A 72,089-nucleotide genomic window follows, 5' to 3' on the forward strand; every position below is an offset into this window, starting at 1 on the left:
TCATGCCACCTCTTAACCTTTTCTTTGAACAACTTGGCATTCTCATATGCCTGAGTCCTCCATTCATCAAGCGAGCTAATGTCAAATAACCTCTTCTCACCAGCAAGTTTGAAATCAAAGTTGAGCTCTTTGATTGCCCAATAAGCTTTATGCTCTAGCTCAAGAGGTAAATAACATGCTTTACCGTACACCATTTTGTACGGAGACATGCCCGTGGGATTCTTATAGGCAGTTCTATAAGCCCACAGTGCATCATCTAGTTTCTTAGACCAATTCTTTCTAGACGTGTTGACAGTCTTTTGTAGAATTAGTTTAATCTCTCTATTGCTTAGCTCTACTTGACCACTGGACCGAGGGCGATAGGGGGACGCAATTCTCTCATTGACATCGTACTTAGCAAGCGTTTAACGGGAAGCACCATGAATGAAATGTGAACCACCGTCGGTCATTAGATATCTAGGGAAAATAACTTCTTTAAGCATCCTGATAGAAGTGTTGTGATCAGCACTACTAGTGGGGATAGCTTCTACCCACTTAGTGACGTAGTCAACAGCAACCAGGATGTGAGTATACCGGTTGGATTTTGGAAAAGGTCCCATATAATCAACGCCCCAGACATCAAATGGTTCAATGACAAGTGAATAGTTCATAGGCATTTCCTGTCGTTTACCGATGTTACCTACTCTTTGACATTCGTCACAAGACAAGACAAACTTACGGGCATCCTTGAAGAGAGTGGGCCAATAGAAACCTGATTGCAATACCTTGTGTGTAGTTCTATCTGCCGCATGGTGTCCTCCGTAGGCCTCGGAGTGACACTTCTGTAGGATATGTCCCTGTTCATGTTCAGGTACACAACGTGTAATAACACCAACTACTCCTTCCTTATAAAGGTGAGGCTCATCACAACAGTAATGTCTCAAGTCAAAGAAGAATTTCTTCTTTCGCTGGTATGTGAAACTAGGTGGTATATATTTGGCAACGATATATGATGGGGTCATAGTCCTAGGGTAGGGTCATAGGCCTGCCCTACATGTCCTACCCAAGGACTACCCCACACAAAGGACAGGACCTTAAGTCTGCCCCGACTGAATTAAGGAGTCCCCATCATCCAGTCGGTAACAGGCCCAGAATTATCCAGTCGGAGACTAGCATTCGGAGGGCACCAGGCCAATCGACTGGATACACTCGGTACATCATAACCTCTGTGGAGGGAAACTGCCGTACGTTTCCGGGTGCGTTTATTTGCATTTAGAGCATACGTTACCTGTAACGTATGCATTCAATCGCCACTACTCCACCCCTGAGTCGGAACCGTTGTGGAGGGCAGCGCACTCTATATAAGCGTTTGCGACTACTTCCGGCGAGTTTGCGACTACTTCCTTTCGTCATGTCGTCTGGTGGAGGTTCGAGCATGGATCACCAGATCCTCTTCGGCGCTCTCTCCTTCACCATCGACGACTCGGCGTGGCTTCGGGAGGCGCCTCTCGACGTCGAGGCGCTTCCCTATCGCGGGGCCACACACTTTCGTGCTGACGTTCGCGGCGTTCTTCTTCTCCAACAATCGACCCCATTATCGGCTTGCACCGCCGTCATGCGCCGCAACAAGCGGTCTCGCAGTCCGCGTCTCCAACGTTGGGTGCAGCATCCCCGAGCACGCCAGATCGCGTCCTCTCAGGTGGCAGTTCTGGAGTCTGTTGTGGTTGCCCCGCGTTCCCTGTGCTCGGGCTCGGTTCCGACTGAGCTCCCTTCCGAGTACGCGGGTCGTGGGCTTGCAGCAGAAGTACACATGGCCAACTCCCATGAAGATCCCCGTCAAGCCGGCCGGGGCGAGCACGATATCGGCGAAGCATCCGGTGCACGTCGTCCACCTCGTCGTTCTGCCAGTCGGCACACTCGGCGGAGCAACGTGGAGTTGTTCCGCACACCTCTCCTCAACTTGGCTGTGGCTGCCCAGATTGCCGATTCCTTCTAACCGACTGATTCATAGGCAGGAAGGGGAATCGAGCAGATCCGAGCTCTGTTGCGCACGGCGCACCAGCAGAATTCGGCAGTCTCCCAGACACACAATCGGATCTACAATAGTTCCGTCCATGCAAACACGCACCGATCGGTTCACAGCCCTGGTTCCCATCAGCATCACAGGGGGGGCAGCCGTTCCATGATCCGTGAATATCGTAGCCGCTCACGCACCCCTCCGCGGGGTGGGCCCTATGGGTCCCGACATCATGATGATCGGCGTTCGGTCGATGACACTTACGACCCAAGACCCGACGCGAGAGGGCGAATCGCCCAGCGAAGAGTCGACCGGGGTCGAGCCCACCGCGATGGTCCCGATATGGACCGTCCGAGTGGAAGCAGGACCATCGTGTCCGGCCCCGATTGTTTTAGTCGAGCCATCCGCTCGGCTGACATCCCGAGTCCAAGCCTGAAACATGGCTAGACGACTATCGAGTGGCAGTCTAGATCGGAGGAGGGGACGACCATGTCGCTATGAAGCACCTCCCTCTGATACTCGACGGCTCGGCTCGAGCTTGGCTGAACCAGTTGGCCCCCTCAAGCATTTACAGTTGGGCAGATCTGGCCCGAGTGTTCATCAGAACCTTCAAAGGGACGTGCAAACGCCCTGCAGGCCTCGTGGAGCTTCAGCACTGTGTCCAGAAGCCGAATGAGCCCTTGCGCGACTTCATCCAGCGATGGACAACTCTCTACCACACGGTGGAGAACGTCACCGAGCATCAAGCGGTCTGTGCATTCAAGGCAGGCGTACGGTACAGAGAGCTGTACTTGAAGTTCGGTCGAACGGGCGACATCTCCATGAGCAAGATGATGGAGATAGCGGTTCGCTATGCAAATGGCGAAGAAGGGGACCGCATCCGGAGCGGCAAACACAAGACAGTCGGTGATGTCGACGGAGGTAACACTCGGAAGCAGAAACAAAAAGTTCTGCCCAGGCCGCAAGCAGAAGCTGCAGCTGTGACCAGCGCCAAGTTCAAGGGCAAAGGGAAAGCGCAGTTTACCCCCAAGAAGAAGTCGTTCAACAATCCCATCCTGGACCAGCATTGCCCGGTTCACACGAAGATGGACGAAGAAGGCAACCCCATATACGCGAAGCACACCACTCGGCAGTGTCGTCTCCTGATCCAGGGATTCAGCGAAGGGCAACCGAGTGAGAAGAATCCCGAACAGGATGAGGAGGACAAGGAGGATCCGTTCCCCCAAGTCCATGCAACCCTCATGATTTTTGCTGACGTCGAAAGCAAGAGTCGACTGAAGTTGGTGAACAGAGAGGTCAACATGGCCGTTCCGACTGCTCCCAAGTTCCTTAAATGGTCTCAGACTGCGATCACCTTTGATCAGTCGGATCATCCAACGCATGTCCCCACCCCAGGAAGACAGGCTCTGGTCGTCGACCCGGTGGTGGAAGGAGTCCGACTGCGCAAAGTCCTCATGGACGGCGGTAGCGGACTGAACATCAGGTACGCAGACACTCTCAAGGGAATGGGCATTCCGATGCCCTGACTCAGCAAGAGCAATATGCAGTTCCACGGAGTCGTCCCTGGACGGAAGGCCAAGTCACTCGGCCAGATGGCGTTGGAAGTCATCTTCGGCTCTGACAAGAACTTTCGCAAGGAGAAGCTCACATTTGAGGTGGTAGATTTCCAGAGTGCTTACCATGCAATTTTGGGCCGCCCGGCGTACATGAGTTTCATGGCACGTCCATGCTATGTGTACTTGAAGCTGAAGATGCCCGGTCCAAAAGGCGTTATCACCATCACAGGCAACCGCCAGCGTGCCGAGGAGTGTCTGCAGGAGGGATCAAGAATCGCTGACCAGCAGATGGCGGTACTCGAGCTCGACGAGTACAAGAAGACAGTCGACCCTGCCGACCTAATGCGCTCAAAGAAACCAGCTTCTGAGTCCGCGTTCCAGTCGGCGGGAGAGACGAAGAAGGTCAGCATCCACCCGACGGACGACTCAGCCACCCCGACAAACATCTCCACCACCCTCGATCCTAAATACGAAGCTGAGCTCACCCAATTCCTCCGTGAGAACTGGGACATCTTCGCATGGAAACCATCTGACATGCTGGGTGTACCCAGGGAGTTGGCTGAGCACCGACTGCATGTGGATCCCGCCGCTCGGCCTGTCCGAGAGCGCCTGCGCCGATCCGCCGTGCACAAGAGGAAGGCAATCGGAGAAGAGGTGTCCAAGCTACTAGCTGCCAACTTCATTCGCGAGGTTCACCACTCCGAGTGGCTCGCAAATGTCGTCATGGTGCCCAAGAAGGACAAGTCACTCCGAATGTGCATTGACTTCAAGCACCTCAATAAGGTCTGCCCGAAAGACCATTTTCCGCTCCCCCGCATAGATCAAATTGTCGATTCGACTGCGGGATGCGAGCGTTTGTCATTTCTTGATGCCTATTCGGGCTATCATCAGATCCGTCTGTATGGTCCTGATGAGTTGAAAACAGCCTTCATCACCCCGTTTGGGTGCTTCTCCTACATCACTATGCCTTTCGGTCTGAAGAATGCAGGAGCTACCTTTATGCGCATGATCCAAAAATGTCTCCTCGACCAGATCGGTCGCAATGTGGAGGCATACATGGATGATATCATAGTCAAGTCACGCAAAGGTTCCGACCTGCTGACTGACTTGGCAGAAACATTCGCCAACCTTCGTAGGTACGATATCAAGCTCAACCCAGCCAAATGTTCATTCAGTGTTCCCAGCGGAAAGTTACTCGGTTTCTTCGTTTCCGAACGAGGGATCGACGTTAACCCCGAAAAGATCGGGACCATCGTCCGAATGGAGAGGCCGATCAGAATACACGATGTTCAACGGCTCACAGGTTGCCTAGCGGCTTTGAGCACGTTCATCAGCCGACTCGGCGAAAAAGCACTTCCTCTGTACCGACTCATGAAGAAGTCAGATACCTTCGAGTGGACAGACGAAGCAGAAGTCGCATTTGACGATCTCAAAGTCCTACTTTCCACCCAGCCGGTTCTTACTGCTCCGCTCAGTAAAGAGCCCCTTCTTCTATATATCGCGGCTACAAATCAAGTCGTCAGTACTGTTCTTACAGTCGAGCGAGAAGAAGAAGGCAAAGCATACAAGGTTCAGCGGCCAGTGTATTACGTCTCCGAAGTCCTGACCCCTTCCAAGCAGAGGTATCCCCATTATCAGAAGCTTATCTATGGGATTTATATGACTGCGAAGAAGGTGGCCCATTATTTCCAAGACCACTCGGTATCTGTCGTTTCTGATGCTCCGTTGTCAGAAATTCTCCACAATCGTGACGCATCAGGCCGAGTGGCGAAGTGGGCAATGGAGATGTTGTATTGTGACATCAAGTTTGAGGCCAAGAAAGCTATTAAGTCTCAAGCCCTGGCTGACTTTATAGCAGAATGGGTAGAACAACAACAACCGACCCACATCTACTCGGCTCATTGGACAATGTTCTTCGATGGGTCTAAGATGTTGAACGGCTCCGGCGCTAGCGTTGTGATCATATCACCCAATGGCGACAAGCTCAAGTACGTGCTTCAGATACACTTTGATTCCTCCAACAACAAGGCGGAGTATGAAGCTCTCCTCTACGGATTGCGCATGTCCATCTCACTCGGCATCCGTCGCCTGATGGTCTACGGCGATTCGGATTTGGTGGTCAACCAAGTGATGAAAGAGTGGGACGTAAGGAACCCCACCATGATAGTGTACTGCAATGCAGTGAGGAAGCTAGAGAAGAAGTTTGAAGGTCTAGAGCTCCATCATGTTCCGGGACTGAAGAACCAAGCGGCGGATGAGTTGGCGAAACTCGGATCCACTCGGAGACCAGTCCCGAGTAATGTCTGCCTCGAGCACCTCCATCTTCCCTCAGTCAAAGAAGATCCCTTCACAGAAGAACCGATACAACCCAAGAGCGCAACAGATCCGACTGAAGTCGATGTACCTGCTGTGGTTGATTTAGTCACGGAGATTCTGGTTGTCACTCCCGATTGGACTGTGCCGATCATCGCATATATCCTAAGGCAAGAACTTCCAGAAGATGAAGTCCAAGCCAGGCAAATAGTTCGAAGGCATTCACTGTCATTGACGGTCAATTGTACAAGGAGAGTGTTTCGGGCGTTCTTCAACGCTGCATTTCCCCTGAGGAAGGGCAGTTGATCTTAGAAGATATTCACTCGGGAACCTGCGGTCATCACGCTTCTTCAAGAGCGATTGTCGCCAAGGCATTCAGAGCCGGTTTCTTTTGGCTGCAGGCCAACGAGATGGCTAAAGATATGGTCGACCGATGTGAAGGCTGTCAGTTCTACTCCAACAAGTCCCACAAGCCAACATCTGCGTTAAAGACAATCCCACTTGTGTGGCCATTTGCAGTTTGGGGTCTAGACACAGTCGGACCATTCAAGACAGGCCAAGGAGGCTACACACATCTGTTGGTGGCAGTCGACAAGTTTACAAAATGGATAGAAGCCAAGCCCATCAAGAAACTCGATGCCTCAACAGCTGTCAAGTTTGCCAAGGACATCATTTCCAGATTCGGGGTACCTCACAGCATAATCACAGACAATGGGACAAACTTCGACTCGGACAGATTCAAAGGCTTCTGTGCGAGTCATGGTATCCGAGTGGATTTTGCTTCCGTAGCACATCCGCAATCCAACGGACAAGCTGAGTGTGCGAACGGACTTATCCTTCAAGGTTTGAAGCCCCGACTCTTGCGAGAGGTAGGACATGCTGCTGGTGCATGGGTCACCGAGTTACCTTCAGTGCTTTGGGGCCTCCGCACCACTCCGAACAGATCAACGGGGCGATCACCGTTCTTCCTCGTTTATGGAGCAGAAGCGGTCCTTCCGAGTGACCTGCTTCACAATGCCCCGCGAGTCGAACTCTTCTCCGAAGCCGAAGCAGAACAAGCAAGGCAAGATGGAGTCGATCTTCTAGAGGAGGAGCGCGAGATGGCACTTACTCGCTCAACAATTTACCAGCAAGATCTGCGACGCTTTCACGCACGTCACGTCAGGAGTCTCACATTCCAAGCTGGTGATTTGGTGCTCCGAGTGGATCAGCAAAGACCACACAAGTTGGCTCCGGCCTGGGAAGGGCCTTTCATCATTTCCAAGGTGTTGAACAATGGAGCATACCGACTCTACAACATTCAGAGGGAGACAGACGAGCCGCGCGCATGTAACGGGGATCTCCTCAAGCGTTTTTATACGTGATCGTCGACTGAAGCAGTGTAACAAACAAGTTTTGAAGAAATAATATATACAGCAGATTCAGTTTTGTGCAGACTCAGAGTTCTCCCACGGTCGCAGACTCCGGTCATAAAAAAAAAAACTTAGCTGCGGTCCTGAATCGCCTAAGTACTCACTTCCTCCGAGTGTGCACTATCCGTCGCACTCGGGGACATAGCTGTGATCAAGAATCACCTAAGTACTAACCTCCTCCGAGTGTGCACTATACGTCACACTCGGGGACTTAGCTGCGATCCTGAATCACCTAAGTACTAACCTCCTCCGAGCGTGCACTATACGTCGCACTCGGGGACTTAGCTATGATCAAGAATCACCTAAGTACTAACCTCCTCCGAGTGTGCACTATACGTCACACTTGGGGACTTAGCTGCGATCCTGAATCGCCTAAGTACTAACTCCCTCCGAGCGTGCACTATACGTTGCACTCGGAGACTTAGCTGCGATCCTGAATCGCCTAAGTACTAACCTCCTCCGAGCGTGCACTATACGTCACACTCGGGGACTTAGCTGTGATCAAGAATCACCTAAGTACTAACCTCCTCCGAGTGTGCACTATACATCACACTCAGGGACTTAGCTGTGATCCTGAATCGCCTTCGTACTAACCCTCTCCGAGCGTGCACTATACGTCGCACTTGCGGACTTAGCTGTGATCAAGAATCACCTAAGTACTAACCCCCTCCGAGTGTGCACTATATGTCGCACTCGGGGACTTAGCTGCGATCCTGAATCGCCTAAGTAATAACTTCCTCCGAGTGTGCACTACACGTCGCACTCGGAGACTTAGCTGTGATCAAGAATCACCTAAGTAATCACCTCCTCCGAGTGTGCACTACACGTCGCACTCGGAGACTTAGACGTGATCAAGAATCACCTAAGTACCAACTTCCTCCCAGTGTGCACTACACGTCGCACTCGGGGACTTAGACGTGATCAAGAATCACCTAAGTAATAACTTCCTCCGAGTGTGCACTACACGTCGCACTCGGGGACTTAGACGTGATCAAGAATCACCTAAGTATTAATCTTCTCCGAGTACGCACTAAGTGTTGCACTCGAAACAACATTCAAACAAAATACTAAATGTTTTCATTCCGACTCCAAAAGTCCAAAAACGATAGCTGATTCGGTGTGGATCAAGCTTACCCGCACCGATTTAAAAGTATGACAACCAACAGAAGTGGCGAGAGTATCTTACAGGTAAACACTCGGCATACTGAGGATAAAGTTTGATTACGCGTCAGCTGGGCCGGCGCCAGGACTGGAGGGCTCCACAAAAGTGTCCAAGTCGATTCCATCAGCGATGCGGGTAGGAGTCTCAAGGAACGTCTCCATGAAGTCTTCGAATCGAAGCTTCTTCGTGTTGGCGACCTTCAATGCTTTCAGCTTATCTTCCCGCACCTCCTTGCAATGGACTCGGACCAAGGACAGCGCAACATCAGCACTGCAACACGCTGCCGATTTCTTCCACGATTGCACTCGGCTCGGAATCTCCTCCAGTCGCGCCATCAGGGTCTCCATCTCCTGCCGCGACTCGTCTTCTGGCCAAAGTTCCTTGTCAATTCTGCCGACGACTTCTCTCAGTCGGCCGATGAAAGGACCTACTTTACCTACGTGGATATGCGCCCGGAGCAGATCCCGGTTGGCGTCCTCGTTGAGTGGCACATTCTCCTTAATGGACCGCTCCACAGCCGCCGCTTCAGCTTCAGCGTCGCCGCAAAAATCTGCAACAAACGGACAAGCAGACAATAAAAACCGAGTGTACGGCACACGGTACAAGCACTCGGCAGAACATACGACTTACCAGCCAGACGAGTCATCATCTGCACAGCCCAGTCGTTGACATACTTCTCCTGAGCTATGTATCGTCTGTTCCGAATGGCCATTTGATTGTGCAGCTGAGTCCTCTGTTTCTTCAGTCTCTCCACTTCCTCTATCAACACTTTGTTTGCTTCCCGAGCCTCCTCTAGGGACTCCTCTCATCCCTCCAGAGCATCCTTCATGCCGGCCATGGCAAGCATCGCAGCTTCAAGTTCACCAGCGTACTGGTTCCTCTCCGCTCTCACGGCTTCATAAGTCGTTCCCATTTCACAACTTTTCTGCACCAAGAAACACAGGGTTATCAGCAAGTTTGTTAGTTCACAGGCTAAGTTCTTCAGACCCCTGCCCACGCAAGCAGTTGACAGCGGTCTCGGGGACTACACCCAGTGGGTTCACTAAGAGTGACCCCACTGGCATGCACCTAAAGCAGGCCCGCCCTATTGAGGTGCACGTTTTCACCTACGCCTCCGAGGCCAATACTACTCGACCTGCGTGCAACTTACTCTCGGAGACTCTTACCGCAAGAGCGCTCCGACTGCAATAAGTACTCGCACTCGGAAATACTGGCTATGGACACAACCAAACTAAAGGCAAAATGTATAAAGACAACTGCCGGTGCAAGCACTCGACAGAAGTCTCGGGGACTACACCCACTGGGTTACAGGAGAAAAGTAAATACTTACTAGACTACTTACTCGGATATCATCGCGCAGCTCCAAGCTCCGCTGGTACAAGGCCGCAACGGAGTCGTCAGCCCTCTTGGCTTCTCCAGCCATCAACTCCGCCTGCACCATGGCCCCCTTGGCCGCTCCCACCTGCTCCTCTGGGACACACCGGATGCTGAATTCAACATTCGACGAACCGGCAATCGTGGGAGGTTCCTAGGGCATCCCAAGGTCCGCCCCAGTCGGTTCCTCCCCCACCGGCACCGGTTCAGTCGGTGGAGGCGCTTCGGTCGGTGGAGCGTCGGTGACAAGGGTGGCAGCAGGAGGATCAGCCTCAGGGACAGGCTCCAGGAGAGGCTCCACGGTGGGGTCGGCTCTCCCCTGGTCGTCCTCGTCCAGGCAAATCGCCCCTGATAAGTCGAATGACACGACGTCTCAGAAAAAGAAAGAATGGCACAGTCTGCAGGAATAAAACACCCGACTCTCCTACAACACACCTGGCTGGGACGAAACGACGTTGTCCGTGTCCATGGGGTCGTCCCCTTGGCGGCCGGAGAGGTTGCAAAAGTGGCCGAAAGTCAAGTCCATTCGACTTATAAAGCAGGAGTTCACTCAGACAACAGAAAGAGCCGAAAGTTAGACTCACTTACGTGGAGGTGACGGGGATGGCAACCCTCATTCGCGGCAGAGCCTTCCGAGGTTTGGGCCCACTCGGCTTGGGCGCCCTGGAAGACTGGCCTGCGGGCTCAGCGGCTGCGTCCCTGGCCCTCTTGGTACCTCGAACGCTCGGGACCACCGGGGCAGCAGGCGGAGCACTCGACGACGCAGGAGGAGCTGAAGGGACGGCGGGCTCGTGCCGGCGCTTGCTCCGATGCTCTGGCCGCAGAGGTGGCGAGTCTTGCTATTCATCTTCTTCCTCTTCCTCGCTGTCCTCCTCCTCCGACTCCCCGCTGTCGGAGACGTATTCGGCGCTCTCCACGCTCCCCTCCTGGCTGCCTTCCTCCTCTTCCTCCTCCGGATTCCCATTCGAGATGGGGGAGAACCAGTTCGTCCACGCCTGCATGAAGTTCAGTCGGAAACATTAGACATCACACGGAGATATAATCAAGTGACTGGAATTAAGACAGTTCAATGCACTCGGCTCATGTCACTCACCTGATTCGGTGGAGGGTGGTCCACGCTGTAAGGCTTCACTCGGCGAGCTCCTTTGGGGTTCTCACAAGGGCCCGTGATATGGAGCACCCACGAGGTCACTCTCTCCTCGGGTACGCCCACTACGTTGGTCCGAGTGGAATCCTCGGGCCCTGTGTAGTGCCACATAGCGTGGTCGCGAGCCTGCAGCGGCTGAATCCGCCGACCAAGGAAGATTTCCAGCAGGTCTATGCCGGCGACCCCCCTCCTGACGACATCCACGAGTGCCTCGACCAAAGGCTGGATGTCGTTCTTCTCGGCCTTCGAGAGCGCGAGTTGCTTGGGCGGAGCGGGCCGGTCTAGACTAAATGGAGGCAGCCCAGTCGATGCATTCGGGCAGGCGATGTCTTGGCAGTAGAACCACGTCGACTGCTAGTTCCTAACCGACTCGCTCAACTGGAGAGCAGGATAGCTACTCCGACTCTTCTTCTGGAACCCTAAACCGCCGCAGAGCTGGAGGAGGTGCATCTTATCGTCCGACTGACTAAGATGTTTGATGGTTTGAGAGCGGGCGGAGAAGATGTGTTTGAACAAACCCCAATGGGGGGGGCAACCGATAAAGCACTCGCACGAAACGATAAAGGCAGAAAGATGGGCGATGGCATTCGGAGGAAAGTGATGGAGTTGAGCACCAAAGTGATTCATGATGCCTTTGAAGAAGGGATGTGGGGGCAAAGAAAAACCTCTGTGAACATGGCTGAGGAGCAAGAGGCCCTCCCCCTCCCGTGGCGCTGGCTCGACCTCGTCGTCCGCCGGCAGCCTCCAGGACTTATGCACGAGCATTCCGTGCTCCACCAGCTCCAGTAGATATCCCACCGTCACCGTGGAGGGGAGGAAGTCTCCTTGGAACCACCCCGCCGGCAACGGCCGCTGCCGCCGTTGAGCAGCCGCCGCCTTGTTCTTCTTCTTCCTCGCCTCCATCTTGCTGGTCAGACCTTTGGTCATGGAGGCGACGGCGAGCCCTCGAGAAGGAGGAGAAGGAAGGAGTGTATGAGCACAGGGGGTGGCGAGGAAGACGGAGCAGGCAAGAGCGAAAGATTCGGCGAGCGTAACCGAGGAGTCTCGCCGCCCAGAGTTAAATAGAGCGTCGACTGGGTCGCTAGCGGGCCCGAAATCTTCTCCGCCCGACCGGCCGCGGCGATATCAGTGGAGGAGTAGAATGCGCGAGGATCGAGGAGTCAGGCGCTACTCGAGCGCGCTGACGTCGTCCCCGCTGAGCGCGCGGAGCCCGAAATTTGAGATCCCGGAAAATCCGCCGCTATCAGTTGACCGGTCGCGTCAAAAGATGCCACGGAAGCACTCGGTTCTCGACAGTCTGTTTTGCAAGCACCTCCACTCGGAGCGCTGGTCAGGAGAGATAAAGTGGATAGAGGCAAGCAACGCCCAAGGCGAACCTAGTACAGTCGGATCTGAACCTCAAGCACTGCTTCGGCGTTTCAACCCCAATCCATTCGGGGACTAATGATGGGGTCATAGTCCTAGGGTAGGGTCATAGGCCTGCCCTACATGTCCTACCCGAGGACTACCCCACACAAAGGAGAGGACCTTAAGTCTGCCCCGACTGAATTAAGGAGTCCCCATCATCCAGTCGGTAATAGGCCCAGAATTATCTAGTCGGAGACTAGCATTCAGAGGGCACCAGGCCAACCGACTGGATACACTCGGTACATCGTATCTCTCTGGAGGTAAACTGCCGTACGTTTCCGGGTGCGTTTATTAGCATTTAGAGCATACGTTACCTGTAACGTATGCATTCAATCGCCACTACTCCACCCCTGAGTCAGAACCGTTGTGGAGGGGAGCGCACTCTATATAAGCCGCCCTCCCCCACTGGTCAAGGGGTTAGCAAATCACTGTATTCCATATTACACTCGGTAACAAGCTCCGAGAGCACTAAGACGTAGGGCTGTTACCTCCACCGCAGAGGGGCCTGAACTCATACAACCTCGTCGTAGCTAGGACTCTGCCCATCTCATTCGTACCCTACACATCCATTGTCACGCTTATACCCACGACAATATAGTTTGCATAATCAGCATAGCACGATGCACTACGTGAAGTATTGATGACATTCAGTTGCTCATCAGGAAAGCTAACATCAGGTTGTGGGTCATCAAGAACGTTCTCTAACCTAGACAAGTTATCTGCTACGGGGTTATCAGCACCCTTCCTGTCGACAACGTGCAAATGAAATTCTTGTAGCAAGAGAACCCATCTGATAAGTCTAGGTTTAGCGTCCTTCTTCTCCATGAGGTACTTAATAGCAACGTGATTAGTGTGAATAGTGACTTTGGAATCAACTATGTAAAACCTGAACTTTTCCCATGCAAACACAACTGCTAAGAACTCCTTTTCCGTAGTGGCATAGTTTCTCTGGGCACTGTCTAGAGTTTTACTAGCATAGTGAATAACATTCAACTTCTTGTCAACTCTTTGCCCTAGGACAACACCAACAGCATAATCGCTAGCATCACACATGATCTCAAAAGGTAGGTTCCAATCAGGTGGTTGAACAATAGGTGCACTTATCAAAGCCTTCTTAAGTATTTCGAAGGCTTCCTCACAATCATCGTCAAAAACAAAAGGAATATCCTTTTTCAAGAGATTGGTAAGAGGCCTAGAAATCTTAGAGAAGTCTTTAATGAACCTTCTATAGAAACCAACATGACCAAGGAAACTTCTTATACCTTTGATATCTGTGGGGTATGGCATTTTCTCGATTGCATCAACTTCAGCATTATCGACTTCAATAACTCTTTCAGAAATCTTATGTCCTAAGACGATGCCTTCATTGACCATAAACTGGCACTTCTCCCAGTTCAAGACAATATTGGTGTCTTTACATCTCTGCAAGACTCGATCAAGGTTGCTGAAGCAATCATCAAAAGAAGACCCGTAAATGGAGAAGTCATCCATGAAAACCTTAACAATATTTTTACAGAAGTCAGAGAATATAGCCATCATACATCTTTGAAAGGTGGCAGGTGCATTACATAAGCCAAAAGGCATACGTCTATAAGCAAAGGTACCGAAAGGGCAGGTGAAAGTGGTTTTGTCCTGATCAGACTGTGCAACTGGTATTTGGGAGAAACCAGAATAACCGTCTAGAAAGCAGAAGTATGTGTGTTTAGACAGTCTTTCTAGCATTTCGTCGATAAAAGGCAAAGGATAATGATCTTTCCTAGTGGCTTTATTCAATTTCCTAAAATTGATCACCATCCTATAGCCAGTAATAATCCTCTATGGGATCAATTCATCCGTATCATTAGGGACAACGGTAATGCCTCCCTTCTTCGGGACGCAATGCACCGGACTCACCCAATCGCTATGAGCAACAGGATAGATAATACCTGCTTCCAGGAGCTTTAGTATTTCTTTTCTTACTACCTATTTTATCTTAGGATTTAGTCTCCGTTGATGATCAGCAACTGGTTTGGAATCAGGATTAGTTTTAATCTTGTGCTTGCATAAAGTGGGACTAATGCCATTAAGATCATCAAGAGTATATCCAATTGCAGCACGGTGCTTTCTCACAGATTTCGTAACTTCTTTTCTTCATGCTCTGATTATAACATGATATATCTCTTTTTCATCAAGATAAGCATACTTAATAGTATCAGGCAACTGTTTAAGCTCGAACACAGGATCACCCTTTAGCGGGGGCGGATCCCCAAGCAGTTCAACATGCAACTTATTCTTAATGATAGGATATTGTTCTAAGACAACTCTATCTATCTCATCCCTTTCATCCATATGCATATCATTTTCATGTTCAAGCAAGTATTGCTCCAATGGATCAGTAGGAGGCACGACAATAGAAGTGAAGGCAATAGTTTCATCCTTACTAGGTAACTCCTTTTCATGAGGTTGTCTACCAAACTTGGAGAAATTGAAATCATGTGCCACACTTTCAAAGCCAACAGTAACAGTTTGCTTCTCACAATCAATATGAGCATTGACAGTATTGAGAAAAGGTCTGCCAAATATGATGGGACAAAAGCAATCTTGTGCGGTAGCAAGAACGAGGAAATCAGCAGAATACTTCGTTTTACCACACAAGACTTCGACATCCCTAACAATTCCCACAGGGCAGATAGTATCTCTATTGGCTAGCTGAATAGTGATATCAATAGGCTCTATCTCAACAGGTGGAATCTCGTCTTTAATTTCATCGTATAAGGATTGAGGTATTGCACTAACACTGGCACCCACGTCACATAAACCATGATAACAATAATCTCCTATCTTAACAAAAACAACATGCGTGCCAACAACAGGCCTATGTTTGTCTCTAGCGTGAGGTTTAGCAATTCTAGAAGCATCTTCACAGAAGTGAATATTATGTCCCACAACATCGTCGGACAGGAGATCTTTGATAATAGCAATGCTAGGTTCAACTCTAATTTTCTCTGGGGTGTAGGTGTTCTAGTAGCCTCTATGTATCAGAGTTGAAGCTTTAGAATGAATCTTTATCCTAACAGGGAAAGGTGGTTTCTCAATGTAAGCACTGGGAACAATAGGATCACTATAGGCAATGACTTTCCCTTCAACTGGATTGGGTTTAACTACATTGACTTCTAAAGGTGGATGATATTCAAACCACTTATCTTTGGGGAGATCAATATGAGCAGCAAATGATTCACACAATGAAGCTACTATCTCACAGTCAAGTCCATACTTAGCGCTAAAGTCACACAAAGTATTTGTTTCAACAAAGGATTTAACGCAATCAAACTGGAAATTCATACATGACTCCTTACCTTCTTCAAGCTCCCAATCTTCAGAGTTGCGGTTAATTATCTCCAATAAATTCCATCTGAAGTCAATATATCTCTTCATAAAAGAACTGGTACAAGAAGTGTCAAGCATGGTGCGATCATCATGAGAAAGCCGAGCATAGAAGTTCTGAATGATAATTTCTCTCGAGAGCTCATGGTTGTGGCATGAATATAACATTGATTTAAGCCTCCCCCAAGCTTGAGAGATGCTTTCTCTGTCACGAGGCCAAAAATTATAAATATAATTCCGATCACGATGTACTAAATGCATAGGATAAAACTTTTGATGAAATTCCAATTTCAACCGATTGTAGTTCCATGATCGAGTATCATCACGTAGCCTATACCATGTCAACGCCTTATCCTTCAAAGATAAACGAAAGACCTTCTTCTTGACCTCATCCTCGGGCAAACCTGCAAGCTTAAATAAACCACAAACTTCATCTACATAGATTAGATGCATGTCTGGATGTGATGTTCCATCTCCTGCAAAAGGATTAGCCAGCAGTTTCTCAAGCATACCCGAAGGAAATTCAAAGCAAATATTTTCAGTAGGTGCAGCAGGTTGAGAAGCAACTCTTTGTGATTTTGTTCGAGGTGAAGATACCCCGAACAAGCCCCTCAAAGGATTAGTTTCCATAGTGACAAGTGACAATAAATTTCAGCACACTATTTGAATGCTTCCTTACCAAGTTCCACTTACCAAAGGCGCTTCACTCCCCAGCAACGGCGTCAGAAAAGAGTCTTGATGACCCACAAGTATAGGGGATCTATCATAGTCCTTTTGATAAGTAAGAGTGTCGAACCCAACGAGGAGCAGAAGGATCTGACAAGTGGTTTTCAGCAAGGAAATATCTGCAAGCACTGAAATTATCGGTAACAAGTGATTGTGTGGTGAGATGATTCGTAGAAAGCAACAAGTAACAAAAGTTGCAACGGTGCAGCAAAGTGGCCCAATCCTTTTGTAGCAACGAACCAGCCTGGACAAAGTCTTATAGGAGGAAAAACTCTCCCGTGGACACACGGGAATTTCTGTCATGCTAGTTTTCATCATGTTCACATGATTCACGTTTGTTACTTTGATAGTTTGATATGTGGGTGGACTGGCGCTTGGGTACTGCCCTTAGTTGGACAAGAATCCCACTTATGATTAACCCCTCTCGCAAGCATCCGCAACTACTAAAGAAGAATTAAGACAAACTCTAACCATAGCATTAAACTAGTGGATCCAAATCATCCCCTTACGAAGCAACGCATAAACTAGGGTTTAAGCTTATGTCACTCTAGCAACCCATCATCTACTTACTACTTCCCAATGACTTCCTCTAGGCCCAAATAATGGTGAAATGTTATGTAGTCGACGTTCACATAACACCACTAGAGGAAAAACAACATACAACACATCAAAATATCGAACGGATACCAAATCAGATGACTACTATTAGCATGACTTATCCCATGTCCTTTGGAACAAAGATAACTACTCACAAAGAATTATCATATTCATGACCAGAGAGGTAATGAGTAGCATCAAGGATCTGAAAATAAACTCTTCCACCAAGTAATCCAACTAGCATCAACTACAAACAGTACTTAACACTACTAGCAACCTTACAAGTACCAATCGGAGTCGCGGGACAGAGATTGGTTACAAGAGATGAACTAGGGTTTGGAGATGAGATGGTGCTGATGAAGATGTTGATGGTGACGATTCCCCTCCGATGAGAGGAGTGTTGGTGATGACGATGGCGACGATTTCCCCCTCCGGGAGGGAAGTTTCCCCGGCAGGATCGTCCTCGTGGAGCTCTAGTTTGGTTCTGCTCAAGTTCCGCCTCGTGGCGGCAGCGAATCCTCAAAAAAGCCTCCTCCTGATTTTTTTTAGAACGAAACCCTTCATATAGCAGAAGAGGGGGGCCAGAGGGCCAGATGGGTGCCCACAAGCCCCCTAGGCGCGGCCAGGGGGGTGGCCGCACCTAGCAGGCTGTGGCCACCTGCTAGCGCCCCTCTCACACTTCTTCGGCCTAGTATTTTTTATAAATCCCGAAAAAATCCTCGTTTATTTTTACGGTGTTTGGAGTTGCGCAGAATAGGTATCTCAAACTTGCTCCATTTTCAGGCCAGAATTCCAGCTGCCAGCATTCTTCCTCTTCATGTAAACCTGGCAAAATAAGAGAGAAAAGGCATAAGTATTGTACCGTGAAGTGAAATAACAGGCCAAGAAGCGATAAATATCAACATGAAAGCATGATGCAAAATGGACGTATCATGCAGATGTAGCCCACATGACTGTTATCAAGATAAATTTACAAATGGTTTTATATTTATATAAAAAGCCAAAAAAATATATCAGAAAGTAGAAAAGAAATGAACTAGAAAAAAGGAGAAAGAACAAACCTCGCCACTTACCTGGCTAGCCCAGCCCCCAGGGGCAGCCCCGTCTTCTACCTCCAGCCAGTAGGCAGAGGAGAGGCGTGGCGTGCACCCGAGAGCCTCGGCCACCTCCTGCTTCGTCGTGGCTCAGTCCTCCTTCTAGCGACGCCACGGAGGCCCCGATGCCCTCTCCCTTATCCCCTCTGGTCTCTCCCTCTCGCTTTCTTCCTATCCCTCTGCTCCCTCTCCCTCGGACCAGAGCGCGCTGCCGTCACCATCGGGCACCACCACGGCCATCGTCACTTCTACGCCCCCCTGACCTGCTCATCGCCTCCGCCAACACGAATGCTCTTCCTCGCTGGAATAATTGAGCTCGGACGCCCCTGCATCGCCGCCAGCGACGTCGTCTTCAACCTCCAGTCGCCGACAACCTCGTCACCGATTCGCCAGCTAGAAGGCCTCCCTGAGGTCGTCGTTGGCTCTATCCTCATCGTGGTGAGCCGCACAGCCCATTCCTCTATCCCTGTGGTCCTCCCGTGCCCCTAGCTGCAGCTTCCGCTGAGCCCGCGCCACTGACGCCGCCCAACTTATCGTCGGCGCCAAATCCGGCCGCCCAACTTATCGTCGGCGCCAAATCCTGCTGGGTGAGGTCAAGCCTGGGCTTCATCCTAGTGCTCTTAGCGCCTGGATCCGTGCTCTGTAGCGCCTATTAGGGCAACTCCGGTGAGCCCCCGCTACGTATTCGGTCGCCGTCGGCCAAACCCCGATGGGCGCCCACGTGGCGTGGCCATTAGTCCAAATTGCCCCCATCAGCCACAAACCAGCGGGCCCGCAGGTGGTCAAACCCCCAATTAGGGCGGGTCAGTGCGGGGATTAGCCCTGGGTCACTGACCAGTGGCCCCTACTGGTCAGGTTTGACCTGGAACTTGGTCGGTTGACTTGCTGACGCAGTAAACCATTTCTGGATTTATTTAATTCTAGAAAATGTTCAAAACTTCAAAAGTTCATAGAAATTCAACCATAGCTCCAAATGAAGTAAATTATTTATGAAAAGTTATCGAAAAATGCAAGGAATAGGATGGTACCATTTTCATGACTGTTTGAACAACTTAAACTTGTTGAATATGAAAATTTCAATAAAGACATATGAATGCTTATAAATGGGTTTGAAATTGATCTATAATGATCAAATAACTTCCATTTAACTTATGACCACCTGCATTAGACAAAAACAGAATCATGTTAACATGCCAAAGTCATGCATCATTGTGAAGCATTTTCCGTGCCTAAATTCTTCCTTGTTTGATCTTGTTGATAGACTTGTGAGATGTATTTATCACTGACATCAAAGAATAGTTGAGTTCTTCTGACCAATGAAATCGCACTCTATCGCTCTTGCTCTCGTTTCAATACATTAGGACAAGATAATTCAACTGCTACTTGTGTTTCGGTAGATGAACCCATTCCTTTGCATGATATGTCATTGTTACAGTAAAGAGCTAAACCAAGAAACCTAGCATACCTAGTAGATGCATGAGACATGTTGTGCCATTACCCTGTTATGCTTGCTATGCTTAGAGTTGAGCTGGTTTGATCATCTGGGTGATGAATTGGAATGATCATGTCCTACTGATGAGGGTTAAGTATGTGAACCTCTTTCGGTAAAGCCAGCGATGAGAGGCCATGTAGGAGTACATGGTGGGTTGTCTCACTTACGTCGCACTCACCACCCGAGATCTTGTGTTGGTGTGCCAAGACTAGCTACTACCGCACATTGAGTTCCGGTAACTCAACCCCTCTCGGCCTATTTGTTGGGTAATGTAGCAAAATTCAAAATTTTTCCTACGCCATATAAAGATCTTCCTATGGAGAAACCAGCAACAAGAGAGGGGTGAGAGCATCTTCATACCTTTGAAGATCGCTAAGCGGAAGCGTTGCTAGAACGCGGTTGATGGAGTCGTACTCGTTGCGATTCAAATCATGGTGTGATTCCGATCTAGTGTCGAACCACAACACCCCCGCGTTCAACACACGTGCAGCTCGGTGACGTCTCCCGCACCTTGATCCGGCATGGAGGAGGGAGAGGTTGGGGAACAGCTCCGGCAGCACGACGGCGTGGTGGCGATGGAGCAACAAGGTCTCCCGCAGGGCTTCGCCAAGCACCGTGGGACACGAGGAAGAAGAGAAGGAGGGCTGCGCCGAGAGAGAGAGAAATTTACATGTCTCCAATGGCCAAAACCCCCACTATATATAGGGGGAAGGGCAGGGTGGCGCCCCCCTTAGGGTTCCCACCCCTAAGGAGTGCGGCAACCCTAGATGGGGCAGGAGGTGGTGGCCAGGAGGGGAGGAGGGGGTGGCGCACCCCCTGGTGGGCCTAAGGCCCACCTGACTTAGGGTTCCCCCTTCCCTCTCTTGGCGCCTTGGGCTGGGTGTGGCGGCGCACGAGCCCACCCAGGGGCTGGTTCCCTCTCACACTTAGCCCATGTAGCCTCCCGGGGCTGGTGGCCCCTCCCGGTGGGCCTCTGGAACCTTTCCGGTGGTCCCGACACGTTGCCGGTGGTGCTCGAAACATTTCTGGCATCCAAACCCATCCATCCTATATATCAATCTTTACCTCCGAACCATTCCGGAGCTCCTCGTGATGTCCGGGATCTCAACCGGGACTCTGAACAACCTTCGGTAACCTCGTATAACAATTCCCTACTACCCTAGCATCATCGAACCTTAAGTGTGTAGACCCTACGGGTTCGGGAGGCATGCAGACATGACCGAGACACCTCCCCGGCCAATAAACACTAGCGGGATCTGGATACCCATGGTGGCTCCTATATGTTCCACGATGATCTCATCGGATGAACCACGATCTCAAGGATTCAATCAATCCCGTATACAATTCCCTTTGTCTGTCGGTATAGAACTTGCCCGAGATTCAATCGTCGGTATCCCTATACCTTGTTCAATCTCGTTACCGGTAAGTCTCTTTACTCGTTCTGTAGCACATCATCCCGTGAATAACTACTTAGTCACACTGAGCTCATTATGATGATGTTCTACTGAGTGGGCCCAGAGAAACCTCTCCGTCACACGGAGTCACAAATCCCGATCTCGATTCGTGCCAACCCAAGAGATACTTTCGGAGATACCCGTAGTGCACCTTTATAGTCACCCAGTTACGTTGTGACGTTTGATACACTCAAAGCACTCTTACGGTATCTGTGAGTTGCAGAATCTCACGGTCGAAGGAAAAGATACTTGACATTAGAAAAGCTTTAGCATACGAACAAAACGATCTAGTGCTATGCTTAGGATTGGGTCTTGTCCATCACAACATTCTCCTATGATGTGATCCCGTTAGCAATGACATCCAATGTCCATGATCAGGAAACCACGACCATCTATTGATCATCGAGCTAGCCAACTAGAGGCTTGCTAGGGACACATTGTGATCTATTTATTCACACATGTATTAATGTTTCCTGTCAATACAATTATATTATAAACAATAGACAATTATCATGAACAAGGAAATATGATAATAACCATTTTATTATTGCCTCTACGTTGTTGACCGACACTTGCTTTGTTGGGTTATGTATGCATGTTCCTGTACGGATGTGCCACTTGGGTTTAAAGCTAGCCATGTCTATCCGGGTTTTCTGACATATGAATGTTGGCGACATAGTCATATACGTGAGCCAAAATACGCAAACGGTCCCGGCCAAGGAAAGGTGGCAGCCGTGGTGAGTATCATGCATGAGGCCACAAAGTGATATAATGTGTTACAAGCTGGAATTGTATGACTTAGGATCAGGGTCCCAACACACATACTCTTTTTTCACACCTGCTTTTTCTTAGATTAGTTTTTTACCTACTTTTTTTATCTAGGTCGGTTTTTAAGTCAGAACAATGTCGATAAATTCAAATGAACATTCTTGAATCCAAATAAATGGTTATGAATTCAGAAAAAAACATGAATTCAAAAATTATGATGAATTCATAAAAATGTGCATTAATTCATGAAAATGTTCGCACGCTTGAAAAAGAACATTAACTCAAAATTTATTCCCAAATAAAAAAATGTTCTTGGACTCTAATTATTTTTTGAAAATTGCAAACAATATTTATTAAATGTTTACTTTCTAGTAATTTGTGAATGTTATTTGATTTTTCTGAAACATGTGTGCTTCTTGGAAAAGGACAAAAACAGTGCTTCCAAGGGAAGCAAAGATTTATTTTTAAGAGAAACACAACTACGTCCACAAGAAACACTATTCGCCTCTTGTGGAAGAACATACTTCTTTTGCTTCTTCGAAAAAATGAAAAAAATTGCCTCTATGAAAAGCACAATTTTATTTCTCGCGGAAGCACATATTTGGTTGCACGAGAATCACAACTCGGGATAAAAATGTGATCCTCGAAAAGAGAAAAAAAGTGAAAACCACAATCCTGTTTTCGGGTTCAGTTTTTTTCAAACTTTTTTGTTATTATTTTTTCCCAATTTTTTTGTTTTTAGGTTTCTGTTTTTTAGGTTTTTGTGAGGTTTTATTCAAAATCTATTAACATGTGATCTAGTTTTGAAAATCTTGACGTGGCAAATCCAACAGTGAAACCAACTATGGCTTTAGATGCATGGTTCAAGAGATAAACATTTTAAACAAACAAATCTACAAAAAAAAGGACATCTCGGTGCGACAAGTGGCGCACATGCAATGCACAACATGTAAGAGCCTAACAAGATGATGGTGACCTTTACAAAGGATATCCCTTAACAAGTGATTTTAGAGTTTCTAGCAGGTAGGTCACTGTATAGGGTCTCCCATCGAGTAAGCCATCCAATTGTAAGAATTCTATTCCGCTCATAGTGCACATAATAGTTATTTTGCGCACTTAGCAGTTGCTGCTCTAGTACTTTTTTGCTCCCTTTATTTTCTGTGCTTCTCTATTTGTGATGTTTTTGTTTTATTTTCTATCTTCATCCTCCTACTTATTTCTTGTATTTTTGTTTTACCCTTAGTTTTCTTTTCCTTATTTTTGACAATGTTGTCTTTTATCATATTATCTTTTAGTACCAGATGACCATGTTTTCATTTCCAGCTTTTCATTTCTTAGATTTTTTCCCTTTTCGATGTTTTAATAACTTGATGACTTTCTTACCCAATGAACAATTTTAATTAAACTATGAGAATATTAAAATATGTGATGACCATATTTTGTTACAAAATTTCCATACCTCTAATAGGAAATTCACACAATGTCAAATATGCAATGATTCTTTTCAAATTTCGACCACAGTTCTTTAATATAGAATACATATTTTTTCTTTGAAATAGGTGACAAATAGTTTTCATATGCACGATATCCCATTAGAAGTTTCGGTTGCTCAATTTTTAATTCGCGAGTGCCTAGGCACGAAATAGGAGGTATCATCCAAGAGAGGAGGAGTGTCACATCACTTCACGACCAGGGGACGGTCTCAGTCAGGAAAGGAGGACTAGCAAGCTGAATTTAGCAACAACACATGCATACCACACCTAATTTCCGTCTATAGAAAATTCGAGGATTTTTCTTAAAATACATAAGTAGAAAATACACACCTCACACATATATGAATGCCTTTAGTACTAAAATTAGATCTTGCTCCCTAAATAGAAATTGGACCTCGGTCGGGTGGATGTTTTGGCCGGTTTTGTAAAAATGCATTCGCCAAATTTAGCGTCTATGGAGCTCCAATGGCTGATGGCCTCACTATCATACCACTTGCCCCGACCCTGGGTCATCGCCTATATAAATGTAATGCAACGCAAGCATCTCGATCAACACTAGTGTTGGTGGTCCAACTATCAAAGAGAAATCGACAACAAGATGGATGCCAAGCGCAAGGCCGAGTCGCTGCTCGTCATCACCCTTGTGGTGGCGGCGGCCACATCACCTGTGTTGGTGGACTCGGGGCATGAGAAGGCTACTCCCACCTGCCTCATCGAGTACTCCAAGCTCTGTGGCAAGGGATAAAAAAGGACGCCACGTGCACCGCCATGGTCGACAAGGCATGCAGCACTAAGGCAAGCAGCGTCACCTTCATCGAGCGCTTGTTCACGGAGCTCGCCGAGGTCGGGGAAAAGAAGGAAGAAGTCTTTAATCTAGAAACTTCTGGAGGGCAGGATGCCTTGAAAGAATCCGTCGACAAGCATGGTGGCTGCCCAGGCGACAAGACTGTCAAGGACTATTCTACCCAATGTGGCGCCGACTGCGACAAGGCATGCATGGATCCTACTTGCACCGACCACTGCTACGTCGACTGCCCATACATGGCTGCGAGATTTGGCTACATCATGGCCACCCCCACCAATAAGAAAGCCATAGAGCAAGACATCGATTGCTTCAAGCATTGCGCAAAGGAAAAGGATAGCTCAGATAACAAGTGTCGCGATACATGCAAGCTAATTTCTTCTACCCCTACACCCGCCCCGGCCAAAGCCGCTTGAAAATGCATCTATTTATTCCTTCTTTTGGCGAATTCAAAATGCTTCTATTCTATCATGGTAATTTATTCATGTTCCGCATGTATTCATCTTTTTTTTTGCTATTCTAAATCAATAAATAAAAGGACGGTACTCGGAATACTTTTCTGCGTAAGCCTCAAATGTCATGTTTGAATGGCACTAGAACATCGCCCTCACATAATAAAATTAGAGGATTTGTAACTTCGCATTACGCTATATATATACGGTAATGTCTTACACGGTTTATATTTGGTAAAATGGTGATGAGATAAATCCAAATAATGTGTTGGCAACCGAGTGCACTAGTTCACTCAATCAAGCTCAAATTACAACCTTAGGTCGTTGGATCAAGGAACTAGAGAATTTGCGGATCCTAGGGAAGGAACTAGAAGAGGAGGAATAAGAATTGTAGCCAGTCGGACAAGTCAACCAAGAAGAGGAAGACGCCTTCAAATGTTGTTGTATATTGCTCAATGCGAGTGCTAACGCCACATCGACCATTAATGGTATTAGGATATCGTCATAGCTATCAGTTAATCATCTGGCACACGATCACATACTCCTTTTTCACACCTATTTCTTCTTAGTCTAGTTTTTACCTACTTTTTCTATGGAGGTCGGTTTTTAAGTCAAAACTATGTCGTGGAATTCAAATAAATGTTCTTGGATCCAAATAAATGGTTATGAATTCAAAAACGTTCATGAATTCAAAAATGTTGGTGAATTCAGAAAAATGTGCATGAATTCATGAAAATGTTCAACCGTTCGAAATAAGAACATTAACTAAAAAATTATTTGTAAAAAAAAATTGTCCTTAGACTCTAATTATTTTTGAAAATTGCAAACAATATTTGTTAAATGTTCATTTTCTTGCAATTTCTAAACGTTATTCAAATTTTTTGAAACATGTGTGCTTCTTGGAAAAGGACAAAAACAATGCTTCCAAGGGAAGCAATGATTTGTCTTTACAAGAAACACAACTATTTTTTAAAAGGAAAAAATAGTGCTTGCATATGAAACACTATTTGCCTCTTGTGGAAGCACTTAATTCTTTTGTTTCTTCGAAAAATGAAAAAACATGCCTCCATGAGAAGCACAATTTTATTTCTCGCATGCACGAGAATCACAACTTGGTATAAAATATGTGATTTTCAAAAAGAGAAAAAAACTGGAGCGAATACCGTACGAAAATGTTTACAAAATTTTGAAAAACACAATCGTGCGTTTCGCTAAATTTGAAACTGCTCTTGAACCATAAGGAAATAGAAAGTGTGTTCTACATGAAAAAGTTGCGCCTCGATGATATCTTTCCAGCACTGTATCATTTGCTTCATTCTGGCACAGCGGTTTAGAAAAAACACAAAAATAAGCTCGCTGCCAGTCGTTGAGTGCCCAACATTTTTGAAAGTGCACCTAACCCGTTAGGAATCTCGAAAAGTGTTCAACATGACGAAGTTGCGCATTTTCTATATCTATCCAACGATATAATGAATCAATATGCATGTTACTATTTGTATAGAAAATCAAATTCATTTGTGAAACAATCGTAAAATTATCTCTCATGAAGAATTACTTATTCTGCACTCTCGATGATGAATAGTATTACTATATTTATTTGACCTACAAGAGTTGGTTATGTACTTATATCTACTTTTTAAATAGTACTATTTTAGAACTTCTTTTATTTAGAGTTAATTTAGTTTATTGGCTAGCTGTATAGTTTATTGCACATATCTATTATTTTATTTAGAAAGTGATTTCTAAATATCTGCAAATCTTGAAGGCAACTGATAATCTTTTCCTCCTTATCTTTAGTCTTTAGAGTCATGCCATAAGAGTAATACATATCATACTTTTATATTGCTATATTGCTTGTAACATATAAAATGACGCTTTTCTACTTTAGAGCTCTTGTTAGCATCCCCTTTTACTTATAAGTTTCTGGAGCGTGCTTAGCTATGCTAAATCGTCATATTTGTTGGTGTGCAACCATGTTTTCATCAATAAGTTCGACGGCGAGGATATACGCATCTGGATTCTCGTGGAGATCCTTGAACTTCTTATGAATGTACCCAAGGAAAGGTCATTACTTCGAAGGCATCATTGGTTTTCCCTAAACTGTATCGTTCTCCTCACATGCGATGACGAGTGACTTACCTATGTCTGACATATGTATTATTAAATTCAAAGTGCCGAGGAGTCATTCAAATTTTCTTATTACTCCCTCCGTCCCAAAATTCTTGTCTTAGGTTTGTCTAGAAAATTCATATCTAGACAAATCTAAGACAAGAATTTTGGGTCGGAGGGAGTACTTACCAGGAGATGCATATGAGGAGATGTTGTGTTCTTAAAACTGAGTCACTAATCAGGTGCGTCGTAATAATATTATTCAAGGCGGCCGTGGAGGTAATTTTCAATTCTCAACATTATTATTTTAGACCATAAAGGTCTACTAGTTTGGACAAAAGTCTAAGGTTTACTATGGAAGCGACTCGAGGAATCTCCAGTGTCCATGCGACTCCATTCCCAAAGGAACAACTGACCTGGATAAATTCCTACCTCACAAGGCTGCTATCCTGGACTCCTAGGTTCCGGTGTCAACAACATCATGCTCCTCTCCGTGCAATCTGGCCAGGACAATAGCCAGGGACAAGCCAATCAGTACTTTGAATGTACTCGCAAACATCAAGAAAACTTATAAGTTAAAGAAGGTGAGATGCCATAAGAATTTATTCACCGATGCATTCGTGCATATAAACTTCCTCCACCGATGTTATATAAACAAGCAAGGAAGGATACCAATGAACAAGTAATCGCATGTGTGTCGCAGTCGAGCGTCAGAGCGACAACGCCTAAAGGATTCACATGCAAGTAATAACAGTTTCCAGAGTCGGGCGTCTCAGTGACGCCACAGAAAGTGCTTGTATGAAAGAAATAATAGTTGCCACACTCGGGCGTCTGAGCAACACCACAGAAAGGGCTTATAAGAAATAATACGAGCATGCCACAGTCGAGCGTCTAAGCGACACCATAGAAAGGGCTTATAAGAAATAATAACGAGCATGCCACTATCGGGCGTCTAAGCAACACCACAAAAAGGGCTTATAAGAAATAATAATAAATATTGAATATCCAGGAGGTACAACCTTACCACGGATATTCAACCAACATAATGATAGGGATTAGTCCACAATAAAAACAATAGTTATGATCATCCACCATATTTCGTGATTTTTCTCACGGTGTCATTAACTTCCTTCGAAGATCGACACTCGAACCGACACTTGACTAGTCAACCAGTCGTCCTTGACCGTGGACACGACTACTCGAATAGTTTTGACTCTGCAGAGGGTGTACTCTTTACCCACATCCCACAGGTTTCAAGAGTCACTGGACTAATCCTACGCACGGTATTTTAGAAGTAAACACTCATAACTAGTACAAACCCAATTTTCTCCCATGAATACCGACATCAGTCGGACTATGCTGCGAGAGAAAACCATAAGACGGGGGAGGCTCCAACCTCGACTAGCTTGGGATCAAATTTATACTGCGCTACAAGGGAATGGCCATTCCCTCTCGGTCCCAGACCGGAGACACCCATACCCCCTGACTGGATGACTGGATTTATTCCAGGGCCATGGATACCTTCATCTAGTCTTCTCTCCTAGACCATATTCCCTTTCGAGAAGACCTGCGGTAGCACGAAAGTTAAGGTGACACATAGACAAGACTCGAACTATAGTCGACTTAGGAGGTTTAACATTTTCCTGCAAGGGTTACTACCACACAATCTTGCTGAAGGTATTATTTGATGGTTACTACCATCAAACACAAACAAGCTTTCACTGACCACTCTCTGCCCACGAGATGTCAGCCCATGGTCTTATTTCCACCACGACACACCTTACTCCAAGGTTGTCCAGACCAACATAGCATACAAGGTATGAGGCAATACCCACTCACCACTCGTCATCCACAAACTTAGCAACAAAAAATATCCATCACATGTTGTCATGCAAGGTATGATTTCATGTGATATATTTAGCAACATAAACTAAAATCACGCAATAGATGTACCACAACAAACATCACACAACTTTATGTAAATAAGAGTTGAAGATGCTTTCCTTTGGAGTTGAGGAGTGTGATGTGCACAACAAATTCTTGAAGTGAGTCCCCTCTCTGCAAATCCTATTTTGACAAATATCTAAATTAACGCACAAATTTAAAACATCACATAAAAGTTGTTTGAAGTTTTTGAAATAAATTTGTAAATAAACTAGAGGAGATTTTAGAGAGGTAGGAAAAAGAATCAGTTGTTTTGGAGTTTTCTTTAAAAAGTTAGAGTCATTTAAAGATCCTGGTCAAATCTATTTTTTAAGGAAAGGAATAGAAAACACTTTGGACCAAATACGCTTTCCAGAGAGGCACGCGTACCAAGGGAAAATGCTTCGGCCAAAATACGCGTTACTGAGAAGAAAGCGCACCAGGGGAGACTACGCCACTCGGAGGCAACGGATGGCTCACCGACAGGCTGGGCCATGATGACGAGTTGATGGATATACTTCTCGCCCCTCATTGGTTACCCCAAGTGGAAGGTGGAGATGTATTCAGCAACAGATTTCCCTTACACAAGGACTATAAGGTTTATCGAACCAGGAGGACTCTGAGGATCAAAAGGTAGGTGTCCGTTGCTCTCGCGCTAGCAGAAGACGTGGACCTGCACACACAACAAATAACTTTGCTCCAACGAGTACAGAGAGGTTATCAATCTCTCCGGCCTTGTAGTTCGCAAAGGATCAAAACATAAGCGGGAATAGTGATAGTGATTGCAACGGAAAAGTAAATGAAAGCAGTAAATGGTGGAGGTGTTAGCAATGGTGGTGATATGGACCTGAATCACATGATGTTCACTAGTGATGTCTGATACGTCTGCAACGTATCTATAATTTTTGATGGTTTCATGCTATTATCTTGTCAAACTTTGCATGTTTTGTTTGCCTTTTATATCTTTTTTGAGACTAACTTATTAACTCAGTGCCAATTGCCAGTTCCTGTTTTTTTCCATGTTTTTTACCCCTTTCAGAGGAGGATTTTAAACGGAGTCCAAACGGAACGAAGCTGCCAAAAAGATTTTTTCCGAAACAGAAGAAGATCGGGAAGCCTGAGAATCAGGGCAGGGGGCCAGCAGGGACCCCACAAGCCCCCTAGCCGCGGCCAGGGGGGTCGCGCTTCCCAGGCTTGTGGGATCCCTGTGCCACCTCTTCCCTAGGACTTTCGCCTATAAATTCCCAAAAATCCCAGAAAAAATCAGGAGATCATCGAAAGTACTTTTCCGCCGCCGCAAGCTTGTATCTCCGCAAGATCCCATCTGGGGCACGTTCTGGTGCCCTGCCGGAGAGGGGATTCGGATACGGAGGGCTTCTTCATCAACACCATGACGTCTCCGATGATGCATGAGTAGTTCACCATAGTCCTACGGGTCCATAGCTAGTAGCTAGATGGCTTCTTCTCTCTCTTGGATGTTCAATACAAAGTTCTCCATGATCTTCATGGACATCTATCAGATGTAATCTTCTTTTGTGGTGTGTTTGTCGAGATCCGATGAATTGTGGATTTATGATCAGATTATCTATGAATATTATTTGAGTTTCTTCTGATCTCTCTTATGCATGATTTCATATCCTTGTAATTCTCTTCGAGTTGTGGGTTTTGTTTGGAAAACTAGATCTATGATTCTTGCAATGGGAGAAGTGCATGGTTTTGGGTTCATACCTTGCGGTGACCTCACCCAGTGATAGAAGGGGTAGCGAGGCACGCATCGTGTTGTTGCCATCAAGGGTAAAAAGATGGGGTTTTCATCATTGGTTTGAGTTTATCCCTCTACATCATGTCATCTTGCTTAAGGCGTTACTCTGTTCGTCATGAACTCAATACACTAGATGCATGCTGGATAGCGGTCGATGTGTGGAGTAATAGTAGTAGATGCAGAAAGAATCGGTCTACTTATCTCGGACGAGATACCTATATGTATGTTCATTGCCTTAGATATCGTCATGACTTTGCGCGGTTCTATCAATTGCTCGACAGTAATTTGTTCACCCACCGTAATATTTGCTATTTTGAGAGAAGCCTTTAGTGAACACTATGGCCCCCGGGTCTACTCCACACCATATTTTCAGCCTTACTCTTTTTCTTCGTTGCACTTTCGGCCTTCAAATCTCACTTTGCAATCAATATTGAAGGGATTGACAACCCCATTATAGTGTTGGGTGCAAGCTGTTTTGTGTTTGCACAGGTACTCTAGACTTGACGAGATTCTCCTACTGGATTGATACCTTGGTTCTCAAACTAAGGGAAATATTTACTGCTCCTGTGCTGCGTCGCCCTTTCCTCTTCAAGGGAAAAACCAACGCAAGCTCAAGAGACGATAGAAGATTTCTATCGCCGTAGCAGAAGAATTTCTGGCGCCGTTGCCGGGGAGGATCAAGTCAAGAACTCATCCAAGTAAGTGTTGCAAACTCATCTCTTGCATTTACTTTTTTCCGTCACATTTTCCTCTCCCCCACTTCAGAAAAACAAAAATTTACAAAAAAATATTTGCCTTTTTCGTTTGCCCTTTTCTCTCGTTTGCTTTCTATTCGTCTGTGTGGGATAGTCTACCTGTCCTCATGGCTAGATCCACCACTTCGAACGATACTCCCAAGAGCGAAGTTCTCAATTTCAAACAAATTGAGGAAGAAAATTAAAGGACGTTTGGTATAGGATTTGCAATGCTCATAGTAGATCTACTCATAAGCAATCCACTACCGTCCTGCTTCGCAGTATTTGTGTGGGTGTTTCTCCTTGGAATAGATATATTCTTGACACCATCGTAGGTGGACATTTCTTGGGTAGCCATACCATTGATTCTTACGGAGCTGTAATAAATTTGGTAGGCTCACCCCCACTCATGGTTAATGGAACTATCTTAACTCTAGAACATGTGATGCGTAGGCTGGACGTCATTGAAAATAAAGTTGCTACGATCAAACTCATTGAGAATTTGGATAAAAAGATCCACAATAAAATAACTCAGTACAGATCCAAGGTGAGAATGGTTTTGAAAAATTTAAAGGAGAAGGAAGCCACAGTTAACGAAAAACTAGGTCATGATTCCTCTAGGATTGGCAAACTAGAGGGCGTTATAACCAACTTGGGTTCCACTTTTGCCGATGTGTAGAATACTCCAAACTTTGACCACAATAAGGTCACCAAGTCTGTTTTTGTTCCCAAAAATAGTGGTGAATCATCTAGAAATAAAGATGAAAACCTTAAGATGATAAGTGATCACGCTATTTATGGTTTGAGCACCAAATATGACGATACGTGATTCTATCGCCTTATGCCTAGCTAAGGGCGTTAAACAATAGCGCTTGTTGGGAGGCAACCCAATGAACTTATTTCTTTTTCTTTCTGTTTTGTTGTGTCCACACCATCATAATTCTGTTATGATTGTGTTTTTTGTGTTTCTTTTGTGTTTGAGCCAAGCAAAACCTTTTTGACTAGTCTTGGTGATGGTTGTTTGATCCTGCTGGAAAAAGACAGAAACTTTTTCGCTCACTAGATGATTTTTAATTTTTATTCAGAAAGAGCTTTTGAGTTAATTCTTTTGCTGCTGGTTGATATGCCTTTTGCCCAGGCAGTCGTAATTTTTTAGAATTTTTGGGGTACCACAAGTATACGAAGTATACAGATTGCTACAGACTTGACTATTTTTGACAGATTCAATTTTTGTTGAGTTGGTTGCTTGTTTTGATGAAACTATGGATAGTATCAGGGGGTACTAGCCATGGAAAAGTGAGAATACAGTAGCCCGACACCAATATAAATAGAAACCAAGATTGCTACAGTACATAAAGTGGTGGTAGTTTGTTTTCTTGTGCTAATGTTATCACGATTTTCTGTTTAAGTTTTGTGTTTTGAAGTTTTCAAGTTTTGGGTGATGTTCTCATGGACAATGAGATAAGGAGTGGAAAGAGCTCAAGCTTGGGGATGCCCAAGGAATCCCAAGCCAAATTGAAGGACACCAAAAAGCCTAAGATTGGGGATGCCCCGGGAAGGCATCCCCTCTTTCGTCTTCAATCCATCGGTAACGTTACTTGGAGCTATATTTTTATTCACCACATGATATGTGTTTTGCTTGGAACGTCTTGTATCTTAGGAGTTTTTTTTCTTTTTGTTGTGTCACAATCATCCTTGCTGCACACCTTTAGAGAGAGACATGCACTCATCGTGATTTTGCTAGAATGCTCATAGTGCTTCACTTATATCTTTTGAGCTAGATAATTTTGCTCTTTGTGCATCACTTAGATCTTTTAGAGCATGACGGTGCGTGACTTGGTAGTTGGCTTATGCTATGAAAGTAGTTCCAAAGGTGATAGGTACCCAAAGAGGATACAAAAACCTCCTTCTTCATGTGCATTGATTAGAAAGAGAAGTTTTGATTCCTCTCAATTAGTTTTGAGATGTGGATTTGGTAATATTAAGAATTATGTTAGTAGGGTGTTGTGAATCTAGAAATACTTGTGTTGAAGTTAGTGATTCCCGTAGCATGCACGTATGGTGAACCGCTATGTTAGGAAATCGGAGCATAATTGATCTATTGATTGTCATCCTTTGTGTTGAGGTTGGGATCGCGCGATGGTTAACAGCTACCAACCCTTCCCCTCGGAGTATGCGTTTAGCACTTTGTTTCGATTGCTAATAAAAACTTTCGCAACAAGTATGTGAGTTCTTCATGACTAATATGAGTCCATGGTATAGATGCACTTTCACCTTCCACCATTGCTAACCTCTGTAGTGCCGAGAAATTTTCGCCGGTGGGTTGCCTTCCTCAAAACAGCCACCATACCTACCTACTATGGCATTTTCATAGCCATTCCGAGATATATTGCCATGCAACTCCCACCGTTCCGTCTCATGACTTGTGCCATCACTCTCATATTGCCATTGCATGATCGTAAGATAGCTAGCGAGATGTTTCAACGTCATAGCCAAGCTAGATCGTTGCACATCCCGGTACACTACCGTAGGCATTTCCTATAGAGTCATTTCTAAGCTTTGAGCTGCGAGTAAATAAAAGTGTGATGATCATCATTATTAGAGCACTGTCCCATGTGATGAAATAAATAAAAATAGGCCAAAGAGCCCAATTATAAAAAATAGAGAAAAAAGAGGCCCAAGACCCCAAATAAAAAAAATATAAGAAAGAGAGAAAAAGAGAGAAGGGACAATGCTTCGTAATAGCACCATGTTGTTCATGTTTCAGAGCCTCTCGTTTCGTCACTACCATATGCTAGTGGGAATCATCATTATATAACTTGGCTTGTATATTCCAAGGATGGGCTTCCTCAAATTGCCCTAGGTCTTCGTGAGCAAGCAAGTGGGATGCACACCCACTAGTTCTCCTTTTGAGTATTCACATACTTATAACTCTAGTGCATCCTTTGTAAGGCAGTCCCTACTCATTCACATTGATATCTATTAATGGGCATCTCCATAGCCCGTTGATACGCCGAGTCAATGTGACCGTCTCCTCCTTTTTGTCTCACAACCACTGATGTCAGATGTGCTACTGCAAGAAAAGACCTTCCAGTGGCGCCAGAAATAGGTGTGTCGACGGCACCAGGAATCTTCTGCTACGGCTACGCCTTAAGGGACTTCCTGGGAAAATATGCAAAGGATTTCCCCCGTGGCCTTGGAGCCTTGCGTTGGTGTTCCCTCGAAGCGGAAAGGGTGATGTAGCGGAGCGATGGTAAGTATTTCCCTCAGTTTGAGAACCAAGGTATCGATCCAGTGAAGGAGTATCACAAGAGCCTGCACAAACACAAAGAACCTTCTCCCAATGCTATGAAGGGGTTGTCAATCCCTTATAGATTGTTCGCCAAGTTAGAACTGAAAGCAACAAAGTAACAAAGCAAAGTAAAAGCGGAGGTGTAAACGATAGATGTGAATAGACCCGGGGGCTGTAGGGTTTACTAGTGGCTTCTCTCATGAAAGCAAGTAGACGGTGGGTGAACAAATTACTGTCGAGCAATTGTTAGAACCGCGCAAAGTCGTGACATGATCTATGGCAATGATTATATCTATAGGCATCACGTCCAAAACAAGTAGACCGATACTGTCTGTATCTACTACTATTACTCCACACGTCGACCGCTATCCAGCATGCATCTAGTGTATTAAGTCCAAAACAATGGAGTAACGCCTTAAGCAAGACATGATGTAGATGGACAATCTCATATCAACGAAAGAGCCCATCTTGTTACCCTTGATGGCAACTACTCAATGTGTGCCTTGCTGCCCCTACTATCACTGGGAAAGGTCACCACATGGTAAGAACCCAAAACCAAGCACTTCTCCCATTGCAAGAATCATAGATCTAGTTGGCCAAACAAAACCCAAGACTCAGAGAGACTTACAAGGATATCAAAGCATGCATATAAGAAATCAGGAAAGACTCAAATATATCAAAGATAATATGATCACAAATCCACAATTCATCGGATCTCGACAAACACACCGCCAAAGAAGATTACATCGGATAGATCTCCATGAAGATCATGGAGAACTTTGTATTGAAGATCCAAGAGAGAGAAGAAGCCATCTAGCTACTAACTACGGACCCGTAGGTCTGAAGTGAACTACTCACGAGTCATTGGAGGAGTGATGATGATGATGATGAAGCCCTCCAACTCCAAAGTCCCCTCCGGCAGGTCGCCGGGAAGGGTCTCCAGATGAGATCTCACGGAAACGGAAGCTTGCGGCGGCGGAAAAGTATTTTCGTGGATCCCCCGATTTTTTGCTGTATTTTAGGGAATATATAGGCCAAATATCTAGGTCAGGGGGCGCTCAGGGAGGCCACAAGCCCTGCCAACGCCGCCTCTCCCCTGGTGGCGGAGTGGGGGCTTGTGGGCTCCTAGGAGCCCTCCTGGCTTGGCCCACATGCCCCCTGATCTTCTTTCGTTCGGGAAAATATCATTTCAGGGATTTTATTTCGTTTGGACTCCGTTCCAAAATCAGATCTGAAAAGAGCCAAAAACTCAGAAAAAACAGGTACTGGCACTTGGCACTAAATTAATAAGTTAGTCCCAAAAAAGATATAAAAGGTAGATGAAACATCCAAAGATGACAAGATAACATTGTGAAACCATAAAAAATTATAGATACGTTTGAGACGTATCAAGCATCCCCAAGCTTAACTCCTTCTCCTCCTCGAGTAGGGAAGTGATAAAGAATGAATTTTTGATGCTTTCATGCTACCTAGCATAGATGTCCTTTGTAACTCCTCTTATGTGACGTGAATGTTCAGATCCATTAGATTCAAAACAATAGTTTGCTATTGACGTGGAAACAATAATAATTCAAGCAAACTAGCAAGGTAATCATGAACTTTCAAAATAACAAGGCCAAAAGAAAGTTATCCCTACAAAAGCATATAGTCTGGCTATGCTCTATCATCATTGCACAACAAATTTAAATAATGCACAATCCCTGTATTGGCCAAGAAATTGTTGCACACCTTTACTTTCTCAAACTTTTTTAACTCTCACGCAATACATGAGCGTGAGCCATGGTTTTAGCACTATAGATGGTGTGGAGTGTGGTGGAGGTTGCAAGACAAAAGAAGGAGAAGATGGTCACATTAACTAGGCACATCAATGAGTTGTTGAGATGCTCATCAATAGATATCAATGTGAATGAGTAGGGATTGCCATACAAATGATGCACTAGAGCTACGAGTATGTGAAAGCTCTTAAAGAAAACTAGTGGGTGTGCATCCAACTTGCTTGCTCACGAAGACCGAAGGCAATTTTTAGGAAGCCTATCATTGGAATATACAAGCCAAGTTATATAATGAAAATTTCCCACTAGCTATATGGTGGTGACAAAACGAGAGACTCTCAATCATGAAGATCATGGTGCTTAATATGCACAAGTGTGGAAAAAGTGGTAGCATTGTCCCTTCTCTCTTTTTCTCTCATTTTTTTTGGTGGGCTCTTTGGCCTCTCTTTTTTTGTGGGCTTCTTTGGCCTATTTTATTTCCTCACATGGAAAAATGCTCCATTAATGATGATCATCACACTTTCAACTCAAAACTTAGAGTTTTATTAGTAATCCAAACAAAGAATTCAACGCATACTCCTAGGGGAAGGGTTGGTAGGTAACCATCGCGCGATCCCTACCGCCATGCAAAGGATGACAATCAATAGACTAATCATGCTCAGATTTCATCACATAGCGGTTCACCATACGTGCATGCTACGGGAATCACTAACTTCAACACAAGTATTTCTAGATCCACAACACCTTACTAGCATGACTTCAATATTACCATAACCACAACTCAAAACTAATTGAGATGAATCAAACTTCTCCTAACTATTCAGTGCACATGAAGGTGGAAGTTTTCGTATCCCTTCGGCTAACTACCCCTTTTGAGACTACTTTCAAAGCATAGATCAACTACCAAGCTACGCACCGCTGCGCTCTAAAAGATATAAGTGAAGCACATAGAGCAAAAGTATCTAGCTCAAAACATATAAGTGAAGCACATGTGAGCTGAATTGTCTACCAAAAGATATAAGTGAAGCTCGACAAAATCACGGTGAGTGCATGTCTCTCTCTCTAGTTGTGCAGAAAGGATGATTTTGACACAATAAAAATAAAATACTCCTACGATACAAGACGCTCCAAGCAAAAACACATAACATGTGGTGAATAAAAATATAGCTCCAAGTAACATTACCGATGGATTGAAGACGAGAGAGGGGATGCCTTCCCGGCGCATCCCCAAGCTTAGGCTTTTACGGCATCCTTGAATCTCTTGGGGGTGCCTTGGGCATCCCCAATCTTGAGCTCTTGCCACTCTTTATCTCTTTTTCCATAAGAAGTTCACCTAAAACTTGAAAACTTCACAACACGAAACTTAAACAGAAACTCGTGATAACATTAGTATGAGAAAGCAAACCACCACTTCCTTAGGTACTGTAGCAAACTTAAATTATACTTATGATGATGTTGGGTTACTATATTTTCAATCTTCCATGGCTAATACCCCCCGATATTATCCATAGTTTCATCAAAATAAGCAACCAACACAACAAAAACAGAATATGTTAAGAGCAGATCAGTCTGTAGCAATCTGTATATTTAGTATACCTCTTGTACATAAAAAATTCTGAAAAATTACGACATTCTGAAGACTTTGCGTAGAAATAAGCAGCAAAAATAATCAACTCAAAAGCTCTAACAGAAAAAAAAAATCTTTTCGTGAGCAGAAAGTTTCTGTCTTTTCCAGCATGACCAAACGATCATCCCCAAGACTAATCATAACGGTTTTGCTTGGCACAAACGCAAAAAGAAACACAAAAAACAGAATCATAATAGAATTATGAAAGTGTGGAAAACACAAAACAGAAAGAAAAAAGGATAGATTCGTTGGGTTGCCTCCCAACAAGCGCTTTTCTTTAACGCCCTTAGCTAGGCATTCAATGATGCTCTCACAAAAGACAAGAATTGAAGCACAACGAGAGCATCATAAAGCATGTGAAAATCACATCTAAGTCTAACATACTTCCTATGTATAGGAATTTTAAAGGAAAACCAATTGTCAAGACAACCTATAGCTGCCATATGCAAGGAAGAAGAAAAAGACAAGAGCAATCTCAACATCACGAGAGGTGATTTGGTAACATGAAGGTTTCTACCACAATATTTTCCTCTCTCATAGAAATTACATGTGGGATCATATTCAAATTCAACAATATAGCTATCCCATAGGATATTATTTTCATGATCCACATGCATGCAAAGTTGACGCTCTTCAAAAATAGTGGCATTATCATCAAATAAAGTCATGACTTCTCCAAACCCACTTTCAATATTGTTGCAAATATCATATTCATCATGAGGTTTGAACAAATTTTCAAGATCATAAGAAAGATCATCACCCCAATCATGATTATTGCAACAAGTAGTGGACAAAGCAAAACTAGCATCCCCAAGCTTAGGGTTTTGCATAATTTTAGCATGATTATCACTAATATAATTTATAGTGAAACCATTGCAATCATGCTTTTCATCCAAGGAGACCTCGTGAATCACTTCATAAATTTCTTCCTCACAATTTTGAGATTCACGCATCTCAAGCAAAAATCCATAAACATAGTCAAGTGCACTCAACTCACTAGCAATTCGTTCCACAAAAGTGGGTCTCTTAAAGAGATTAGCTAGTGGATGAGGGTCCATATCAATAGATTTTCAGCAAGCGAAGATGCAAGCATATTGAAGGCACATAGCACACGAGCGAACAGAAAGCAAGCGAGAGAAAAGGGCGAACGAAAAAGGCAAACGAAAAAGGCAAATGTGAAGTGGGGGAGACGAGAACGAGAGGCAACTGGCCAGAAAAAGTAAATGCAGGAGATGAGTTTGTGAGACCTACTTGGATAGATCTTGATCTCTCCTCCCCGGCAACGGCGCCATAAATACTTCTTGATGTCAGTTGTGCTACTGCAACAAAAGACCTTCCAATGGGCCAGAAATAGGTGTGTCGACGGCACCAGGAATCCTTCTACTATGGCTACGCCTTAAGGGACTTCCTAGGCAAATATACAAAGGATTTTCCCCGTGGCCTTGGAGCCTTGCGTTGGTGTTCCCTCGAAGCGGAAAGGGTGATGTAGCGCAGCGATGGTAGGTATTTCCCTCAGTTTGAGAACCAAGGTATCGATCCAGTGAAGGAGTATCACAAGAGCCTCCACAAACACAAAGAACCTCCTCCCAACGCTATGAAGGGGTTGTCAATCCCTTATAGATTGTTCGCCAAGTGTCGGGACCCCGATCCTAAGTCATAAGAACCCAGCTTGTAACACATCACATCACTTTGCGGCCTCATGCACGGTAAAATCCACGGCTGCTATAAACCCAAGCGATACATCCGTACAGGGACAGGCATACATAACCCAACAAAGCAGGTGTCGGTCATCAGCGTGTGTGGACGAGTTGTAGCAAGCTACAAGGACTCCATTACATCGCATGACATTTCCCTGAGGGGACAGACACAGCAGCAAAGAAGGATACATGCCGGTCAATCAATGTATTCCGAGCAGTAGCAAGCTACCAAGGCCAGATGAAAACACAAAGAGGCATTTCCCTGTAAAGAGTTCTACTAAAGGCAAACAACTAGGTGTCGAATCCCACACATATAATGCATTTCAACATACAGGCATTATGCACGATATGTGTAGATACAACATGGCATCACAACATAACTCTATGACTCAAGCATTTATTAAAGACTCATAAGAGTCAACATAGTATGATATTACAAACAGGGGTCTCGTGACCCGACACTCAAGTCATACAATCAACAAGCGGAAGCAAATTATGTCTGGGTACAGACATCTACTAAAAGTGGCTGGAAGAGCCTGAAAAGCTACTACGACCCTACCAAAGGAGCCAGACCTCTGTCCGGGATTCCCAAGCTATTCCGGTCAACATCGAACACATCGCATAGAACCTTTAATGAGTCTAAGTCTTTTCTGCAAAAACATAAGAAAGCAATCGTGAGTACAAAGGTACTCAGCAAGTCTTACATCAGAACTATCTACATATGCATCATGTTTCAATGATAGGATTGTGGGGTTTGATTGCAGCAAGCCAGCTTTGACTCTTGGCTAACCTGTACTACGATTACAAGTTCTTTCTTTGAGGTGGGATAGCGCACACGAGTCCACATATTCACCAATTTCAATACACCACTATGGATCCACTCTCGTCTCCCTATGAGAAGGCCTTCCATAGCACTCACACTTATCTTGTATGTTTTAAAGTATCCATTTAAATTGTCTATGTACCACGTAATGTTTCCAAGTAGTCCATAACCGAGGACGCGGCTATTCGAACAGATTGAATCACCCTGCAGGGGTATACTTCTTCACACATGCTCCCACCACTTAGCACCATATGCACGTCATGCATCTCGGCAACCTTCAAGCGGAAGCACTGGCGTGGGTGTCGGCCACGACCGTTAACCACACAAGACCCTAGTCCAGGTTTATCGCCTATTTGAGACTGAACCCGCAAGGAAGTCCGGCGGAGGTTTCCTCTACGGCCCCAAACGATGCGCGCAGGGTTCCCAAGCCCACCATTCGGGTGCCACTTGGTACACCGTGCCACTGTGTATCTACCGTAGTGAAGCCTACCCCGTCGGGCAGAGCTAAACACGGCCGCCAACACTTTTCCTACAAACACCAGAAACTAATTGCAACTCCTAGACAGAGATCTAGGCAATTAATAAGACGAGCGGGGTCATATTTCAGGGCCCAATGCATGGTACTATCTTGTCTTGGATAACACACACAGAACTCAGTTCTTAAGGACGGTCCCAATGAGACAACCCACCATGTACTCCTACATGGCCTCTCATCGCTACCTTTACCAAATCAGATTCACACCTTTACTCTCACACTGTAAGACATGAACACAATCATTCCAATTGATCATCCAGACGAATCAGACCCAACACGACTCTAAGCATAGCAGGCATTGTAAACAAGCATGGATGAGTAAGCACATCAAGGCTCAAGCAGTTTCTACTCATGCTAAGTGGTTTCAGCTATTTACTGTGACAAAATCAGGTCATGCAGAGGAATGGGTTCAACTACCGATAACATGTACAGTTGAATCGTGTTTGCCTAATGCAGTAAAAGAGAGTAGGAGCGAGGGAGTGGGTTTATTTCAATATGCTCAAGGGGGGTTTGCTTGCCTGACACGTCTGAAGATAGCAATGAGTCTTCATCAATGTCAACGATCACATCGTCGGAAACATCGTTTAGCGAGGGGGAAAACAACACCGACAAACAATAAAGGACAACAATTACTTCACGGAAATGCAACACTATGATGCATGCTCAAGACATGAAATGAAAGGTGACAGGGCTAATGTGGCTATCATTTCTTAAGTTGAAGTTGGGTTGAATTAGGATCCAAACATCACTTCAGACCGGTTATTTTTCCGGGTAGCCTTTTAATTGATTTGACCTGATGCTCATAACAAATTATTCCAACATGTATGGAGTTAGTATTTTGAGGTACTGATTTGCATTGACCAATGTTTGAGCATAGTAATTGAAGTGGAATTCAAATAATTATCAATTTCCAACTCCAAACTATTTATTAAATTTACCCTATTCATCATTTTGCCTATTTGGTGTTGTTAACTTTTCAAAGATGCATGAAAATGCTGTAATCAGATTCCTTGGATTTGTCTGATACTTCTTCATATATAAATTATTTTCATCCGAGTTATATTTTAATTTCTATGATTTTTACAAGTTTTAGCAATTTCCTGGATTTATTTTACAATCAGAAATACTAATATTGCATCAGTGCTGACGTCAGCAGGCCAACTGGCCGGCCAGGTTAAACCTGACAGCCAGGGCCCACTAGCCAGTGACACAAGTGTTAAGTAGGGTTTAATTTTAAACTTTTATTTCTAACTAGGGTCTGGGCCCATTGTCAGTGGGTCATTAGGTTAATTAATATGGTTAGTTAATTTTTGGGATTGACTTAATTTAAACAGGGCTGGGCCCCACCTGTCTGTGACTCAGGGGGTCAAACCCCTGGTCGACAGGGTCAGACCCACCTGCGGCTCGACGCCGGTGAGGTCCGAGACGGCGGAGGTGATCGGAAATCACCCTCCGGCGACCATTCGAGCGGCAGAAGCTACCTACATGGAGATGGGACTCGCCCGCATCCATTCCAGCCGATTTGGGGCTCTGAGGTGGCCTGCAGCAACGGCGGCGACGAGCGGGGCGTTCGCGGGAGTTCGGCCACGGTGGGGATCGAGGCTACGGGGCACGGAAGAGCGAGTTGAAGATGGCTACAGCTTCCTGCGAGCGTGGAGAGCACAGGGAGGTGCTCGGCAGCGGCCCTAGGTGGCTCTAGCCATGACGGCGCCATGGCCGGCGGCAGGAGCTTCGGACTCCGGTGGGACGGGGTGCTAGGAGAGGGGAACGGCGATGAGGCAAGGGGGAAACGGATCCGGAGCTCACAGGGATTCGATTGGAGCAGACGGTGAGCTCGGGGACACTTTGGTTGGCGCGAATCGACGAGGAAGGTCTGGCGGCCGGAGGTGGAGAAGATGGCGGTGAGGCGATGACAGGGGGCCTCCGGGCTTGATTCCTTCGGCGTGGAGGAGGTACTCGTCGTGGCGGAGAGAATGGGCTGCTCAGGGGGCCTTCGTTGCGGTCGGAAAGGCGCCGGTGAGCTCAAGCAGAGCTCGTCCATGGCGGGAGGAAGAAGAGCCGAGGGGGAGAAGGAGGAATGGATGAGGCAGAGGGGTTCGAGGGAGGAGGAAAAGCAAGGCACGGGGGAGGCATCGCGCTGGCTAGGAGGGACAGGCAGGCAGGGAGGAGGTGGCGCCCTGGAGAGCTCGCCGTCCCTTGCTTCTCCTCTGCCTTGTGGCAAGAGGAGGGAGACGACAGGGGACCCCCCCCCCCCCCCCGTGGTGGGTTGGGCTTGGAGGGGCGACAGGTAAGTTCTTCTCTGTCTTTTTCTTTTTCTGTTTTTATTTCTTTCTGGCATTTAGGTTTAGGTTTTAAAGTAAAATGTTTAGATATTTTATAAAACCCTAAATTAGTGTTATGTGACAGTGATAAAATTAAGCAATGCCACATAATAGTTTCAACCTTTTTGAAACTCTAAAATAGAAGGAATCAAAATAATTCCATTCCAAACAGCTATTTAGTCAAATCAAAAATCCATTTCAAAATGTTTCTATGACTTCAAATTTTGGTTTGACAAATTTATTTTATGTCACTATTTTGCCAAGTATTTGGAACATTTTCTTAGTCCCTTTTAAGGTATTAATATTTATTACCTTGTTGTCAATTTTTCAAATCATTGGGGTTTTGATCACTTCCCAATTGTAGATCATCCCCATTGTATTAAGTTGATTTGAATGCATGCATGAAGCTCACTGATGCAACTAACTACAAGCTACAATCTAGGGGTGTGACAACTCACCCCCACTAAACAAGAATCTCGTCCCGAGATTCAAGCGTAGTCGGGAAGAGGAGGAGGGGCACTAAACTATCACAATCTTCACGATCCATTTGCTCCTCCCGAGGACGTTGATTCATCGCATCATGTTGATCTTGACATATTTGTCATTGAGGTCTTCTTCTAGCTTGACGACAAAAGAACAGAGAGACGACATAAGATTCGATCTCCTCGAAGATCGAGCAACTCAAGATCAACTCATAGAATGAGACATAGGAACGTCCCTTGAGCTGAGACACAATACACCTAACACGGACGAGGAAATGAGAATATTACAGAGGTTCAATTGGTAGGCAACAAATCCAGGCTTAAAACAGATGGTGGCGAGGTTTCAAAGTAGCGATGATTAGGTTGCCCTTCATACCACAACGGGCACCTTAGGAAGGTGACTCTTAGAGTTATTCCCCTCAAGTGGCAAAAGAATTACTTTTGATCCTAAGATCATTGAAACTCTTCATACCAGGGTAAGGCAATTCACATTTAATTGATGGAGGAACTGCAAGAATGGCATACTCAGTTTGAAAGAAACTAGGGTTATAGAACAACTCAGCGAGCGGAAGGCACATTCCAATTATTACCGAGGATATAACCTAGTGTCTGAGCGTGCTCTCAAGAACTTGAGCATTTCCATATTCATCAAAGTTTTACCAATATCTGTGCCAAGATCTTGGTGACACAACATACTACCATCATGAACAGTGATGGAAGATGCAGATGCAAAGGAAGACAACACTTCCTCAGATTTCACCTTAGCTATGCCAAGGAAACGAAATCTGGTTGGTCGACCGAGAGACATTTAGCACTCCGCTTCTAATGTTCTCCTTGATGTAATAGCACAACCCAATTATTGATCATGCTTGATATTTAGCACATCAAGTATAAGTCGGAATTCGGGGCATCAAAGGAAGCCCATGAGGAACAACTTCCAAAATAAGTCATACCAAACCTCACGGGGGGATGGCTAAGATTGCTCATACAAGATATTATAATATCAAGTCTTCCGGCTAGGTGTGTTAGCCATTACATCACTTTACCGGGTTACATAGGGACCAATATTATAATTCTTGGGGAAGTTCCAACCATTATAACTGCCTGAGATTCAGCTCCGGTTGGTGACATGGTGCTTCAGACTCAGCATGTCTAAAAAGAAAGTTTGCAACACAAATCGCGAGATAACGTTGCGAGATTCTCAGGAAATGAACTGCGGAAGACAACTCCAAAACATGAGCTGGATCGCAAGACCCATGTGAACACACTGCCCAAGACAACTCTGAACACATGAAAAGTCTTACAACAAAACACTACCGAGTTCTGGATGGGAACCATCATTGCGGATATCGAAGCCATGTGCAAGTCCGTCTGGTACCTTCGGGAATGGCACTTAACTTCTTTTCCTTGAACAAATCAATCAATGGATTGGTTTGCTAGGAGATACATATGGAATGGAGGTAGCCAATCTCTCAGACCATAGAATACTTCGCACGTGCATGACTGACTTGAGATGATTCTGAAGAAAACAAATTAACTTTCTCGAATTCATGGCGACAACTTGCAATAGATGCACATGAATTAAAGGAAGTCACTTCTTACACCTAACATATACCTCGTGCACGAGACACGAAGACAATGTCTATAAAGTTTCCAGCACTAGCTTAATGTCCAACATAGATCATGGAACAAGTGAGAATGTTGCCGATGGGCTCAACAACAATTCATCAAGATACCCATATAAATGGATTTCCACAACTATGTGAGCAAGATAATAGCATTGGTCAGATCAAAGAGTATAATGGTGTATGCTCAGAGAAATCCATGAGTAAAACACCGCTACGAAAATCTTTGGTTCTAAGTTTGATTTGACGATGGCCCATGCTCAAATCAAATTGAACAAGATAATATATGCAACAACTGATCACACGGATCAACCGATGAAAATACCATCTTTCTTCAGACTCACACAACAGGAAAAATATCCTTTGTAAATGAGCTAAGTTTAGGCGAAGCTTTTATCTTCCAACTGTCCAAGTTGTTGTTTAGCTTAACCAACTAGCTCGGGGTATCCAATACAGATTCTTGGAGAAGGGGTTGGTTTATAGAAAAACCAACTTGATCACGAGCTCTATCATAACAGTCAGGAAACAACCTGGTAATACTTCTGAGAAGATATTCGGAAAATCACGAACCACTGATATATTGTTAAGCTCGAGAACAATCTTGCTTTTCAGGGCAAGATGATCTGATCAATAGAATGAGGGATTGACAAAATCCTAAATCATTGATCAAAAGGTGCACCATGAAACATGGACTAGGTAGCACGGTCAATCTTAGAATGACGATTCAATCACCATCACCATAAGAGTGAAATTATTGTCCATTAGCTACCAAGCAATAGCATTGCTAGGAGTATTGATTTCACACATCATGGTTCACTTGTTGATATTCCGGTTACAACCAACACAAAAACCGAGGGATGAACAATGATAGCGAGAAGTATCGCTGCATCAAGAGCTCATAAGAGATGGTGCAATTCTCATAAGACTCTTGACAAAAAGAGGGTAATACTCCAAGATAGAACAAAACAAAAGCTGGTTTAGCATTTCGATCTGCGAAATACAACTACTTCGACCAAATCCAGGAAATGGAGGTGGTACTGGAGTTTGCTTCTGCCAGTCTTTCGAGAATAGAACAACTTGACAGACCACAAAATAAAAGACATCGATGACGTGAATGCGCAACTACTTTTGACTATCCTTTCAATGATGAAGGTCAAAATACAACTAGATAGGGTCAGCTCAAGAGCACATGATTTCTTGAGTTATGGATGCAGGGATTAGAATGTCGAACGAGTTCAACATAATTCTTCCAGATAACCCATGCAGAAGGGCGGAATAGGCAGAATCACGAGCACTCTTATTATGATCTTTAGTTCACGAAGGACTTTTGACAGAGATGGTCCATGGTATTGGAAGAATGGTATACCACGCACCTTCAGGATTACAACAAGGTTACTAATCATTCTAAAGGAACTAGCAACACTATCAACAGAGATGAGCAGAATGATCCTTGGATTCAAAGGCCCAGAAATAGAGTACCTACAAGCTATTTAACATCACGAGATGTTTTTTTGAAAATGATGGCCAGAACTATCACACTGGAAGACATAGCACATATCTAGACTATTGGGTAGTTTTCGGAGTAACATGTTTTTCCTAATACTTCAACAAAACATCGAGGTAATAAAGTTCCTCAACACAATTATTAGTGTGCTTTGTCTGGCCAAAAGACATTAGCTCAGAAGGAGGGAATTTGCAATTGCATCAGACTATTTGGGAACTTTGGAAAACTCGGACAGCATAACGGTTGTACGGGCATGAAATATGAGGCAACCTGCAAGAAAACTAACAACATAACAATTGAATTCTTATGGAGACACTGATCGAGGAAGACAACAACTTCTCTATAAGTCTTCAACATAGTAACTCGTCATCCTAATGAATAGATGAGAAGCCTAATTCTTAAACCCCATAGAATAAAGAAGAGGGTGACTCAGAATAAGAATGACACAAGGAAAGGAGTAAAAAGAGCCTTACGTTCCCTTCCACAACAATTCCCTTATATAACTAAAGAGTTGCTAGACACAACATCGACCAGTTTGGCTTGGTTATCCTACAGGCAGTCAAGCTCTGATACCAAAGCTGTCGGGACCCCGATCCTAAGTCATAAGAACCCAGCTTGTAACACATCACATCACTTTGCGGCCTCACGCACGGTAAACTCCACGGCTGCCACCTTACCTTGGCCGGGACCGTTTGCATCTTTTGGCTCACGTATATGAATATGTTGCTAGCGTTCAAACGATAAAGAACCCGGATCGACATGACTAGTTATAAACCCAAGCGATACATCCGTACAGGGACAGGCATACATAACCCAACAAAGCAGGTGTCGGTCATCAGCGTGTGTAGACGAGTCGTAGCAAGCTACAAGGACTCCATTACATCGCGTGACATTTCCCCGAGGGGACAGCACAGCAGCAAAGAAGGATACATGCCGGTCAATCAATGTATTCCGAGCAGTAGCAAGCTACCAAGGCCAGATGGAAACACAAAGAGGTATTTCCCTGTAAAGAGTTCTACTAAAGGCAAACAACTAGGTGTTGAATCCCACGCATATAATGCATTTCAACATACACGCATTATGCACGATATGTGTAGATACAACATGGCATCACAACATAACTCTATGGCTCAAGCATTTATTAAAGACTCATAAGAGTCAACATAGTATGATATTACAAACAGGGGTCTCGTGACCCGACACTCAAGTCATACAATCAACAAGCGGAAGCAAATTATGTCTGGGTACAGACATCTACTAAAAGTGGCTGGAAGAGCCTGAAAAGCTACTACGACCCTACCAAAGGAGCCAGACCTCTGTCCGGGATTCCCAAGCTATTCCGGTCAACATCGAACACATCGCATAGAACCTTTAATGAGTCTAAGTCTTTTCTACAAAAACATAAGAAAGCAACCGTGAGTACAAACGTACTCAGCAAGTCTTACATTAGAACTATCTACATATGCATCATGTTTCAATGAAAGGATTGTGGGGTTTGATTGCATCAAGCCAGCTTTGACTCTTGGCTAACCTGTACTACGATTACAAGTTCTTTCTTTGAGGTGGGATAGCGCACACTAGTCCACATATTCACCAATTCAATACACCACTATGGATCCACTCTCGTCTCCCTACGAGAAGGCCTTCCATAGCACTCACACTTATCTTGTATGTTTTAAAGTATCCATTTAAATTGTCTATGTACCACGTAATGTTTCCAAGTAGTCCATAACCGAGGACGCGGCTATTCTAACAGATTGAATCACCCTGCAGGGGTATACTTCTTCACACATGCTCCCACAACTTAGCACCATATGCACGTCATGCATCTCGGCAACCTTCAAGCGGAAGCACTGGCGTGGGTGTCGGCCACGACCGTTAACCACACAAGACCCTAGTCCAGGTTTATCGCCTATTTGAGACAGAACCCGCAAGGAAGTCCGGCCGAGGTTTCCTCTACGGACCCAAACGATGCGCGCAGGGTTCCCAAGCCCACCATTCGGGTGCCACTTGGTACACCATGCCACTGTGTATCTACCGTAGTGAAGCCTACCCCGTCGGGCAGAGCTAAACACGGCCGCCAACACTTTTCCTACAAACACCAGAAACTAATTGCAACTCCTGGACAGAGATCTAGGCAATTAATAAGCCGAGCGGGGTCATATTTCAGGGCCCAATGCATGGTAGTATCTTGTCTTGGATAACACACACAGAACTCAGTTCTTAAGGATGGTCCCAATGAGACAACCCACCATGTACTCCTACATGGCCTCTCATCGCTACCTTTACCAAATCAGATTCACACCTTTACTCTCACATTATAAGACATGAACACAACCATTCCGATTCATCATCCAGACGAATCAGACCCGACACGACTCTAAGCATAGCAGGCATTGTAAACAAGCATGGATGAGTAAGCACATCAAGGCTCAAGCAGTTGCTACTCATGCTAAGTGGTTTCAGCTATTTACTGTGACAAAATCAGGTCATGCAGAGGAATGGGTTCAACTACCGATAACATGTACAATTGAATCATGTTTGTCCTAATGCAGTAAAAGAGAGTAGGAGCGAGGGAGTGGGTTTATTTCAATATGCTCAAGGGGGGTTTGCTTGCCTGACACGTCTGAAGTTAGCAATGAGTCTTCATCAATGTCAACGATCACATCGTCGGAAACATCGTTTAGCAAGGGGGAAAACAACACCGACAAACAAGAAAGGACAACAATTACTTCACGGAAATGCAACACTATGATGCATGCTCAAGACATGAAATGAAAGGTGGCAGGGCTAATGTAGCTATCATTTCTTAAGTTGAAGTTGGGTTGAATTAGGATCCAAACATCACTTCAGACCGGTTATTTTTCCGGGTAGCCTTTTAATTGATTTGACCTGATGCTCATAACAAATTATTCCAACATGTATGGAGTTAGTATTTTGAGGTATTGATTTGCATTGACCAATCTTTGAGCATAGTAATTGAAGTGGAATTCAAATAAGTATCAATTTCCAACTCCAAACTATTTATTAAATTTACCCTATTCATCATTTTGCCTATTTGGTGTTGTTAACTTTTCAAACATGCATGAAAATGCTATAATCAGATTCCTTGGATTTTTCTGATACTTTTTCATATATAAATTATTTTCATCCGAGTTATATTTTAATTACTATGATTTTTAAAAGTTTTAGCAATTTGCTGGATTTATTTTATAATCAGAAATACTAATATTGCATCAGTGCTAACGTCAGCAGGTCAACTGGCCGGCCAGGTCAAACCTGACAGCTAGGGCCCACTAGCCAGTGACACAAGTGTTAAATAGGGTTTAATTTTAAACTTTTATTTCTAATTAGGGTTTGGGCCCATTGTCAGTGGGTCATTAGGTTAATTAATATGGTTAGTTAATTTTTGGGATTGACTTAATTTAAACAGGGCTGGGCCCCACCTATCTGTGACTCAGGGGGTCAAACCCCTGGTCGACAAGGTCAGACCCACCGGCGGCTCGACGCCGGCGAGGTCCGAGATGGCGGAGGTGATCGGAAATCACCCTTCGGCGACCATTCGAGCGGCAGAAGCTACCTACATGGAGATGGCACTCACCCGCATCCATTCCAGCCGATTTGGGGCTCTGAGGTGGCCTGCAGCAACGGCGGCGACGAGCGGGGCGGTCGCCGGAGTTCGGCCACGGTGGGGATTGAGGCTACGGCGCACGGAAGAGCGAGTTGAAGATGGCTACGGCTTCCTGCGGGTGTGGAGAGCACAGGGAGGTGCTCGGCAGCGGCCCTAGGTGGCTCTAGCCATGACGGCGCCATGGCCGGCGGCAGGATCTTCGGACTCCGGTGGCACGGGGTGCTAGGAGAGGGGAACGGCGATGAGGCAAGGGGGAAATGGATCCAGAGCTCACAGGGATTCGATTGGAGCAGACGGCGAGCTCGGGGACACTTTGGTTGGCGCGAATCGACGAGGAAGGTCCGGCGGCCGGAGGTGGAGAAGATGGCGGTGAGGCGATGACAGGGGGCCTCCGGGCTTGATTCCTTCGGCGTGGAGGAGGTACTCGTCGTGGCGGAGAGAATGGGCTGCTCAGAGGGCCTTCGCTGCGGTCGGAAAGGCGCCGGTGAGCTCAAGCAGAGCTCGGCCATGGCGGGAGGAAGAAGAGCAGAGGGGGAGAAGGAGGAATGGATGAGGCAGAGGGGTTCGAGGGAGGAGGAAAAGCAAGGCACGGGGGAGGCATCGCGCTGTCTAGGAGGGACAGGCAGGCAGGGAGGAGGTGGCGCCCTGGCGAGCTCGCCGTCCCTTGCTTCTCCTCTGCCTTCTGGCAAGAGGAGGGAGACGACAGGGGACCCCCCCCCCCCTGGTGGGTTGGGCCTGGAGGGGCGACAGGTAAGTTCTTCTCTGTCTTTTTCTTTTTCTGTTTTTATTTCTTTCCGGCATTTAGGTTTAGGTTTTAAAGTAAAATGTTTAGATATTTTATAAAATCCTAAATTAGTGTTATGTGAGAGTGATAAAATTAAGGAATGCCACATAATAGTTTCAACATTTTTGAAACTCTAAAATAGAAGGAATCAAAATAATTCCATTCCAAATAGCTATTTAGTCAAATCAAAAATCCATTTCAAAATGTTTCTGTGACTTCAAATTTTGGTTTGAAAAATTTATTTTATGTCACTATTTTGCCAAGTATTTGGAACATTTTCTTAGTCCCTTTTAAGGTCTTAATATTTATTACCTTGTTGTCAATTTTTCAAATCATTGGGGTTTTGATCACTTCCCAATTGTAGATCATCCCCATTGTATTAAGTTGATTTGAATGCATGCATGAATGCTCACTGATGCAACTAACTACAAGCTACAATCTAGGGGTGTGACACCAAGTGAGAACTGAAAGCAACAAAGTAACAAAGCAAAGTAAAAGCGGAGGTGTAAACGATAGATGTGAATAGATCCGGGGGCTGTAGTGTTTACTAGTGGCTTCTCTCATGAAAGCAAGTAGACGGTGGGTGAACAAATTACCGTCGAGAAATTGATAGAACCACGCAAAGTCGTGACGTCATCTATGGCAATGATTATATCTATAGGCATCACGTCCAAAACAAGTAGACCGATACTGTCTGCATCTACTACTATTACTCCACACGTCGACCGCTATCCAGCATGCATCTAGTGTATTAAGTCCAAAAGAACAGAGTAACGCCTTAAGCAAGATGACATGATGTAGATGGAAAATTTCATATCAACGACAGAGCCCATCTTGTTACCCTTAATGGCAACTACTCAATGTGTGCCTTACTGCCCCTACTGTCACTGGGAAAGGTCACCACATGGTAAGAACCCAAAACCAAGCACTTCTCCCATTGCAAGAATAATAGATCTAGTTCGCCAAACAAAACCCAAGACTCGGAGAGACTTACAAGGATATCAAATCATGCATATAAGAAATCAGCAAAGACTCAAATATATATCATAGATAATCTGATTACAAATCCACAATTCATCGGATCTCGACAAACACACCAACAAAGAAGATTACATCAGATAGATCTCCATGAAGATCATGGAGAACTTTGTATTGAAGATCCAAGAGAGAGAAGAAGCCATCTAGCTACTAACTACGGACCCGTAGGTCTGAATTGAACTACTCACGATTCATTGGAGGGGTGATGATGATGATGATGAAGAAGCCCTCCACCTCCAAAGTCCCTTCCGACAGGGCGCGGGGAAGGGTCTCCAGATGAGATCTTGCAGAAACGGAAGCTTGCAGCGGCGGAAAAGTATTTTCGTGGATCCCCTAATTTTTTGTTGTATTTTAGGGAATATATAGGCAAAAGATCTAGGTCAGGGGGTGCTCAGGGAGGCCACAAGTCTGGGAGGCGCGGGCCCCCTGGGCGCGGCTAGGGGGCTTGTGGGATCCCTGCTGGCCCCCTCCCCTGATTCTTAGGCTTCCCGATCTTCTTCTGTTTCGGAAAAAATCTTTTTGGCAGTTTCGTTCCATTTGGACTCTGTTTAAAATCCTCCTCTGGAAGGGGTCAAAAACATGGAAAAAAACTGGAACTGGCACTTGGCACTGAGTTAATAAGTTAGTCTAAAAAAAGATATAAAAGGCATACAAAACATCCAAAGTTTGACAAGATAATAGCATGAAACAGTCAAAAATTATAGATACGTTGGAGACGTATCAAGCATCCCCTAGGTCTTTCGCTTATAGATTCCCTAAAATACCAGAAAAATCAGGAGATCATCGATAGTACTTTTCCACCGCCACAAGCTTCTATCTCCGCAATATCCCATCTGGGGCACGTTCTGGTGCCCTGCCGGAGGGGGGATTCCGATACAGAGGGCTTCTTCATCAACACCATGACCTCTCCGACGATGCGTGAGTAGTTCACCATAGACCTACGGGTCCATAGCTAGTAGCTAGATGGCTTCTTCCCACTCTTGGATTTTCAATTCAAAGTTTTGCATGATCTTCATCGAGATATATCCGATGTAATCTTCTTTTGCGGTGTGTTTGTCGAGATCCGATGAATTGTGGATTTATGATCAGATTATCTATGAATCTTATTTGAGTTTCTTGTGATCTCTCTTATGCATGACTTCATATCCTTGTAATTCTATTCGAGTTGTGGGTTTTGTTTGGCAAACTAGATCTATGATTCTTGCAACGGGAGAAGTTCTTGGTTTTGGGTCCATACCATGCAGTGACCTCACCCAATGACAGAAGGGGTAGCGAGGCACGCATCGTGTTGTTGCCATCAAGGGTAAAAAGATGGGGTTTTCATCATTGCTTTGAGTTTATCCCTCTACATCATGTCATCTTGCTTAAGGCGTTACTGTGTTCGTCATGAACTCAATACACTAGATGCATGCTGGATAGCGGTCGATGTGTGGAGTAATAGTAGTAGATGCGGAAAGCATCGGTCTACTTGTCTCGGACGTGATGCCTATATGTATGATCATTGCCTTAAATATCGTCATGACTTTGCGCGGTTCTATCAATTGCTCGGCAGTAATTTGTTCACCCACCGTAATATTTGCTATTTTGAGGGAAGCCTCTAGTGAACACTATGGCCCCCGGGTCTACTCCACACCATATTTTCAGCCTTACTCTTTTTCTTCGTTGCACTTTCCGCCTTCAGATCTCACTTCGCAATCAATCTTCAAGGGGTTGACAACCCCTTTATAGCGTTGGGTGAAAGTCTTTTGTGTTTGCGCAGGTACTCTGGACTTGACGAGATTCTCCTACTGGATTGATACATTGGTTCTCAAACTGAGGGGAATACTTACTGCTCCTGTGCTGCATCGCCCTTTCCTCTTCAAGGGAAAAACCAACGCAAGCTCAAGAGACGACAGAAGATTTCTGTCGCCGTAGCAATGTCTCTCTCCCAAAAGACGATAAACAACTTACAGCTCGGGAATTGATATAATTATGAACGCACCACAATGCTAATCATTCTACAAGAAAGTTAGATGCTCAAAAGTAATGGGCAGTACGTAAAGACAAGTAGACCATTTATTCATCAGCATCTACTTACTAATCATCCACCTTGAGATATCTATCTAGAACATCTCGCTGGTATTAAGTTGCGAGCCCCACCCAAAGTGTAAACTCAAAGCAACGAACGACTTCATTAACGAACTTTGTGTATGGTAAACAAGCCTTGCAACCATGGTCACAAGCACCATTGTTTTCTCCCTGGTGGCAACATCACATCCCCTAGTCTCATGTTTCTGTCACTCAAGCTGGACATCCGGGGGCATGAACCCACAATCATGCAAAACGTTCCCTCTTGGAGTTATAATCTACTACTCGACCAAAGCAATACAAAGCAACGGAGAACATGCATGAATCACTAAAGACATAATATAAAAGGATAATCAAATATATAACTCATCACAATCTAAAGATAATCCCACAATCCATCGGATCCCAGCAAACCGAGCATAGCAATAGCAGGAAAATTACATAGTTGCCTTGATCATGTAGGGCACCTCACAAGGGCTAAACATTAAAGCACAAGATTGGAGAGAAGATATCACACAGCTACTGGTCATGGATTCATGGTCCAAGGAGGACGACTCACAACACGTTCGGGAAGCGTCCATGGCGGTGGAGAAGCTCTAGGAGGTCAGTCCTCCCTCCGGCAGGATGTCTGGAAGAGATCTCCTGACGCTCCCGATCTCGGAAGCGCTGCGACGGCGGAACGGTGGAGAAATTCAAGATTTTGGATATGATGGAAGGGTTTTTGATCGGAGAGGTAAATATAGGCTGAAGGAGGGCACCACAGGAGGTGTGACCCACCCAGGAGACCAGTGGGTGTGGCCAGGGACGAGGCCATGCAGGGAGGCCGCCTGGGCAGCCCCTGGCTCCCTTCTGGGCCATCTTCGTGCTTCGTGAAGCCTCCGTCACGCTGATTTTTATATATTTTTCTTGGGATTTTTGAGGCTGTGGAAATTTGGGTAAAAGCCCGTGCAAAAAAGACATCAGCAGATAGAAACTTGCACTGGGTGCACTGAGTTAGTAGGTTAGTCCAAATATGAGTAAAAAGATATAAAAGTGTAGCAAAACATATAACAATGTCACCAAAAAGATCATGGGACAAGAAGAAATTATATATACATTTGGGACTATCAACATCCCCAAGCTTAATTCTTGTTCGTCCTCGAGTAGGTAAATGATAACACAAATAATTTCTGTGGTGACATACTAATACACATATAAGAACTTCAAAGTAAAGCAAGTAAATATGCAATTCAAGTCAATACAATAACAAGCAAAGTAAATATGCAATTCAAGTGAATACAATACAATAACAAGTAAATATGCTAGTATTGAAAATAGCAAAGTAAAAACATAAAGGTGCGAGAGCTCTCGCTGTCCGTGACTCGAATGTCTCCAAATGGTGTTTGCGTGCAAGAAATGGGAGACGGGTTTAGATCATAAAATATAGTTTTTAATTGAGAACTCAATCTACTAAACTTCACACTTGGTCTCCTTCAAAATCTTATTTTGACTCATCCCCGGACCACTAGTCAGGCACAAGTCAAAATGATCCTCTCCCTTTCGACTTTGAGCACTCATGCAATGGATGAGCGCAAGCAAGATAGGTTGGCACTTGGGATGGCAAATAGAATAATGATGGGGAAGGAAGACAAAAAGGGTGTGAAAGGCTCGCATCAATGTGGACAACCATAGGCAAGAGGAAGCCAAATGATAGATATGATGTGAGGAGTAGGGATTGCCATGCAACGGATGCACATATGAGCTAAGGTAAGCTCTCCAATGGAACTAGTGGGGGTGTATCCAACTTGCTTGCTCATGAATACCTAGAGATCATTTTAGGACGCTCATCATTGGAATATACAAGCCAAGTTCTATAGTATACGGGTCCCCACAAAGTTATGCATGAATGATAATCTCTATGGGGTACAAGTATAACAATGGAGTACGAGTGCGGATCTTTCAAAAGGAATAGTAGTGTTGCCCCCTTCTCTCTTTTTATTTATTTTTTATTTCTTTTTATTTTTTTTAATTTTTTTGTCGCCTCTTTGGCTCTTTCTATTTATCTCTCATTTGTCCTCTTTGGGATCATTTCATGTGTCCTCTTTAGGATCTTTTAATTTGTCCTCTTTGGGATCTTTTCCTCACTTAAGGGCAACACTCTATGTTTTACAAGGGTAAAAATAAGATCTTCACACTTTATAAGAAGTACTCAATATAAAGACAAATAAAAACTATCATGATGCATGCAAATGTATGTGTGTGCTAGTGTAGCAGGATACGCAATGAAACTAGCGCATCATGTAGCAATAATAAGGGCAAGGCCCAACTAGCATGCGGCTCCTCGATCAAGCAAAAGCATGTATGACATGAAGATCAAGTCATGAGATGGTGGATGTTGCATGGCAATGTATCTCGGAAAGGCTATAGAAATGCCTTAATAGGTAGGTATGGTGGCTGTTTTGAGGAAATATATAATGAGGCTTATGATGATAGAGCGTATCATGACAAGGGTTTGGATGCACCGATGAATTTTGCACCAACTCTCAAGATGAGAAATGGCAATGCACGGTACCGAAGAGGCTAGCAAAATATGGATGGTGGAAGTGCCAACAATCAAATACTCGCATTAGTCCGAAGAACTCATAGACTTATTATCCGTAACTCTCTATCTAGTTAGGAGATTCACAAAGAGACAACTACCCCAAGGATGAGTGTTTGGGGGTTTGGTTATCCTTGCGCATCCTTGACCCATGGTAATGTGAGGGTACTCTATATATTCCAAGCCCTCCAGAGGTTAGCGATCAATCTAGTAGCTAGAGTTCTCAACTAATTTATTTTTTAGTTTTTGAAAAGACACACAGATTTCCAAAAATACGACACCTATCACTAATAGGCTCAAGCTCTTGGCACCAATAGTCCAAACATTACTAAAATCAATACCTGAAAACTATTGCAGGTTACTACTATACTTAAATAGCAACCTCAATTACCTACTCATGCAAGACACACAACTCAGTGCAACAAGCAAACTCTCTAAACAAAATAAGCATGATAACTCAACAGATTTCCAAAAGCAACCTAAATAAAAGCTATTAAAAAGATATAGCATGAAAACTAAGAGCTAAGCATGACACCAGCTATGAAACGATAAAGAACACACCAAAAAGATAAACATGAAAACCTATGTTGTGTTCTAGGGTGGAGTGGAGCGTGTTTCTCTCCCAAGCAAAGAAGGATAGGTTCCGACTTGTTATGATACGCAAACAAAACTAAAACAAACTAAAAAGTAAAGAACGAGACGCTTGAAGCATAGCACATAACATATGAAGTGATAAGAATATAACATGGAGATGGACAAACTGATGATTGTTGATAGAGAAGGGGATGCACAGGGGCATCCCCAATCTTAGATGCTTGAGTCTCGTTGAATTAGTCTTGGGGGTGAATGGGGGCATCTCCAAGCTTGAGAGCTTGACACTCCTAGATCTTCTTTCATCATCTTGCATTGTATACCTGAAAACTCCCTTCATACGAAACTCATGATAAGCTGATTAGAGTGGTTAGCACCCATAATAAAATAATTTATTCCCTGCTGAAAATAAACATTTTCATGAAAAGCTACTGTTTCTCATGATTGCCAAAAGGTTTTTTCAAAGGAAAAGAAAGTTTAAAATTTGCAAAATGATGAAAAAGCAAAACGTGACAGAATATGTGAAAAACAGAACAACATGTAGTAAATAATTTTTTTGGGGCACTTCTGCAACTCAAATCAATAGACGTGAGAAAGACAATTATATGGAGCATAATGTAAAATAAATCAGATCAAAAATATGATCTGGTGATTTTTGGCGTATTTTTTGTCAAGCCGACATAATTTGTTTCTGGACGGCATGTCACAACTTTTGAACTTTCTTGCGATCGGAGGCTATAACTTGGCACAAAACTTGAAAATAAAGATACAACGATGTTGCTAGAGTAGTAACAAGCATCAAGACCACTAAAACTAAAAGTAAAAAAGAAATTGGGTTTCCTCTCAACAAGCGCTTTCTTTTATGCCTTTGAGCTAGGCATGATGCAAAAAGGAGGATCAAAATTCATCAAAGTCATTGGAGTCATCGAAACCTTCAAACGGATACTCAACAAGTTCATCCTTATTTTTCCTAGGGAACGGGTACGTCCCTTTCGCTTTCCCACGCAAGCGTATGTGTCCTTTACCTATATCAATGAAGCATTTCATGGCTCGGAGGAAGTCCCTTTCAAGCACTATGTTTCCTTGGTTTGGCTTCATGATGAAGAAATCAACCGTTGCATTCCTTTTAGAGAATGTAACCTCGTCATCTTTTACATTTCCCTGGATCTCAGAAATATCCCAATTAGCATGTTCATGATAAGATGAAAAATTGTCTATGTTTAAAAAGCTTAGATAATCATAAACAACTTTTGGCATTGTAGATACCAGGGACCCAATATCACAATAAGCAAGGAAATCTTGGATAGAGATGCTAATTCTAACAAAAGGCTCCCAGTCATCATCTAGTTTCCAAATCTTTTTCTTATCAACCATGGGTTTATCTCTTTCTCTTAAGTCTAGATCATCTATTTTCCTTTCCATGGCAGCAAGTCTATCTATAATAGTGTCAAATCCATGACCATAATCAAGGTATTTAGATAGACCTTGTATAATATCAAGAGCTCTAGCCTGATCACACTCTAAAAAAATCTCCTTTAGCTATAATATCAAGAGAGTGTTTACACCATACAAAAAACCAATGATAAAAATTTCAAAGCAGAATTATTATAGGTATCCAAGGCATAATTCTTTTATGTGCTTCAGTAATTCTATCACAAGCCTCCTTAATATTTTCTCCATTCCTTTGATGGAAATCTAGGACCTCAAATTCCCTAAAAACATCAAACCTTAACATGTTGTACTAAGCAGAAAGGACAACTAGAAGCAAATAAACTATTTTTTTTTATTTTTGGTATAAGACTCTAAAGTCAAAACTAGAAAGCAAACTAACAAGACTAAAAATCAAAGGTAAAAGATAGCGTGCAACTCCCCTATCTTGAAAATTGGAGTCCCGAGCAATGGCGCCAAAAATTTGCTTGATGACGAGTTAATGGATATACATCTCGCCCCTCGTTGGTTACCTCAAGTGGAAGGTGGAGTGATGACCCACAAGTATAGCGGATCTATCATAGTACTTTCAGTAAGTAAGAGTGTTGAACCCAACGAGGAGCAGAAGGATCTGATAAGTGGTTTTCAGCAAGGAAATATCTGCAACACTGAAATTATCGGTAACAAGTGATTGTGTGGTGAGATGATTCGTAGCAAGTAACAAGTAACAAAAGTAGGAACGGTGCAGAAAATTGGCCCAATCCTTTTGTAGCAAGGGACAAGCCTGGAAAAGTCTTATAAGAGGAAAAACGCTCCCGAGGACACACGAGAATTTTTGTCATGCTAGTTTTCATCATGTTCACATGATTCGCGTTCGTTACTTTGATAGTTCGATATGTGGGTGGACCGGCGCTTGGGTACTTCCCTTACTTGTACAAGCATCCCACTTATGATTAACCCCTCTCAGAAGCATCCGCAACTACGAAAGAATAATTAAGACAAAGTCTAACCATAGCATTAAACTAGTCGATCCAAATCAGCCCCTTACGAAGCAACGCATAAACTAGGGTTTAAGCTTCTGTCACTTTAGCAACCCATCATCTACTTACTACTTCCCAATGCCTTCCTGTAGGCCCAAATAATGGTGAAGTGTTATGTAGTCGATGTTCACATAACACCACTAGTGGAAAAACAACATACAACACATCAAAATATCGAACGAATACCAAATTCACATGACTACTATTAGCATGACTTGTCCCATGTCCTCAGGAACAAAAGTAACTACTCACAAATCATAATCATATTCATGACCAAATAGGTAATGAGTAGCATCAAGGATCTGTACATGAACTCTTCCACCAAGTAATCCAACTAGCATCAACTACAAAGAGTAATTAACACTACTAGCAACCTTACAAGTACCAATCGGAGTCGCGAGACGGAGATTGGTTACAAGAGATGAACTAGGGTTTGGAGATGAGATGGTGTTGATGAGGATGTTGATGGTGACGAGTCCCCTCCGATGAGAGGAGTGTTGCTGATGACGGCGGCGACGATTTCCCCCTCCGGGAGGGAAGTTTCCCCGCAGGACCGTCCTACTAGAGCTCTAGATTGGTTCTGCTCAAGTTTCGCCTCATGGCGGCGGAGAATCCTCGAAAAAGACTCCTCTTGATTTTTTTCAGAACGAAACCCTTCATATAGCAGAAGAGGGGGGCCAGAGGGCCAGCTGGGTGCCCACAAGCCCCCTAGGCGCGACCAGGGGGGTGGCCGCGCCTAGCAGGCTTGTGGCCACCTGCTGGCGCCCCAACGACACTTCTTCGGCTCAATATTTTTTATAAATCCCGAAAAAAATGCTCGTTTATTTTTACGGCATTTGGAGTTGCGCAGAACAGGTATCTCAAACTTGCTCCATTTTCAGGCCAGAATTCCAGCTGCCGGCATTCTCCCTCTTCATGTAAACCTTGCAAAATAAGAGAGAAAGGGCATATGTATTGTACCATGAAGTGAAATAACAGCCCAAGAAGCGATAAATATCAACATGAAAGCATGATGCAAAATGGACGTATCAACTCCCCCAAGCTTAGACCTCGCCTGTCCTCATGCGAAAGCCGAGCTCAATAAATATGACCACATGTTAAGGGAGACAGGTGTCGACAAAACAAAATGTGAACATGCATGCATCATGATCCTGATCAGAACAGCAATAACAACATATAATCTCTCATTCTAAAGTGACAATTCCTTCACAAATTAAAGTATGGATCAAGAACCTTACCGAGAAGTAACAACCAATAGCCTGTAGTCATTGAAGCAGTTGCAATTTATCACAACATCAGAAAGAGTCAAATAAGAGCTTGTAAAGCAAATCAACATACTCAATCATCTTTACATTCTCTACAATTGCTACAACGCACGTGGTACTCATTTGGTCAAAGTTTCAGCTGGACACAGAGAAAGATAGGGGCTTATAGTTTTGCCTCCTAACTGCTTACCTCAAGGGTAATGTCAACAAAAATAATTCATGAATTCTTACCTCCAAGTTGACATATGAATATAGATCTTTCACTAGCATATGACGTTAGCCAAGATAAAGGCGAAACAAGGAATTGGTGAAGATCACCATGACTCTTTCAAGGGCAAAAAGTAAAGGTACAAGATAGGCCCTTCGTAGAGGGAAGCAGAGGTTGTCATGCGCTTTTGAGGTCTGGATGCGTGTCCTCTTAGTGTGGAGAAACGTCACGTTATATTGCCTCCTGTGATAAAGAACTTTATTATGCCATCTGTCGCTTTTATGTCTTCCTCATCACAGGTTCGTACAAAGCTTATTTTCCTCATCACAAGTAGTATTTCTACTTGGTGCGGGAGTTTTGGTTAAAATGAGGTGGAAGCAATCGTCACATGCTAAGGGATCTCTAATCATATAACATTATTCAGAACCAAGCAAACACAATTCATTATGTTTTCTTCCTTGTCCAACATCTACTTCTAGGCATGCAATAGTTTAGTGAGTGTTCACAATCATAGATGGTGTCAAAGATGATGTATTTATATGTGAACCTCTCCTTCTTTATCACTTCCTATTAATTGCAACAATGACCAAGGTCTACGTTTGTCTACCCTCAACAAGTTTCAATCAACATTCTTTTTATATGTGAAGCCATCACTTCCCATAAGATCATTACATGATCTTTCATGCTTTTGTTCTTCTCTCACTCTTTTGATCATGGGAAGAGGCAAAGCCGGGCAGGTGAAAGTGGTTTTGTCCTGATCAGATTGTGCAACTGGTATTTGGGAGAAACCGGAATAACCGTCTAGATAGCAGAAGTGTGTGTGTTTACACAGTCTTTCTAGTATTTGGTCGATAAAAGGCTAAGGGTAATGATCTTTCCTAGTGGCTTTATTCAATTTCCTAAAATCGATCACTATCCTATAGCCAGTAATAATACTCTCTGGGATCAATTCATCCTTATCATTAGGGACAACGGTAATGCCTCCCTTCTTATGGACGCAATGCACCAGACTCACCCAATCGCTATGAGCAACAGGATAGATAATGTCTGCTTCCAGGAGCTTTAGTATTTTTTCTCTTACTACCTCTTTCATCTTAGGATTTAATCTCCGTTGATGATCAGCAACTGGTTTGGAATCAGGATCAGTTTTAATCTTGTGCTGGCATAAAGTGGGACTAATGCCCTTAAGATCATCAAGAGTATATCCAATAGCAGCGTGGTGCTTTCTCAGAGATTTAGTAACTTCTTTTCTTCATGCTGTGAGAGGCTAGCACTAATTATAACATGATATATCTCTTTTCATCAAGATAAGCATACTTAAGAGTATCAGGCAACTGTTTAAGCTCGAACACAGGATCACCCTTTAGTGGGGGCGGATCCCCAAGCAGTTCAACATGCAAGTTATTCTTAAGGATAGGATATTGTTGTAAGACAACTCTATCTATCTCATCCCTTTCATCCATATGCATATCATTTTCATTCTCAAGTAAGTATTGCTCTAATGGATCAGTAGGAGGCACGACAATAGAAGTTAAGGCAATAGTTTCATCCTTACTTGGTAAAACCTTTTCATGAGGTTGTCTACCAAACTTGGAGAAATTGCACTCATGTGACACACCTTCAAAGCCAACAGTAACAGTTTGCTTCTCACAATCAATATGACCATTGACAGTATTGAGAAAAGGTCTGCCAAATATGATGGGACAAAACCTATCTTGTGCGGTAGCAAGAACGAATAAATCAGCAGGATACTTCGTTTTACCACACAAGACTTCAACATCCCTAACAATTCCCACAGGGCAGATAGTATCTCTATTGGCAAGCTGAATAGTGACATCAATAGGCTCTATCTCAACAGGTGGAATCTCGTCTTTAATTTCATCATATAAGGATTGAGGTATTGCACTAACACTGGCACCCACGTCACATAAACCATGATAACAATGATCTCCTATCTTAACATAAACAACAGGCGTGCCAACAACATGCCTATGTTTGTCTCTAGCGTGAGGTTTAGCAATTCTAGCAGCATCTTCACATAAGTGAATATTATGTCCCACAACATCGTCGGACAGGAGATCTTTGATAATAGCAATGCTAGGTTCAAATATAATTTGTTCTGGGGGTGTAGGTGTTCTAATGTAGCCTCTACTTATCATAGTTGAATCTTTAGAATGATCCTTTATCCTAACAGGGAAAGGTGGTTTCTCGATGTAAGCACTAGGAACAATAGGATCACTATAGGCAATGACTTTCTCTTCAACTGGATTGGGTTTAACTACATTGACATCTAAAGGAGGATGATATTTAAACCACTTATCTTTGGGGAGATCAATATGTGCAGCAAATGATTCACACAATGAAGCTACTATCTCAGAGTCAAGTCCATACTTAGCGCTAAAGTCACAAAAAGTATTTGTTTCAACAAAGGATTTAACGCAAACAAACTGGAAATTCATACCTGACTCCTTACCTTCTTCAAGCTCCCAATCTTCAGAGTTGCGTTTAATTATCTGCAATAAATTCCATCTGAAGTCAATATCTCTCTTCATAAAAGAACTGGTACAACAAGTGTCAAGCATGGTGTGATCATCATGAGAAAGTCGAGCATAGAATTTTTGAATGATAATTTCTCTCGAGAGCTCATGGTTGTGGCATGAATATAACATTGATTTAAGCCTCCCCCAAGCTTGAGCGATGCTTTCTCTATCATGAGGCCAAAAATTATAAATATAATTCCGATCACGATGTACTAAATGCATAGGATAAAACTTTTGATGAAATTCCAATTTCAACCGATTGTAGTTCCATGATCCAGTATCATCACATAGCCTATACCATGTCAACGCCTTATTCTTCAAAGATAAAGGAAATACCTTCTTCTTGACCTCATCCTCGGGCAAACCTGCAAGCTTAAATAAACCACAAACTTCATCTACATAGATTAGATGCAAGTCTGGAAGTGATGTTCCATCTCCTGTAAAAGGATTAGCCAACAGTTTCTCAAGCATACCCGAAGGAAATTCAAAGCAAATATTTTCAGTAGGTGCAGCAGGTTGAGGAGCAACTCTTTGTGCTTCCGTTCGAGGTGAAGATACCCCAAACAAGCCCCTCAAAGGATTAGTTTCCATAGTGACAAGTGACAATAAATTTCAGCACACTATTAGAATCCTTCCTTACCAAGTTCCACTTACCAAAGGCACTTCACTCCCTGGAAAAGGCGCCAGAAAAGAGTCTTGATGACCCACAAGTATAGGGGATCTATCCTAGTCCTTTCGATAAGTAAGAGTGTCAGACCCAACGAGGAGTAGAAGGATCTGACAAGTGGTTTTCAGCAAGGAAATATCTCCAAGCACTGAAATTATCGGTAACAAGTGATTGTGTGGTGAGATGATTCGTAGAAAGCAACAAGTAACAAAAGTTGCAACGGTGCAGCAAAGTGGCCCAATCCTTTTGTAGCAACGGACCAGCCTGGACAAAGTCTTATAGGAGGAAAAACGCTCCCGAGGACACACGGGAATTTCTGTCATGCTAGTTTTCATCATGTTCACATGATTCACGTTTGTTACTTTGATAGTTTGATATGTGGGTGGACTGGCGCTTGGGTACTGCCCTTAGTTGGAGAAGAATCCCACTCATGATTAATCCCTCTCGCCAGCATCCGCAACTACAAAAGAGGAATTAATACAAAGTCTAACCATAGCATTAAACTAGTGGATCCAAATCAGCCCCTTACGAAGCAACGCATAAACTAGGGTTTAAGCTTAAGTCACTCTAGCAACCCATCATCTACATACTACTTGCCAATGACTTCCTCCAGGCCCAAATAATGATGAAGTGTTATGTAGTCGACGTTCACATAACACCACTAGAGGAAAAACAACATACACCACATCAAAATATCGAACGAATACCAAATTCAGATGACTACTATTAGCATGACTTATCCCATGTCCTCAGGAACAAAAGTAACTACTCACAAAGAATTATCATATTCATGACCAGATAGGTAATGAGTAGCATCAAGGATATGAAAATAAACTCTTCCACCAAGTAATCCAACTAGCATCAACTACAAAGAGTAATTAACACTACTAGCAACCTTACAAGTACCAATCGGAGTCGCAAGACGGAGATTGGTTACAAGAAATTAACTATGGTTTGGAGATGAGATGGTGCTGATGAAGATGCTGATGGTGACGAGTCCCCTCCGATGAGAGGAGTGTTGGTGATGACGATGGCGACGATTCCCCCTCCGGGCAAGATCGTCCTACTGGAGCTCTAGATTGGTTGTGCTCAAGTTCCGCCTCGTGGCGACGGTGAATCCTCAAAAAAGCCTCCTCCTCATTTTTTTCGGAACGAAACCCTTCATATAGAAGAAGAGGGGGGCCAGAGGGCCAGCTGGGTGCCCACAAGCCCCCTAGGCGCGGCCAGGGGGTGGCCGCGCCTAGCAGGCTTGTGGCCACCTGCTAGCGCCCCTCTCACACTTCTTCGGCCCAGTATTTTTTATAAATCCCGAAAAAAATCCTCGTTTATTTTTAGGGCGTTTGGAGTTGCGCAGAATAGGTATCTCAAACTTGCTCCATTTTCAGGACAGAATTTAGTTGCCAGCATTCTTCCTCTTCATGTAAACCTTGCAAAATAAGAGAGAAAAGGCATAATTATTGTACCGTGGAGTGAAATAACAGCCCAAGAAGCGATAAATATCAACATGAAAGCATGATGCAAAATGGACGTATCATGGAGATGTAGCCCACATGACTGTTATCAAGATAAATTTACAAATGGTTTTATATTTATATAGAAAGTCAAAAATATATATCAGAAATTAGAAAAGAAATGAAATAGAAAAAGGAAAAAGAACGAACCTCGCCACTTACGTGGCTAGCCCAGCCCCCAGGGGCAGCCCCGTCTTCTACCTCCAGCCAGTAGGAAGAGGAGAGGCGTGGTGTGCACCCGAGACCCTCGGCCACCTCCTGCTTCGTCGTGGCTCAGTCCTCCTTCTAGCGACGCCACGGAGGCCCCGATGCCCTCTCCCTTATCCCCTCTGGTCTCTCCCTCTCGCTTTCTTCCTATCCCTCTGCTCCCTCTCACTCGGACCAGAGCGCGCTGCATTCACCATCGGGCACCACCACGGCCATCGTCACTTCTACGCCCCCCTGAGCTGCTCATCGCCTCCGCCACCACGAGTGCTCTTCCTTGCTGGAATAATTGAGCTCGGACGCACCTACATCGCCGCCAGCAACATCGTCTTCAACCTCCGGTCGTCGACAACCTCGTCGCCGATTCGCCAGCTAGAAGGCCTCCCTGAGGTCGTCGTTGGCTCTATCCTCCTCGTGGTGAGCCGCCCAGCCCATTCCCCTATCCCCATGGTCCTCCCGTGCCCCTAGCTGCAGCTGCCGCCGAGCCCGCGCCACTGACACCGCCCAACTTATCGTCGGTGCCAAATCCGGCCGCCCTAGCTCCTCATGTTGGGCGTGCTGGGTGAGGCCGAGCCTGGGCTACATCCTAGTGCTCTCGGCGCCTGGTTCCGTGCTCTGTAGCGCCTATTAGGGCAACTCCGGTGAGCCCCCGCTACGTATTCGGTTGCCGTCGGCCAGACTCTAGTGGGCGTCCACGTGGCGTGGCCATTAGTCCTAATCGCCCCAATTAGCCACTAACCAGCAGGCCAGTAGGTGGTCAAACCCCCAGTTAGGGCGGGTCAGCGTGGGGATTAGCCCCGGGTCACTGACCAGTGGCCCCTACTGGTCAGGTTTGACCTGGAACTTGGTCGGTTGACTTGCTGACGCAGTAAACCATTTCTGGATTTATTTAATTCTAGAAAATGTTCCAAACTTCAAAAGTTCATAGAAATTCAACCATAGCTCCAAATTAAGTAAATTATTTATCAAAAGTTATCAAAAAATGCAAGGAATAGGATGGTACCATTTTCATGACTGTTTGAACAACTTAAACTTGTAGAATATGAAAATTTCAATAAAGAAATTTGAATGCTTATAAATGGGTTTGAAATTGATCTATAATGATCAAATAACTTCCATTTAACTTATGACCACCTGCGTTAGACAAAACCAAAATCATGTTAACATGGCATACTCATGCATCATTGTGAAGCATTTGCCGTGCCTAAATTCTTCCTTGTTTGATCTTGTTGATAGACTTGCGAGATGTATTTATCACTGACATCAAAGAATAGCTGAGTTCTTCTGACCAATGAAATTGCACTCTATCGCTCTTGCTCTCGTTTCAATGCATTAGGACAAGATGATTCAACTGCTACTTGTGTTACGGTAGATGAACCCATTCCTTTGCATGACCTGTCATTGTTACAGTAAATAGCTAAACCAAGAAACCTAGCATACCTAGTAGATGCATGAGACATGTTGTGCCATTACCCTGTTATGCTTGCTATGCTTAGAGTTGAGCTGGTTTGATCATCTGGGTGATGAATTGGAATGATCATGTCCTACTGATGAGGGTTAAGTATGTGAACCTCTTTCGGTAAAGGTAGCAATGAGAGGCCATGTAGGAGTACATGGTGGGTTGTCTCATTTATGTCGCACTCACCACCCGAGATCTTGTGTTGGTGTGCCAAGACTAGCTACTACCGCACATTGAGTTCCGGTAACTCAACCCCTCTTGGCCTATTTGTTGGGTAATGTAGCAAAATTCAAATTTTTTCCTATGCCATATTAAGATATTCCTATGGAGAAACCAGCAACGAGAAAGGGTTGAGAGCATCTTCATACCTTTGAAGATCGCTAAGCGGAAGCGTTGCTAGAACGCGGTTGATGGAGTCGTACTCGCTGCGATTCAAATCGTGGTGTGATTCCGATCTAGTGTCGAACCACTTCACCTCCGCGTTCCACACACGTGCAGCCCGGTGACGTCTCCCGCACCTTGATCCAGCTAGGAGGTGGGAGAGGTTGGGGAAGAGCTCCAGCAGCACGACGGCGTGGTGGCGATGGAGCGACAAGGTCTCCCGCAGGGCTTCGCAAAGCACTATGGGACACGAGGAAGAAGAGAAGCAGGGCTGCGTCGAGAGAGAGAGAAATTTTCGTGTCTCCAATGGCCAAAACCCCCACTATATATAGGGGGAAGGGCAGGGTGGCGCCCCCTTAGGGTTCCCACCCCTAAGGGGTGCGGCAGCCCTAGATGGGGCAGGAGGTGGCGGCCAGGAGGGGAGGAGGGGGTGGCGCACACCCTGGTGCGCCTAAGGCCCACCTGACTTAGGGTTCCCCCCTTCCCTCTCTTGGTGCCTTGGACTGGGTGTGAGGGGCGCAAGAGCCCACCCAGGGGCTGGTTCCCTCTCACACTTGGCCCATGTAGCTTCCCGGGGCTGGTGGCCCCTCCCGGTGGGCCTCCGGAACCTTTCCAGTGGTCCCGACACGTTGGCGGTGGTGCTCGAAACATTTCCGGCGTCCAAACCCATCCATCCTATATATCAATCTTTACCTCCGGACCATTCCGGAGATCCTCGTGACAACCGGGATCTCATCCAGGACTCCGAACAACCTTCGGTAACCTCGTATAACAATTCCCTACTACCCTAGCGTCATCGAACCTTAAGTGTGTAGACCCTACGGGTTCGGGAGGCATGCAGACATGGCTGAGACACCTCCCCGGCCAATAAACACCAGCGGGATCTGGATACCCATGGTCGCTCCCATATGTTCCACGATGATCTCAACGGATGAACCACGATGTCAAGGATTCAATCAATCCCGTATACAATTCCCTTTGTCTGTCGGTATAGAACTTGCCCGAGATTCGATCGTCGGTATCCCTATACCTTGTTCAATCTCGTTACCGGTATGTCTCTTTACTCGTTCCAAAGCACATCATCCCGTGACTAACTACTTAGTCACATTGAGCTCATTATGATGATGTTCTACCGAGTGGGCCCAGAGAAACCTCTCTGTCACACGGAGTGACAAATCCCGATCTCGATTCGTGCCAACCCAACAGATACTTTCGGAGATACCTCTAGTGCACCTTTATAGTCACCCAGTTACGTTGTGACGTTTGATACACCCAAATCACTCCTACGGTATCTGTGAGTTGCACAAGCTCACGGTCGAAGGGAAAGATACTAGAAATTAGAAAAGCTTTAGCATACCAACAACACGATCTAGTGCTATGCTTAGGATTGGGTCTTGTCCATCACATCATTCTCCTAATGATGTGATCCCGTTAGCAATGACATCCAATGTCCATGATCAGGAAACCACGGCCAACTATTGATCAACGAGCTAGCCAACTAGAGTCTTGCTAGGGACACATTGTGATCTATTTATTCACACATGTATTAATGTTTCCTATTAATACAATTATATCATAAACAATACACAATTATCATGAACAAGGAAATATGATAATAACCATTTTATTATTGCCTCTACGTTGTTGACCGACACTTGCTTTGTTGGGTTATGTATGCATGTTCCTGTATGGATGTGCCACTTGGGTTTAAAGCTAGCCATGTCTATCCGAGTTCTCTGACATATGATTGTTGGCGACATAGTCATATACGTGAGCCAAATGACGCAAACGGTCCCGGCCAAGGTAAGGTGGCAGCCGTGGTGATTATCATGCGTGAGGCCACAAAGTGATATAATGTGTTACAAGCTGGAATTGTATGACTTAGGATCGGGGTCCCGACACACATACTCTTTTTTCACACCTATTTTTTCTTAGATTAGTTTTTTACCTACTTTTTTTATCTAGGTCGGTTTTTAAGTCAGAACAATGTCGGGAAATTCAAATGAACATTCTTGAATCGAAATAAATGGTTATGAATTCAGAAAAAAATCATGAATTCAAAAATTATGATGAATTCATAAAAATGTGCATTAATTCATGAAAATGTTTGCACGTTTGAAAAAGAACATTAACTCAAAATTTATTCCCAAATAAAAAAATGTTCTTGGACTCTAATTAGTTTTTGAAAATTGCAAACAATAGTTATTAAATGTTTACTTTCTAGTAATATGTGAATGTTATTCGATTTTTCTGAAACATGTGTGCTTCTTGGAAAAGGACAAAAATAGTGCTTCCAAGGGAAGCAAAGATTTGTTTTTAAGAGAAACACAACTATTTTTTTAAATGGAAAAAATAGTTCGTCCACAAGAAACACTATTCGCCTCTTGTGGAAGAACATACTTCTTTTGCTTCTTCGAAAAAATGAAAAAAATTGCCTCTGCGAAAAGCACAATTTTATTTCTCTCGGAAGCACATATTTCGTTGCATGAGAACTACAACTCGGGATAAAAATGTGATCCTCGAAAAGAGAAAAAAAGTGAAAACCACAATCCTGTTTCCGGGTTCAGTTTTTTTTCAAACTTTTTTTTGTTATTTTTTCCCAATTTTTTATTTTTAGGTTTCTGTTTTTTCAGGTTTTTGTGATTTTTTAGTCAAAATCTATTAACATGTGATCTAGTTTTGAAAATCTCGACGCGACAAATCCAACAGTGAAACCAACTATGGCTTTAGATGCATGGTTCAAGAGATAAACATTTTAAACAAACAAATCTACGAAAAAAGAAGGACATCTCGGTGCGACAAGTGGCGCACATGCAATGCACAACATGTAAGAGCCTAACAAGATGATGGTGACCTTTACAAAGGATATCCCTTAACAAGTGATTTTAGAGTTTCTAGCAGGTAGGTCACTGTATAGGGTCGCCCATCGAGTAAGCCATCCAATTGTAAGAATTCTATTCCGCTCATAGTGCACATAATAGTTATTTTGCGCACTTAGCAGTTGCGAGCGAACGATGTGTGCTAGTTCTTTTTTGCTCCCTTTATTTTTTGTGTTTCTCTGTTTGTGATGTTTTTGTTTTATTTTCTATCTTCATCCTCCTACTTATTTCTTGTATTTTTCTTTTACCCTTAGTTTTTTCTTCCTTATCATATTATCCTTTAGTACCAAATGACCATGTTTTCATTTCCAGCTTTTCATTTCTTAGATTTTTTTCCTTTTCGATGTTTTAATAACTTGATGAGTTTCTTACCAAATGAACAATTTTAATTAAACTATGAGAATATTAAAATATGTGATGACCATATTTTGTTACACAATTTCCATACCTCTAATAGGAAATTCACATATTGTCAAATATGTGATGATTCTTTCCAAATTTTGACCACAGTTCTTTAATATAGAATACATATTTTTTCTTTTAAATAGGTGACAAATAGTTTTCATATGCACGATATCCCATTAGAAGTTTCAGTTGCTCAATTTTTAATTCGCGAGTGCCTAGGCACGAAATAGGAGGTATCGTCCAAGAGAGGAGGAGCGTCACATCACTTCACGACCAGGGGACGGTCTCAGTCAGGAAAGGAGGACTAGCAAGCTGAATTTAGCAACAACACATGCATACCACACCTAATTTCCGTCTATAGAAAATTCGAGGATTTTTCTTAAAATACATAAGTAGAAAATACACACCTCACACATATATGAATGCCTTTAGTACTAAAATTAGATCTTGCTCCCTAAATAGAAATTGGACCTCGGTCGGGTGGATGTTTTGGCCGGTTTTGTAGAAATGCATTCACCAAATTTAGTGTCTATGGAGCTCCAATGGCTGATGGCCTCACTATCATACCACTTGCCCCGACCCTGGGTCATCGCCTATAT

At 44.4% G+C, this 72,089-nt stretch overlaps 1 pseudogene; it reads left to right on the plus strand.

Moving 5' to 3' along the window:
* The first annotated feature begins 23,927 nt into the window (after positions 1–23,927).
* On the plus strand, positions 23,928–24,591 carry LOC123439517 (annotated as a pseudogene).
* The last annotated feature ends 47,498 nt before the right edge of the window (positions 24,592–72,089 follow it).

This window comes from Hordeum vulgare, chromosome 3H (genome assembly GCF_904849725.1).
Source record: "Hordeum vulgare subsp. vulgare chromosome 3H, MorexV3_pseudomolecules_assembly, whole genome shotgun sequence".
In the NCBI taxonomy this organism is placed as follows: Eukaryota; Viridiplantae; Streptophyta; class Magnoliopsida; order Poales; family Poaceae; genus Hordeum; species Hordeum vulgare.